Here is a 61,687-nt window from a genome sequence, read left to right as displayed (position 1 = left end):
CTCGACTCCGGACGTCGTCCCCTTCATCTCCGGCGTGATTCCGGCGAGATCCCGCCATTGACTTTTCCCCCCCTCGAGGTCGAATTTCTTCCAAGTCCTGTAATTTTCGCATTATATTGCTCTGTTCATCATGCCATATCTCCATGCCCATAGATCTGTTTTGCATGTATAATATATTATAATGTTCGTTGTGAGATGCTCTACATTTCATTCCATTGTGCCATGCTTCTTTGAGTCCATCTTGATGCCCAAATCATTGTTGCAAGAGTGCTATATGATGTTATCTGTTGTCTGTTAACAGAACTTGCTGTTTTGCCTTTTACATTGCATTTTGTGTGTGCATCCTATGAGCTTTATGTCTACATGATTTTGAGCTACATCATGCCATCTTTACAGAGGTGCAATCCACGTATTTTTGTGAGTCTTGTAGTGAGTGCATCGGGCTCGTGAAGTAGGGTACTTGTTGTTTCTGTTTTGCTAGGCTGAATCTGCTATATCATGATGCTATGTAACCATGCTGCTACAAGTCATTCCATGCATAATCTGGAGATGTTCACTATGGATATTTTGTTACACATGTCATGCTGTATCCATCCATGCCCCTGGTTGCATTTATAGCTTTCTGTAGATTGTTAATATCATGTGCCAAAGTTGCTAAATAATCTTGCTGTCAGCCTGTTAACATTAAGTTCAATGTTGCCATGATTGTTGTTAGTGATCCAACCATGCTATGAACTTGTTCTTGCCATGCTTAGCTTCATAAACATGATTGATTACTGTTGGTTACCTTGGCATGTCATGTGTTTCTCTGTGGTGAGTGTTTCAAGCTCACCAACATGCCTACTTATTGTTGTTCCTGCCATGTATGAATCTGTCATATCATATGCCATGATTGCATGGATGCTACCATCTTTTCTGTTGATCTTTAGAATAAGTTCAGTAAGGGAGTTGTGTTCTTTGTTTTTAGTACTAGCATGCCATGCCTTTGTTTGCCATGATAGCTTCCTGTAACATGTTGTTTGATAGCTTTAAACATTGCAACCTGATATTGTTTCTACTAAGTCTGTAAACTGTTATTATTTGCAATCTTGCAATGTCCTTTTGAGCATGTTCTACTGATTTCTGGAGATAGCTTAGTGTTCATGTTTTGTCATGCTTTACCTGTATTTCATGCCCATGCCTTTTGTTTTCACGTTGAGATGCTGTAGCATATTGTTTTGATGCTTGCTCGATGCCTAGTTGCTGTTTTGGACAGCTTGTCCTTTAAACTTGTATAGAGTGTATCTGTTGAACCGTTGCTCCGTTTTGAGTGTGCTCTATATAAAACTTGCTTGATTTTGCATGAAGTTTCATATTATCATGTTGCACCCATGTTTTGAGAGTGTTTTCTTGATGTTCGTATGCATTTTGCATCAATGCCATGCTTAACTTGTTTTGCTCATATCTTCTAGGCCGTAGCTCCGAACTAAATGAACTTTATATGTAACTTGACTAGAATCTCGTGTAGATCATCTTGGTGCATCTTAACTTGGTGTTTAACAACTTGAACATAAGGTTTATTCAGTTCTGGACCAATTTTGAAACTTGCATATGAGAACTTACCGGAATTGTTATATGTTGTTTCCGGCCTCATTTAAACTTGCTTTGATGTGTTACTCTTGTATGCATCATCTCTTGCCATGAGTAGATTCATGTAGCCTTGTCATGCATCATACATGGTTGAGCATCATGTCATGTATATGTGTGGTGTGTTTACCATGTTGTGTGCTTCTTCTCGATAGTTCTCGTTTCGTTGCGATCGTGAGGATTCGTTCGTCTACGCTTGGTTCGTCTTCATGGCTTCATCTTCTTCATGGACTCGTTCTTCTTCCTAGCGGGATTTCAGGCAAGATGACCGTCACCTTGGATCTCATTAGTATCATTGCTATCTAGTTGCTTCGTTCTATCGCTATGCTGCGCTTCCTATCACTTGTTCTTCAAGCCTTCCCAAATTGCCATGTCAGCCTCTAACCTTTTCACCTTCCTAGCAAACCGTTGCTTCGCTATGTTACCGCTTTTGCTCAGCCCCTCTTATAGCGTTGTTAGTTGCAGGTGAAGTTGAAGATTGCAACATGGTGGACAGGATTATGTTGGGATATCACAATATCTCTTATATTATTAATGCATCTATATACTTGGTAAAGGGTGGAAGGCTCGGCCTTATGCCTAGTGTTTTGTTCCACTCTTGCCGCCCTAGTTTCCATCATATCGGTATTATGTTCCCGGATTTTGCGTCCCTAACACGGTTGGGTGATTTATGGGACCTCCTTGACAGTTCTCCTTGAATAAAACTCCTCCAGCAAGGCCCAACATTGGTTTTACCATTTGCCTACCACCTATACCTTTCCCTTGGGAGTAATTAACCTGAGGGTCATCTTTATTTTAGCCCCCCCCCCCGGGCCAGTGCTTCTCTAAGTGCTGGTCCGAACCGAGTAGACTGTGGGGCCACCTCGGGGAAACTTGAGGGCTGGTTTTACTCGTAGGATGTCTTATCCGGTGTTGCCCTGAGAATGAGATATGTGCAGCTCCTATCGGGATTGTCGGCACATCGGGCGGCTTTGCCGGTCTTGTTTTACCATTGTCAAAATGTCTTGTAACCGGGATTCCGAGACTGATCAGGTCTTCCTGGGAGAAGGAATATCCTTCATTGACCGTGAGAGCTTGTGATGGGCTAAGTTGGGACACCCCTGCAGGGTATAAACTTTCGAGAGCCATGCCCGCGGTTATGTGGCAGATGAGAATTTGTTAATATCCGGTTGTAGATAACTTGACACCAGATTCGAATTAAAATGCACCGACCGTGTGTGTAGCCGTGATGGTCTTTTCTCGGCGGAGTCCAGAAAGTGAACACGGTTTTGGGTTATGTTTAACGTAAGTAGGAGTTCAGGATCACCTCTTGATCATGTCTAGCTTCACGACCGTTCCGTTTGCTCTCTTCTCGCTCTTATTTGCATATGTTAGCCACCGTATATGCTTAGTCGCTGCTGCAACCTCACTACTTTACCCCTTCCTTTTCCTTTAAGCTTTGCTAGTCTTGATACCCATGGTAATGGGATTGCTGAGTCCTCGTGGCTCACAGATTACTACAACAACAGTTGCAGGTACAAGTTTGGCAATGATCATGACACGAGAGCGATGTTTGCTCGTTTTGGAGTTCTCTTCTGCTTCTTCTTCGATCACGGGATAGGTTCCAGGTCGGCAGCCTGGGCTAGCAGGGTGGATGTCGCTTGAGCTTCTGTTTGTGTTTCATCCGTAGTCGGATGTTGATCTTATGTATTTTGTATTGATGTATTCGTGTGGCATTGTATGCCTTATGTATGTATCCCCATCTATTATGTAATGTTGATGTAATGATATCCACCTTGCAAAAGCGTTTCAATATGCGGGTCTATCCTTCGTGAGACCTTCGAGTTCCTCTTGGATAGGGTCGCATATTGGGCGTGATAAGTTGGTATCAGAGCCTCGACCGACCATAGGAGCCCCCTTGATTCATCGTGTAGTTTGGCCGTTGTCAAGTCTAGAAGAAAACTGTTTTCGGAGTCTAGTTATATCGGAGAGTAGGAATTCTTTTTACTCCTCTGCCCCTTCGCCGCTCTGGTAAGGAATCTTGACGTAGGTGTTTTGAATTACTCCTCTTCCCTTCAAACTTTCTTTAGGATCACGCAGTTAGTTTTTCGATCGTTGTTCCTCAGCTCTTTTTATCCGGTGCATTTCTCGTCAGGTTGATTCGAGCCTCTTCTTCTTTGCCAAGTTCAATCCTCAGTTGTTTTCTTTTTCCCACCCGCCCACCCCTTTTCAACTCGGAGTCAGAGTCTGTAATCGAGTATCCATCCTACTCGTGCGAAGTCTTTGCTTTCTTTCCTCAATGATTTCAACCGGGGTTTTCTCTTCAAGATATTCGTTGGTTCCCCGTCCAAGTTACCTTTGTTTTCCCGCCCTCCCACCCTCTTCTTCCCGGAGCCTGAGTCTCTTTCGAGCATCAATTTAATTCGTGCGGAACCTCTTCAGTCTTTCATAAATTATTTCAACCGGTGAATTATCATCTCGTTCATCATTCTTCATCTTTTTTCTTTTCCGGTGAATTCAATTCAAGTTTTTTTCGGGTTGATCACATTCTTTTCCTTGGTTAAAGTGTTCTCCTTGCTCGTTTACCTCTCGCCATTCAATCACTCCGGAGTTCGGAAGACATCTCAGGAGATTCGTCTGTATTCGAATTAATTCGAGGTTGTCACCTCATTCAAATATTTCAATTGTTCCGGTGTATCTTCTATCTTTTCAACGACCCTTTCCAATGGTGTTTCCTTTCAGTGGGCCCTAACCCATAGGTCTTTTCTTAGGATCTTACCTGACTCTTCTAATTATTCCGGAGCTATTCTCAAACTCTTTTCAAAGTGTGACGTAAGAATGGATTCCATCAGTCACATGCCATCTCCAAGATCGCTTTCAAATGCTTTTAATCTTTGGTTCAACCCTTCCTAATTTTTCATCCTCCCGGAGTATCTCAGTAATTGTGGTGTTTTCGTCGTCATTTGAAGACCGAAGAAGAGTTTTTCCTCTAAATCTTGTCTGTTCTCTCGAAGTTTCATGGTTCTAGCTTCTTGTTACCCTCTCGAATTATTCCGTTTGTCGGAAATTCCTTCTTCTGAACCATCCGGAGTATTTCAGGAGTTGATTTCTGTTTCTTTTCACCGGAGGCCGTCGTTCCAGAAGAATTCTTCATCCTCACATTTCAGCTACCTTTATTCAATTATCCCGGTGCTTCGTTCAAGTGTTCTTTAATCAGCTCATGATCTCTTTATTCTTTTGCATCTAAATCCCCTCGAGCATATTGGTTCTTCTAATTCTTCCCGGTGATTCATTCTCTTTAATCAGTCATTTTCGAATTTTTATAGTGCTTCGTTCAAGATTCTTTTTCTTTGATTATCATATTAATTCATTCGTTCTTTTCAACCCTACCGGTGGTTCATGAAGACTTTCTCAAGTTTTGTGCTATACCCCCCCCCCCCTTAATCCTTTTCAAGAAGAATAAGTAGTATGTAAAATCCATTGATTGTCATCAATTTAATTTGATGAAGGATAAGCATACAATAAATCTTATTCTTATTTCATCCAAGTGAGTAATCCCTTCCTTCAGAGTTTGTTCTTGAGGAATAAATTCTAGTTCCAAGTGTTTTCATCTTTTCTTTTCCGGAGTTCCAAGCTTCTCGCCTGTTCCATCACGAACCTCCATCTAAATCATCGCAAGGCTCATCTTATTCTTTTCATCCTTCATTCCTATCTCATCATCTTTTGTCACTGGAGTTCTTCATGGTGGTTCTTCATGATTTAATTCATTCTTCAAGAGTTCATCAAGATTTTGTTGGTGGAGTTCAAGTATATTTTCCTCTTGCATCTCGAGGTGCAATTAATTCTCTGTATTCTTTTGAAGTGGAGTTTTGCATTTCTTCGTCTTTCTCGGCTATTCTATCATTTCCGTTTGTGGTCGGTTATCACCTCTTAATTTATGAGATGTTATCCATAAGTCCACAACAAGCTTATTCTTTCGTTGTTGATTTTCTCAACAACTCTGTTCAACCCTTCCTTCTAAGTTCTTGTCATTCCATTCTTTCAATTCTTCCGGAGGCATTGTGTTGTTCACCTCGTCAAGGGTCATCCCACCGTGTGAAGCTCATGCCTCTTTTCCTTCCATTTTCAGCCGTAGTGCTGTCTAAATTCTTCCATTCTTAGTTCTTTGCTATCTCGTTCTAACCAGAGTGGTTTCTTAGTCTATCTGATTCCGTGAGCTTTCGATTCTTGCCATTCTCGTCATTCCGTGAGCTTTCTTAGTCCGAACTAGATCAAGTTGGGATTAGTAGTACACTTTTGACATGCACCACATATATTGCCTCCACTTGAACTTAATACACCTTCATTTGACACACTGTTATGGACATAATGATATAAACCTTATAATTGGTATTGTACCAAAATTTGTATAACGGCGTATAAATACACAAAAATAAAAAAATAAAAAAAGAATACTAGTAACGATGGACAGTAAACACGCTGCAACTAGCTAGATTAGCAGCAACGTGGGAGAGAACAGACGCTACCGCTATCTGTCTTAGCAGTAGCGCGTGTTGCACGCGCTACTGCTAAGTAATAGCTGTAGCGCCTTATTAATAGCGCGGCAACCCGTGCTACTAGTGGGCATTAAACCCGCGCTATTAATAGGGTTTTCCCTACTGGTCCTTGTTTCTCCTCTGCCCGAGCTTGCCAAAGATCATTTATTGCCTTCTCTTCCCCGGTGCCTCTTCAGGCTCCAGGCTGCGGCCAGCGTACCACACTACCACTGCAGTTGCTTTGCAGCTCCGCGTCGGCGTCTATCGGTTGTCAAAACCGGCGGATCTCGGGTAGGGGGTCCCGAACTGTGCGTCTAGGCAGATGGTAACAGGAGACAAGGGACACGATGTTTTACCCAAGGCCCTCTCGATGGAGGTAAAACCCTACTCCTGCTTGATTGATATTGATGATATGGGTAGTACAAGGGTGGATCTACCACGAGATCAAGGAGGCTAAACCCTAGAAGCTAGCCTATGGTATGATCGTTGTTCGTCCTATGGACTAAAACCCTCCGGCTTATATAGGCACCAGAGAAGGCTAGGGTTACACAGAGTCGGTTACAATGGTAGGAGATCTACATATCCGTATTGCCAAGCTTGCCTTCCACGCCAAGGAAAGACCCATCCGGACACGGGACGAAGTCTTCAATCTTGTATCTTCATAGTCTTGGAGTCCGGCCAATGATGATAGTCTTGGAGTCAGGCTTCAATGACGACGAGTCCGGCGCGCATATTGTCTTCGGCATTGCAAGGCGGGTTCCTCCTCCGAATAATTCATAGAAGATTGTGAACACCAGGATAGTGTCCGGCTCTGCAAAATAAATTCCACATGCCACCGTAGAGAGAATAATATTTACACAACTTCAATCTGCTGACGTATTTCGTAGCATGACATCACGCCACGGCCAAGCCTTTACGAATTGTTTTTATTGTTCCACCTCAGCGCGTTTGGCGAAGCGGTTTCCTTGGCACGTCTTATCAAAGCAGGGATCGTGTCCCCTTATTCCGGGATTCTCATCAATACGAACGTGGGTAACCCAACCGCGCCCATTGCCACACCCCCTCCATCGGCGGCGAGTTCCAAACGTTCACGGTGACGGCTCTTGGTATTCTACCCCTTTATAATGAGACCAAGGCATGTTCCTTTTCTTCAATCCTTAATCGGATCCGCCTCTCGCCCCGTGTTCCAACACACAAGGCTCCAGATTCGAGCGCTTTGGACCTTCGACAATGTCCGGCTCTGACCTACAGGGCCGGTGGATGCTGACGGAAGAGGACGTGCTAAAGCTGAGAGACGCCAGGTATCTAACCTGCGAGATTTCGCATAGGCTGCACGCCCAAGGGCAGGTCATTCCCACCCCCGAGCCTGGTGAGAGCGTGGTGTTCATGTCTCACTTCCGTCGGGGTTTAGGCTTCCCGATGGACCCCTTCGTGAGGGGGCTCATGTTTTATTATGGGCTGGAATTCCATGACTTGGCTCCGGAGTCCATCCTCCACATCTCATCTTTCATTGTTGTCTGTGAAGCCTTCCTCCGCACTACCCCTCACTTCGGATTGTGGCTCAAGACCTTCAACGTGGAGCCGAAGATGATCGAGGGGCGACATGCAGAGTGCGGAGGGGCATTTATAAGCAAGAGGGCCGATGCTCCATGGCCCGAGGGCTCTTTTCAAGAGGGGCTTGGTTTGTGGCAACATGAGTGGTTCTACATCACCGCTCCCAGGGGCACCAGGCAAGTGGAGCCACCTGCCTGTCGCCCGGGCCCTCCACAGCGGCTGGCGTCATGGGTCAACAAAGGGCTTGACTGGGGGCCATCCAAGGACGTACCAATACTGCAGGGCCGGATTTGGGACCTCCAAGAGAGGGAGATCAATCTGGTCATAGTGGCGCAGGTTATGCTGATCCGGCGCCTTCTGCCCTGCAAACGTCGCCCTCTCCGGCTGTCGGAATTCAATCCGGAGGGACCGCGAGCTCTCCGCCACCTCATGGATGCGACGCCCGTGGAGATGTATAAACTGTTCTTCGGATCACAAGAGATGTGTCCGGACTTGACCGAGGATGCCGGCCTAAGCTGCAATCGCCCGGATACTCAAGTAAGTAGTTCCCGTGCCCGGACGTGCTATCCGTATATTCATCATAATTCTTGCTCTGAAAAAAGCTGTCTCCTGAACAGGAGTGGATAGCAGAAGCAAAGCTAATAAGGTGTCCGGGCCCCCTCCCTGAGACCACGCCGGATCCTGCGTTAGCCAAGATGCTGGAGGTTGTGCCTTTAGAAGAGGGTGAAGGGGGAAACAGGGGAGCTACCGCCTCTGCTTAAGAGGCTCTCAAAAAAGGGGGGACCGAGAATCCCTCCCTCTAGGGGGAGAAGAGGACCGCTTTCGAAGATCCGGAGGTCAATGCCTCGAAGCGTGGGAAGAAATCTTCCCGGGAGGGTCCTGCGCCAGGAGAAACCCCGGTCGCACTATTTCCCCAAGGGAATCGGACCTCCAGCGAGCCATAATTAGAAAAGAGGAGTTTTGTAATAAGGGACATCCCTATCTTTATTTCTGAGGATAACCGAAGTTCTTACCTTGTAGTTCGGATCTCAGCCCTTCTCAGCAGAGCTCATCCTCGGGGGATCTTCGTCCGGAGATGATGGAGAGCGAGACGCCTCCATCTGCCGCACCGTCAGGCGGGGCGGACGACCCTGAGGTGTCGTCGCGGAGGGTCTTCCCGAGTCCGGCGGGGCCGGAGAGTTCGGCACCAACTTGTGTACGGCCAGGAGAGCTGAAGGATCTTCTCGAGAGGGCGTCTATCCCAGAAGATCACCGTACATTAATGAGTATGTTGATTGAAAGGATTTCATCCGCTGAGAGCGGGTTGCATGAGGCCGTCAGAAGTTTATTGACGGGGTTTGAGGTACGTAAAAATGACCATACTTTTTGACAGTTTTGCGCTTAGAATGCGCCCTGTGTAGATAGTAGCCCCTGAGACATGGTATGTTGCCGGAAACGACAGCGTGCCGAGGATCATAATCTCAGTTATAAGGGGTCGCCCTTCCCGTACAGGTGGCGGGGTGTTCGGTGGCCAGCCGGACTGATGTAGTTGCCGAACTGAAGCGGCAACTTGACGTTGCGGATGCGGACATCGCGCTGGTCAATAAACGAATTGACAAGTCACAAGGTAGGTGGCTTCTCCATGGTCGCCTGGTAAGGGAGCTGATGCCCACGCCTTACAACATGTATGCTTGATGCAGATGGCGCCGCTGCTATGGAGGAGCTTCAGGCGGAGCTTGCCCGAGCCAAGGAGCAAGCCAGAAAAAGTGATGCGGCTGCCTCGAAGGCGGCCGAAGAGCTAAAAGCCGAAAAGGCTGCTCACTGCCGAAGCAGGGAGGAGATGGCCGAAATGGCCGTGAAGCTGAAGGATGCTACCAACCGCTATGAGTTTCTTGAAAGAGAACGCCGAAGCCAAAGATGCCCGCTCCGCGATGAGGGCTATAAAGGAGGAGCTGCGTCAGGCCGGGGATATTGCGGCTGGAAAGCCCTTTCTGCTGCGTAGGAAGTTCACAGACCCGAAGTATGCTCAGTTTGGCCAGTTGTGGGGTGCGGAGGATGCTTATCTTAATTTGGCGGCGAGTGCGGCGGACGCGGTCGTGCACTTCCGAAGCCAAAAGGATCACGAAATGGAAGAGCTTTTTTGGTCTCAATTCCATATTCCGGAGCGTCCACTTCCGTTAACCGATCGGTTGGCTGAGTGGGCTGAGCTGAACAGGTTGTCCGGACTTGCCATCAAGGATGTCGTGGCTCATCTATGGCCGGACAGGCCCGAGCCGAAGAGTTATTTTGGCTTGGTGCAGCAGTTCCTTGATGCGGTGCCGCATATCAAGGTGATGAAGCGGTCGGCATGCATAGAGGGTGCACGGATGGCTCTCGCTCGTGTCAAAACATGCTGGGCAGAGATGGATGCCACCGACGTTGCATCCCGGGTTTCGGACAGAAGCCGATTACCCACCGAACACTATTTTGAGGAAGTCCTGCAGGGCGCTCGTTTAATAGAGTCGCAGTGCTCGAAAAACGTTATGTTCAAATGACATGTATGATTTGTAAAACCATATTTATAATATAAGGGCTTTTTATACTTGTGCGTTCAAGTATTGGAATATCTCCTGTGTGGCCGTTAATGTATATATATATAACCTGAAAGATGGCAGTCTTCGGCTTCAGCCCCCACGCACATGGTGCGGGGGTGTTTGCAAAAAAGCGCATTTTCACACTTAATCCAATGTCTTGGTCCTGTGAAGGAGGTGATAGCGTAGCAAACTAGGCAACCGGACTATAATGCTTTATCACTTTTCAGTTAGCCATAGGAGTTCGATGGTGGGGCTACTATATAGCCCCTAGGGGCACCGCGCTCTCCGAACTCGGGGCGCGTGTGTGCCTGACCGGGAAACGGTCCTTCGTCAAAGAGGGGGAATTCTAAACATTCTGGTAGTCGATCGAGTGGATGACCGGTCTCTCGCTATATCATGACAGTTAGTTTTCGGCTTTCTCTACTGAGGCGCTCACCCGGCCGAATCGGGGCACAATTGCAGTAGTTCTCCTGGTGCCGCGTTAGCCGATAGAGTGGAACGTAAGGCAGCAAAACACAGGAGCCGGGCAAACCCAACATTTGACCAAAGGCATGATTCGGAGCTGATGCATATAAGGCCTAACTCGAGACGCCTAACACTCCCTGAGGTATTCGGTCTTTATGATAATGGGCAGAACAATGCCCTAAGCCCCTAGTGTCCAGGTACGCACGAAAACTTCTGACGCAGCCGATGCCAAAACGCCAGCCTCCTCCTCGGTTATGGTAAGCAACCGGGGGATGTGTATCAACAAGAGACAGTAAAAAAGGTTTACGCAGGGTCTTAATCTGAAAAGAATCCTTGTAACGGGTCCCTGCTGCACGTCTACGCCTGTGTCTCCGTTGTGCTGTATCCTGGACGGGTGTAGCACATTGTTCATCCGTAAAAAGAGAAGAACTTAGTTTGGAAAAAGGGCGTGCGAAAAAATGTATTTAAAACAGAGCATGATTTAAAAAATGAATAAAATTGAGCTTTATTGGCTCTCATTGTTCATGCGTGCAGCCCCTTGTAAAGGGGTACGTGGCTAGTAAGCCCCTTTGTTTATTTATACCGGACTCGTCTAACCGTGTCCGAGGTCTTAATGACCTATTTTAGGAGCTTTGATCAGCAAAGCCGGATTAGTGTGTGGCTGTCAAGGCAGTCTCACGTTCTTCTGCGGTCGAGGAACACTCGAAGTTACCTTTTAATGAGATGATACCGCGTGGACCGGTCATTTTAAGTGTAAGAGACGCGTAATGCGGTATTGCGTTAAAGCGGGCGAAAGCTTCGCGTCCCAATAGTGCTTGATGGCTACTTTTAAATGGGGCGATATGGAAGATTAGCTTTTCGCGATGGAAGTTGTCGGATGAACCGAACATGACTTCTAGTAGTAAGGAGCCCGTACAATTGGCATAAGAGCCTGGCGTTACTCCTTTAAAGGAAGTGTTGCTATGGCGAATTTTGGTAGGGTCTATCCCCATTCTGCGGATTGTGTCCTGGTATAGCAGGTTTATATCGCTGCCGCCATCCATTAGGACTTGTGTAAACTGTAGTCCGTCGATTATAGGATCCAATATCAAAGCAGTCCATCCTGCGTTTCGAATACCTCTAGAGTAATCCTGATGGTCGAAAGTAATTGGTTTTGACATCCAGCTTCGGGACTCCACTGGGGTGGACCGTGCGGCACGTACTTTAGTAGGTGCCGCCCTATTTTTCCTTGTTATCACTTGGAGTGAATTCACTGTTTTGACTTCTTGTGGGAAAGTCTTTTGTTTCACGGCGCTCTGCTTGTGGGGTTCGTCATCGTCCTCACTTGGTGTGTCGAGCCCCTTGTGTTCGGCGTTAAGTCGGCCGGACTGCTTGAAGACCCAACAATCTCTGTGGGTATGGTTTGCAGGCTTCCCGGGGGTACTGTGGATTTGACATATCATGTCCAAGATTTTGTTTAGGTTGGATAGCTCGTCACTGTTGTCCTTAAGAGGCAATGTTTTGTTGTTCGGCCGAGAGCTTTTGAACCCAGCATTGACTGTCGTGCTCTTTGGGCTATTTTCTTTAGTCCGGCGCTGGTCTTTTCTGCGTCGTGGTTTCCCATTCCCATCCCTGACCTCGGATGTACTCGGGTCGCTGGTGCTGCATCTTGCCAGCCAGCTATCTTCTCCCGCGCAAAAGCAGGTCATGAGGCTTGTTAGTGCGGCCATTGTCCTTGGCTTTTCCTGGCCGAGGTGTCTGGCGAGCCATTCATATCGGACGTTATGTTTGAAGGCTGCTAAGGCTTTGGCGTCCGGACAGTCGACTATTTGGTTCTTTTTGGTAAGGAACCTGTTCCATAATTTGCGGGCTGACTCTCCGGGCAATTGAGTTATGTGACTTAAATCGTCTGCATCCGGAGGACGGACATAAGTCCCCTGGAAATTTGCCCGAAACGCATCCTCGAGCTCTTCCCAACTTCCAATGGTATTTTCTGGGAGGCTTTTGAGCCAATGCCGGACTGGCCCTTTGAGCTTGAGGGGTAGGTATTTTATGGCGTGGAGATCATCTCCTCTAGCCATATGTGTGTGTAGGATGTAATCCTCAATCCAGTCTCTGGGGTCTGTTGTTCCATCGCATGCCTCTATTTTTACGGGCTTGAATCCCGCTGGAAATTCATGATCCAATACCTCATCGGTGAAACATAGGGGGTGTGCGGCGCCCCTGTATTTAGGTGTGCCATTATTTTCGAACACTCGATGTGTTGTTTTGCTCCCTGGAGCCTTCTTTCTTGGCCCGTAGATGGACCTGACCGGGCCAACCTTTTTGTGAGGATCCTTATGTGGATCGTGTGCCGTTTTGTGTGCGGCGCCACTTGCCGCTCTTTGTTTGTCATTTGGTCGTCTATCCGACCGGGCAGCCCCTTTGTTTTTTGATTGTGGGTGCCCTATGGCCTCTTCGTCAAATTCGGGCAATAGTTTGCGCTGCGGGTAGCTCTTTGTTTGGCTATCGCCGTACTTGTCCGCGGTCTTGAGTACTTTGCTCCATCTCATTCTGAGTATGTCTTCCGCTGTTTTGAGCTTTCGTTTCTGCTTCTTCAGACTTCGTGTAGTGGTGACGAGCCTTTTGTGAAGGTTTTTCTGTTCTAACGATGTGCCCGGCGTGAGATCATCCGCACTGTTGTTTTCGCTGGGGATGGGCTGTTTATCCAATTCATCTTGTTCGGATGGTTGCTTGGTGGCATGTTCATCGTCCACTGGTTCGCCCTGCTCTATGGCTGGGTCGATATGGGTGCTGTTGTTATCGAGGCGGGACTTCGGGCGGCACTTGCGTCGCTGTTTTGGTTGTTTTTCGGGGGAATTACCCTTCGCAGCGTCCCATTGTTCCTCGTTATCGCTCCCTTTTGGTGTGTCCACCATGTATACATCGTGAGTTGTGGTGGCTTTCCAGTGCCCTGTGGGCGCTGGTTCTTGGTCGTCTCCGGCATCGTCGTCCATACCGTCGATATCTTCGGAGTCGAGATCTAGCATGTCGGTTAAATCATCGACAGTGGCTACGAAGTGGGTGGTGGGTGGGTTTTGAATTTCTTCGTCGTCCGCATCCCAACCATCCTGGCCATAATCCGGCCAGATCTCTCCTGATAGAGAGAGGCACTTTAGCGCATTCAGGATGTCGCCGAAAAGCGAGCGCTGAAGGATGTCCCCAGCGGTGGACTCCATGATCGGCGCCCAATCGGATTCAATTGGTAGGGGCGAGGGAGGTTCGGAGTCCGGCGAGGAATCCGGCACGTTGGAGTCACGAGCTTTACAGAGGACAGAGTCGGTATTCGGCTCCATCGCCATAGAGGTAGCAGCCCCCGAGGCGGTGTCTAGCCACCCGTCCTCGATCTGCGCAGTCGGCTCCGAATTAAGGGTCGGAGCGGACTCTTGTGCGGCCTCCAGGGCACTGTCCGGCAGCACAGCTAAATCATGCCCATTGCGACAGTGCGGAGCGCTCGGCTGTGGCTCGAATCCGTCGAAGATCAAGTCTCCGCGGACGTCGGCCGTATAGTTCAAACTTCCAAATCTGACCTGATGGCCAAGGGCGTAGCTTTCGATCAGCTCCAAATGGCCAAGCGAATTGGCCCACAGTGCGAAGCCACCGAATACAAAGATCTGTCTGGGGAGAAAAGTCTCGCCCTGGACCGCGTTGTTGTTGATGATTGAAGGAGCCATCGGGCCTATGAGCGACGACACAGAGGAACTCTCAATGAAAGCACCAATGTCGGTGTCAAAACCGGCGGATCTCGGGTAGGGGGTCCCGAACTGTGCGTCTAGGCGGATGGTAACAGGAGACAAGGGACACGATGTTTTACCCAGGTTCGGGCCCTCTCGATGGAGGTAAAACCCTAGTCCTGCTTGATTGATATTGATGATATGGGGTGGATCTACCACGAGATCAAGGAGGCTAAACCCTAGAAGCTAGCCTATGGTATGATTGTTGTTCGTCCTATGGACTAAAACCCTCCGGTTTATATAGGCACCGGAGAGGGCTAGGGTTACACAGAGTCGGTTACAATGGTAGGAGATCTACATATCCGTATTGCCAAGCTTGCCTTCCACGCCAAGAAAAGTCTCATCCGGACACGGAACGAAGTCTTCAATCCTGTATCTTCATAGTCTTGGAGTCCGGCCAATGATGATAGTTCGGCTATCCAGACACCCCTTAGTCCAGGACTCCCTCAGCGTCGCCCATGGAGCTCGCGGTGAGGGCCGCGACGGCTTCCTGCTCCTGCTCCCCGTCGCTCCATCCCCACGCGCCCCCTGCCTCCTTGGCCGCAGCCCGGGCCTGCCGCTGCCGGCTCGCCAGGTGACCGCCGCCGTGGCGGCAATCGCCCTCGACCCGGTATGTACCTACCTGCACCACTAGCTGATTCTCGTCTCAGGAAAAGCAAGGGAACGCCTAGTGTGCGCTAGAAAAAAGGGGGAACGATTGTCGCACACCAGATGTTTGGTTTTATGCCTAGGCGGGGATTTGCCAGGAACGAAGCTTTGTACTACTATTTAGTAGAGTAATCAATCGAGAGCTTGGCGTAAGCTTAGCAGATACTTTCAGCCATGGCCTGCTGCCTGCACTGCTGATATTTTGCGGCCACCAGTTGCAAAGATTGAACCTCGCATGGAAGATTAGTGACTGAGGGTTTTATGGCTGCTGATATCTGTATTTCTGTTGCCTCACATGCATAGGATGGGTGGTCTCTGCAATCTAGCTTCCACTATTTAACTCTGATGAGCTAATCTTGCTAGCAAGCAATCGTGAATGCTTCGGAAAAGAAGCAGCCCTGTTTAATAGTAGCATAGTTTACAACCGCGTTAAGTGTAAGCGTTTGATGCTATGCCAAGGTTGGACTTCATTCATACCATGTGAAACTGACACTTACTATGCGAACAGTTTCCGGAGATCAAAACCGAGCTGAATGACGCCTCAAAAAACGAGGTGTTCGCATGCCCTGTTTGCTATGAACCGCTGATAAGGAAAGGGCCGCCAGGCATGAACCTGTACGTCTAAAGTCCATGATTTTCGTTCGTTCATCTCTCGTGCATATCTGTTGGCTGGATTAAGATTTATGTTGTTTTGGCTTCTATGCATGTCCCAGGCCAGCGATTTATAGGTCCGGATTCAAGTGTTCAAAATGCAACAAGTCATTCACCAGCAAAGATGTCTTCTTGGATCTTTTTTTTTAGAACATAGACGTCAGAGACGTCCGGCTTTAAATTAATAAAGCCCCCAAACTTAGGTAGAGTAGCACAACCACCGACCGAAACAACATAAGCTAACACGACTGATAAAAGGATAGGCCGCTAAATGAGCGCACAGTTGCGTTACAAGGCGGAGAACGGCCCAAAAGCAACGAGCACGCAGGCTCGGAAGGTACTAAGACCAAAAAGGGGGGTTGCCCATCCCTATGCGGCACCCAGTTGAGCAGGCGACGGAGCTCGAGCCTCAGAGTAGACGGCGTGGAGACGACAGATAGCTTGGCGGTGGAGATCAGAGTCCTGTTGTCTTCCCAGCGATGCCCATTGCTGCAAGAAAACGATGCATTTGAAGATAACGTCAGCGGGATGCGAGGGAAACACCCCCTCAATAGTATACTTGTTACGGGTATTCCAAATAGCCCATAGCATAGCCGCCGCACAAGTCCACATGATCCTACGAGACGCGCCTTGAAACCCAGATAAGGAAGATACGAGCTCAGGTCGGGAGCGTGGATCCCAATCCACTCCCGCGGCCTCCCGGACCGCGCTCCAAGCGAAACGAGCCAGGGAGCAAAGGAAGAAGGTGTGGTCAGCGTCTTCCGGGACCCCACATAGCGCACAGGGGCCGGAGGCGGGGCCGTTGCGTTTAGCGAGGTTAATAGAGGTAGGAAGGCGATCTTGACAAAGTTGACAAAGGAAGACCTTAATTTTGAGCGGGATCTTTGCCTTCCAAAGCCCCGTGGCCGCCGCCGGGATCTGACCGTGACATAGCTCTCTGTACATGGATTTGACAGAGAATTTGCCGGAGCTCGCAAGTCTCCACGAGATCAGGTCCGCGGATTCCGACAGTCGGGCGTCCGCAAGTAGCGTCAGAAGGCGGTCCCAGTCTGCCAACTCTGGCCCGATTAGCTCACGTCTGAAGTTAATACAGGGGGGGAGGTGTTAAGAGCTGAGGCAACCCGTTGTTCGGGTTCGACCGCTAAGGAGTATAGTTGTCGAAACTCCGCCCATAATGGGCGCTGGCCAATCCAGTGATCAAGCCAGAGATGCGTAGAGCGTCCGTTGTTAACCGCAAACTTTGCGCCCCTGGCAAAGAGGGGTTTAAGGGATTGAATGGAATTCCAGAAAGGAGACCCACTGGGAGCCGCGTCAAAAAAATCTCCTTGCGGGAAATATTTTGCCCGGAGGAGGTCGATCCAGAGGCCAGTCTCCCCCTGAGTCATTTTCCAGATCCACTTGCACATTAGTGCGATGTTCATCAACTTGGAGTTGATGATCCCGAGACCCCCCTGGGTTTTGGGACGACACACGGCTTGCCATTTAACCATGTGGTATTTTCGTTTCGGTCCCGCTCCTTCCCAAAAGAAACGGGACCGCGGTGTGTCAAACTTAGAGTGTACCCCGTCCGCCAGCAAGAACAGACCCATGGCAAACATGGGCAAAGATGAGAGGCTGGTGTTGGTAAGGATTAGTCTTGCCCCTGAAGACATAAAACGGCCCCTCCACGGGCAAACCCTATTCGCCACCTTGGAGGAGAGGGGCTCCCAGTCAGCGATTGTACACTTCTTTGCCGCTATTGGGAGCCCGAGGTAAGTAAACGGGAACTGGCCTAGTTTGCAGTTAAGCAGGTTGGCGACCCGTTGACTTTCTGTCGCATCCATCCCTATGGACACCACCTCACTTTTGTGGAAGTTAATTTTTAGTCCCGACATGAGTTCGAAGCACAACAGTATGGCTTTGACCGAAGCGATACTATGTGTGTCGGGCTCGAAAAGAAGAAGGGTGTCATCCGTGTATTGCAAGTGAGACACTCCTCCCGGGATTAGGTTGTCCACGACACCCCTAATGTCGCCGGCTAGACGAGCCCTGTCTAGCATGGCGCCTAAAGCGTCCGCCACGAAGTTAAAAAGCAACGGCGACGCTGGGTCCCCTTGACGCAGCCCGCGCTTGTTGCGGAAGAAGTTCCCTACTTCTCCGTTCACCGCGATCGCCGTTTGGCCTCCCGAGACCAACTGCATCATGCGGTGAACCCAAACCGACGAGAAACCTCGGTCCAGGAGTACCTGTCGGAGGAACTCCCAGTTCACGCGGTCGTACGCCTTCTCAAAATCGAGTTTGAGGATAATCGCTGGCTGTCGAGCGCGCTTAAGGGAGTGGATAATTTCTTGAAGGACCAGCGGCCCCTCCAAGATGTTTCGGCCCCGAATGAACGCGGACTGGGTTCTACTAATAATGCGGTGGGCTATCGGGGACATGCGAGTAGAACAAGCCTTAGCACAAATTTTAAACGGGACGTTAATTAAAGCAATAGGTCGAAAAAGTCTAATGTGATCCGCACCCGGGACCTTGGGGATCAAAGAGAGAACCCCAAAGTTCAGGCGGGAAATGTCTACCGTACCGCGCATAAAACCATTGCACACGTCAAAAATGGGGTTTTTGAGCACTTGCCAAAACCGCTTGAACATCGCCACCGGCCACCCATCCGGCCCCGGCGCAGTGTCCGATTTCATACCCAGCGTCGCCTTGTCAATCTCCTCCGGGAGGAAGGCTAAGCTCAGGTTCTCGTTTTCCTCGTCCGTGACCCGCAACGCAGGTTCCCACACATCCTCCCTCAGGCGAGCCCTGGGTTCCTCCCTGGAACCCATGAGTTGGATGTAGAACTCGTAGATGTGCCGGATGATATCCTGTTGCCGCAGTAGGAGCCTCTGCTCCGATTGAAGACGAAGGATAGCGCACTTACGGCGTCGGCCATTTGCGTATGCGTGGAAGTATTTTGTGTTCGCGTCGCCCTTGAGCGTCCACTTTATTCCACCGCGCCTACGCCAGTACTCTTCCTCGGCCCTGAGGAGGGATTCGACTTGGGCCTCAAGCGCGTAGCGCTGGGCCCAGTCCTGCGCAGAAAAGATGTGCAGATCTGCCGCTGCGTCTAGCTGGGCTAGCTCCTCAGTCAGGCGCACCCTTAACCGCTTATCCGCCCAACCCTGATTAGCTCCCCACCCTTTGAGAGCCGCTCGCATACCCGCCCCTGCGGCAATCCAGAACTCCATGGGGCCGCGTACGCGCCCGATGCGAGCAACGCAATTCGCCCACTTCGAAAGGAAGGTTTGCTCGAAATCCGGAGACTCCAGCCATGCTGTTTCGAAGAAGAAACGCAGGCTACGTTTAAGCCTTTCCTCCCCCGAGGAAAGGATGAGGGGGACGTGGTCCGACCCGATCCTAGTTTCTGCGTGTAGAGAGCACAGGGGGAACAGCACCTCCCACTCCGAGGACATAAAAACCCTGTCCAAGACCGAACGCACCGGCGTAAGCTGTTTGTTAGTCCAGGTATATCGAGCCCCCACGCGGGCCACTTCCCTAAGGGCCATGGAAGCAATAGCATTATTAAACATGGCCACCCTTGACCAGTTAATAATACCGTTGTTCTTGTCCGCTCCCGAGCGGATCAAGTTGAAATCACCCCCCACCAACAGGGGGAGGTTGCTCACGCCAACAGCCCTCACCTTTGTCTGAAGCTCTTCCAAGAACTCCAGCGAGAGCGAGTGATTGGCCGGGCCATACACGGCAATCACCACCCACTCCTGAAGAGTGGCGCGGTGCCGCACGTGGGCCGACAGGAAGAAGCGGCCGGCATCCCAAGCCACCACTTCAAGGCAGACTAGGTTAACTCCTAGCAGCAAACCCCCGGAGTGTCCTACCGCAGGCACCCAGTGCCAGACGAAACGCTCCAACGGGTCAACCGCAAGCAAGTCCCGGTGGTTGAAATCGGCCTTGATAGTCTCTTGCAATCCGACCACGTCGATTTCCTCGTTCCTAATGAACTCTCGTAACTGGGTCCGCCTCCCAGCGTGGCCGAAGCCTCGGATATTCCAGAAGATGAAACGCATTAGATGATGCGGTTTCGTAGACGGATACCGCGAGCGGTAACCGCTTTGGCCACGCGCCGTGTCTTGGCAGGACGACGGTTGGGGGAGGACGGTGCAGCCCCTGCTACTTGGTCCTCCTGTTCGGGCCGCACACCTGGCACCAGAGGAGCCCCTGCTTCCTTTGCTACCGGCGCAGCGCGGGCCTGCGCTGCCTTAGCAAGCGCAGCCTGCGCGATTTCCTTCGCACGAATGAGAGACAGCACCTCTTGCGCTTCCCCCTCATCAGCCATCGCGACGCCACTATCCGCTAAGATACCCCTCAAGCACTCATCTGGATAATCTTCAAAAATCGTAAAGCGGGGCATGGGGTTACCTTCGATTTCGAGGTTCTTCTGCGCCTGGAGGAGCTGGGCCCGCTGGAGGGACGGCATGTTGCCCTTGGCGCCCTTCGGACGGGAGCTCGTCCTCTCTTGAGTCGCCAGGGACGCCACCGCCTTGGACCGCCTGGCCGTGGGGATGGGAGCCACCTTGGCCACCGCCACCCGAAGAGCGTCCGGAGGTGGGGGGGAGATGACCGATGGGGTGTCCCCTGCCCGCCCCCCTGGGGAGGCCAGAGCCATCACCACCGGCCTCTGGACCGACACGCTCGCACGGACCTCGGGGGTGCCCGCTGGCGCCACCGCAGGTGGTTTGCGGCCTGCCATCTTCTTCTGAAGCTTCAACACGCCGCCACCACTGCCGGTCACCACCTTGGGAGGGCTTGCCACAGCCCCTGACGCGTCCACCAGCGCAACCACCGGGGAGACCAGCGTCGAGCGGCCCTCCGAGTCGCAGGACGCCGAGACGCCCTTGTCGATGTCGAGGCTCATGGTCATGTTGGATCCGTACTGGTTGAAACCCGTCTCGTTGCTGCCCACCACCACTTGGCACATCTCCTGATCCTGCGTCGCGCCCGTCTTCTTGGATCTCACTGTCACCCAATCAGGATTGAAAGAATACAGTGAACTCAAGACTGCTTGAACCGAGCTGTGCAGGAGCCCGCTTGTCTCCTTTCTTTGTGAGAGGGGGTGGTGTCAGAACTTCAATCGGAGTGGCTTCCTTGGCCGTGACGAAGAGGTACATTTCTAGGCCTCCTCACTCTTGTATTCCGTAATCATAAGACGTTACTGCTCAGTAAATTCTTACATATCTGGCGTGTAAATTCATACATCCGTCGCAGCCAAGTATTTGGTGCTGCATGTTTCTGTATTGTCAAAAAATGCGATCTCAATTTTTTCATGCCAAGAAAATATTCATATGATAAGTGTATAATGCTGGTCTGCTGTTGGCCTTATCAATTCCAAATGTCTCAAGATTATTTCCAACCATTTGCTGGTGGTATAATCGTTGATGTCAACTGTGGCAGTGGCTTGTTACCAAAGAAGTTTGCAAGCTCTTGGGTATACTCAGCTGTGATTGCTTTGGACTTTTCTGAGAATATGCCTGCCAATGCTATGACTACATCAAGCAAGACGATACCACCCTGCATAAAGCAAGCCATGCCACTATTTATCAAGCAATGTTGTGTTGTCCTGTCAATGGTGGGCCCTGCAGCGAATGGAATGGTCAAGGTCCACTGAGTCCCCTCTTCGTGAGTAAGTAAATCAACCCTGGCCCCCGCGTCGCTCCCGCAGGGGCGACTCGGGTGGCACTAACCCTAACCCGCCGCCAGCCGCTCCTCCCCTCTCTCCTCTTACTCGCTGCCATCGGAGGGGATCGCCGGAACGACGCGTGGCCGCTTGGGAAGGTGGCGGCGAGGATCTGTCCGCCCTGCCGCGAGCGGAGGGCTTTCGAGACGAGGTTGCGGCCTCAGGAGGTGGAGCGCGGTCGCATGTGCTGGCCGTCTTCCTTGGCCGCGAGGGCGGTAAGGCTGTGGGGCGCGATGACCTCAAGGCCGCCCACCCTGGGTCTGACGCTGTCCACGTCCAACACTCACGTGCCCATGGTTAGATCTGGTATGCGGCCGCCCCTGGTCGCCGACGCCACGTCTATGGAAGGGGATGTGGGATGTGGAGCCCGGGGAAATCCTAAGTCGGGTCTACCGGCCACGACAACTGCCGACGACTGCCGACGCCTGCGGGCGCCGTCCCCTACATGTAGGCGCCATCAAGGTTCTCCTTTTCCCCTTTGCCTCCTTCCCTTGCTCATGTACCGGGGTGAAAGCCCAATCCCTCCGGATTGGGCGGCAGTGACGCTCGCAACGTCGTCACCTTCATGGAGGTGCCACCTTCGGTGAGTATGGGACGGTGGTGAGCCCGTCTTGCTTGGTTGGTGTTCGGCAATGGTGTGGTTGGAGTCCGCGGTGTCTTGGTTGTGCCTCTGTTCGCCTATTATGTGGTAGCTCATGGCCACTTCCCCGTTGGTGGCTGGCCTGTACCATTGGGAAGGGATTGGGTTCCCCTCTGCAGTAGCCAGGGCCATACAGGGGTGGTGGGAGCTCGAAGTTTGATCTGCGGTCATGGCCCCGTCTCTAAGTCCTGTCTTGTGTCTTCCCTCCATTTTCTGCTTTGTCATCATCAGTCCCGACGTGCATTTGCTTCTCCTCACGTGTAGGTTCCCTCACAGTGCCCATGTTTTCCTTTTTTGAGCTCAGCGACGTTGGTTGGTGATTCTTGAGTTTGGTTTTCTGGGTGGCTATGGCGTCAGCTGTACACCTTTGTTCTTGGGGGGAGCGTCTGCATCGTCTGACAGATCATCGCCTCATGCCAGGCAAAGGGGCAGGGAGCCCCTTTTGGACATGGAGGAGGTCCTCTTCAATTTGGCCGGAGCCCATGGAGCTAACATAGTTACTCTCACCTGCTTGTTGTGTCTCCTCAAGGCCTGTTTGTGTCCCTACGTAGTGGCCTGCTCTCGGAGGAGGGCTTCTTCATCCTGAAGTTGTTTTTGTACCTTCAATTTTCCATCTTTGCTTGTTGATGATAGGAAGCCTGTTAGTTGCTTGCATAGCAGTATGTACTATTTTAGTTGTTGCTTTGTTATCTATCTGTAAGTTGGTGGTTGTTGTAATCTGGCTGGTTGATGGCTTTGTTAATTCAAAGCCGGGCTCGACTTGAGCTTTCTTTCTAAAAGAAGTCCCCTCTTTGTCGATGATGAGGTGGCAAAGAGGTGGGCCCATAGAGTAAGGAAGGGGTCAAAGGAGACGGCAACTAGGCCTGACCAATGGCATCTCGCTTCTGCTCAGTTACTTCGCGCTCATAAGTGGCTTAGCCACAATTCCAGAAATTTAGTGGCAGTCATGGAATATCGCATCTGAGTAATGGCAGAGATAATTTCCCCCAATAAGCATGTAAAGTTATCCCCACCCCAACTCCTCTGTTTGTGGTTTTGCCAAATTTTTCACTAGTTTCTCTTCGAAACCGACATAACTGCCCCATGGTTTATTGACTTGCCTAATAAAATTCAGTTTTATTTGATAAGTCAATAAGTACTGGTTCAATTGGCAGCTAAAGTCCATTTTAGATACATAATCACACTCATAATAAATGTCATGTAAATCACGATAATTACATACAAAATACTTGTGCCCCATGAGCAATTATTTGGAATCCAATAAACACACAGGGCCCTGCCCCATCTAGGCCCCCGACTTGACATCCAGCACAGGTGTCTGGTATGGGCATGCAAGCTTGTTACTCCGTCCATTCCCAAATATTTGTCTTTCTAGAGATCTCACCAAATGACTACATACGGAGCAAAACAAGTGAATCAACACTCTAAAATATGTCTATATACATCCGTATGTTGTGTCCATTTGAAATGCCTAGAAAGACAAATATTTGGGAACGGAGGGAGTATTAGATAGACATAGAGGGTGGCCAATCATTGTGCCATATCAGATGTCATTTTTATCCATTTGACATATTCGGCTTTGATCTTCACCATTCTCACTACCACATCCTTGAATGTCATTCTTTCACGAGGCAAGTCACTGGAGCATAACAAACCAAGCTCGAATACTTGCACAAGAAAGTCATAATGTATGTTGCACCTAGAAGGAGAGGAGCCTTGCAGTAGCTGCCCATCAACGACCTGGACAAGCTCCGCGGGATATGCCCGCTGAACCCATTGCCTAAGGCTTAGTTCCCCACTGAACATTGTATCTGTGGGTCTCCTCCTTGTAAAAACTTCAAGGATCATGACTCCATAGCTGAACACGTCACTTTTCCGTGATGCTTTTCCAAGAGAACCGTACTCTGCACAAGAAATACAGAAAAAAGTATAGTTCATAAAGCATTTTTAGTAGAGCCATATTTATATTAGCGAAGTTTAGTGAGTAAGATGACAAGAAGCTTACTAAGTACCTGGTGACATGTATCCAATTGTTCCAGGCATGCTTTCACATACCACAGAGTTCTCATCAACTAGAAGTAACTTTGCAATGCCAAAGTCTGCCACATGCGCTGTCATGTCCTCGTCGAACAACACATTGCTAGGTTTCAAGTCACGATGAAGGATCACCTCATGGTTCTCATCATGCAGATACTCCATTGCCATCGACACGTCAAGCATGATACCCAGTCTCTCAAGGAAACCCAGTTGAACTATATCATGAGACCGGTGTAGGACTGTCTCTAAGTTACCATTGGGCATGTACTGAAGAACAAGTGCTCTGAAATCAAGGTTAGAACAAGTGTTGATTATCTTTATCAGGTTGCGGTGTCGCGCCATGCGAAGGACACGACACTCGGCATCAAAGCTTCTCTTGGCCTTCTCAATATGCATGTGAATAACTTTTATGGCAACCTCCAAACCACTACTCAATTGGCCCTTAAAGACTTTTCCGAAGCTTCTAGAGCCCAACATGTTATCGTCACTGAAATTATTAGTTGCACGGATCAGCTCATGATAGGAAACTATCTGATGGCCTATGCCTTCAGTTGTATCAACAGAAGCATTGACCTCTCCCTTCTTCATAAGTTTGTTTTTGATCCATATGTATATGAAAATAGCAATAGTTCCAAAGGCTACCATGGCAACTGGGAGTAGAAATTTTAGTAAGTGTCTGTTGGTTGAGTGAGATTTCTCATGACATGGCAAAAAACCAAGGCGTGGAGCCCCACATAGCCCAGCATTCCCGATCAATGATTGCAATGTGATATTTGAGAAGAACATGGGAATGGTACCTGATAGCCTATTGAAGGAGAGGTTTACGGTAGTCAATTCGGTGAAATTGGCAAAGAACATGGGAATGGTACCTGATAGGTTGTTGGAGGAGATGTCCAATGATGCTAAGCTAGTTAGCGTTCCAAGTTTGTGTGGAATTGTGCCCTCGAACGAGTTGTGTGATAAATTTAGGTAAATAAGCATCACAAGTTTTCCAAATGATTCTGGGATACTTCCAATCAAGAAGTTGGAAGAAATGTCGATTAGATTGATTTGTGTTAGCCCTGTAACATCAGCTGGTAAAGCACCAACAAAAGAATTGTAAGAAAGATTCAATTGAATAAGCTTATCAAGATGGAATAAGCTTGGAGGTATAGTGGAATTTAGTTGGTTATTGGACAAGTCGATGGTTTCTATGCTACTAAGATTACCAAAGCTGATTGGTATGGAGCCTATGAGTCTATTTCTTTGTAGAAACAATCGTTGTATTGCGCCAAGCTTACCGATTTGTGTTGGAATAGGGCCTAAAATGTTATTTCGGGCGAGATCAAGATACACAAGATTTTCCATCATAGTGAAAGATTCTGGGATTTCATCGGTGAGTAGGTTGGTAGAAAGATCTAGCCATTGAAGATTGGTTAAGTTTGACACTGTTGATGGAAGTCTGCCTGTTATCTTGTTGTTAGCCGCATCAAATAAGATGAGTCGTGTAGAGAGGTTCCCCACATGGTCAGGGATGGCGCCAGTGAAAAAATTACCCCATATGACAAGGTACTGAAGTTGTCTGCAATTGGAGAGGGACGACAAGAAGTCTAGGTTCCCCTCTAAACTGTTTCCAATCAGAACAAGCCTAGTCAAGGATGGAATGTTCCCTAGTGCTGCTGGTACTAAACCGGACAATAGATTTCTTTTCAAATCTAGGGAATACAATTTGGATAAATTGCCAAGGGAAGCAGGGATTGAACCTGCCAATTGATTGCTTGCAAGGCCCAGATGAGAAAGTTGATGGAGCAGACCAATTTCTGGTGGAATCTCTCCTTTCAAGTTGCAGGAAGGGAGGTCTAGCATGGTGAGACTAGTGAGGTTGGTAAGAGCAGCTGGGATCGAGCCAAGAAGGTTATTACGGCCCAAATAAAGTATCGACAGGTGTGGCAGTTTATCCAACCATGACGGAAAAACATCCACAAAAGAATTCTGGTCTAGAGAAATTACTTCTAGGTACTGGCTTGTTGCAAGCGCAGATGGAAATGGTCCAGAGAATTTGTTCACGCCAAGGGAAATTTGTTGCAACATTGGTAGGCTGAAACTTCGGTTGTCTGGAATAGGACCGGTTAGGTTGTTGTACGGAGTAGCAAGACATGCAGGTTGGACATGTTGTATATGGCTTGCGGGACAGGGCCTGAGAGGTGATTGAACTGCAAGTTGAGCAACTCCAGCATGGATAGGGATGAAATACCATCAGGTATAGGACCCGATAGACTGTTGTTTCCGAAGTGGATGTATTTCAAGGCAGGCGTGTTATTGAACGTTGGACCAATCTAGCTGGCGGCCCGGCGCTAGGTACCGCTCGCGAGCGGCCGGCCCCTGTCCGAGACGTCTAGTCACTGCCGCATATTAAAAACGCAATAATGCTACACGTACAGGAGATTACGGGCGTTTTACAGGCTGACTAGGAGTCCGTCCGACGTGGCTGAGCTGCGGGGAAATAAAGGAAAAAGGAGAACATGCCGCTGTTTACGCAAAGTAAAAAAAAAACAGAACGGCAGGAAATAACGAAAAAGGAGGACGTGCCGATGTTTACGCTACTGGAAAAACAGAACAGCGGCTCAATTTGCCGATCGCGTTCGCCTCGAACGACCACGGCCGTCTCGCGCCGCCAAGGGCACATTGCTGCTTGCTCGGCCGATCTTTTCAAGCCGTCGGCGTCGCATGCTCTGTCACATCGGCATTAGCAGGTAATCCTATGTATACTGAAGGCCATGATGTTACGATTTGGATAGTCTGACTGGTGATACTGCAGCATATATACTTGATTTATCCATCTGTAGATCAAAGCTGTGTACCTGAGTTTTCCGCCTTGATGAAGCCCTGAAGTTAGCTACAAATGATTAGTTATTAATCTTTCATCTGTTTGCATGTAGCACATCACATCACCTCGGCACACAATGTTATGTTTGTTTCTAAGTATATGCATCTGGTAATGTTCAACACAACCTTTTCAAAATAATTTAACATGTCAATTTTTAGGTCAATTTGTTACCATTCAGTTTAGTTATGTTGCCTTTGTACGAGAATGATTAAAAATTTCATGGCTTGTAGGAATGGATGATGGAACTTGTATTGTTCAAGAATCAAGTGACATGTCTATTTCAAGCGACGATGATGGCATTAAGCAGCAGAAGAAAAGCAATGTGGAAGTTGAACATGACCTTGGTGAAGCCCAACCAGATGTGTCACTTGGAGATCCTGAACTGGGGATGACCTTTGGTAATGAGAATGAGGTGCGAGAGTATTATACCCAGTATGCTAAAGCAAAAGGCTTTGGTGTGACGAGAAGAAGTTCAAACAGTGATGATAATGGACAATTGAGGTACCTTACACTTTCCTGCAGCCGTCATGGTAAGACTCAGTCCAACTCAAGAAATATGTTGAAGCCAAATCCATCAGCCGGGTTAGGATGCAAAGCTAAAATTAATGTTACTCGTGGTCCTGATGGGAAGTTGTACCTTTCGAAGGTCATATTGGATCATAATCATGCATTAAGTCCACTAAAATCTCGGTTATTTAGATGCAACAAAAGGTTAGACTACCATGTTAAGCGACAGCTTGAGTTGAATGACAGAGCCGGAATTCGGGTAAACAAGAACTTCAATTCTTTTGTTGTGGCAGCAGATGGTCATCATAACCTAACTTTTGGTGAGAAAGATTCTCGTAATTTTCTAGAGAAAATAAGGAGGCTGAAACTTGGCAGTGGTGATGCTGAAGCGGTTCGTGACTACTTTATTAAAATGCAATCCGACAACCCAAACTTTTTTAGTGTAATGGATGTTGATGATGAATCCCGACTTAGGAATGTATTTTGGGCTGATGCCAGAAGTAGGGCAGTGTGTGACTCTTTTCATGATGTCATTACTTTTGATACGACATATTTGATGAACAAATATGATATGCCGTTTGCTTGTTTTGTCGGAGTGAATCATCATGGCCAATCAGTTTTGCTAGGATGTGCTTTATTATCAAATGAAGATACTGGAACATTTGTTTGGTTATTTCAAGCATGGCTCACATGTATGTCAAATCGTCAACCAAAAGCAATTGTCACGGATCAAGCAAAAGCAATTCAGAATGGTGTGGAAGTAGTTTTTCCGGAATCTCGATACAGATGGTGCTTGTGGCACATAATGAAAAAGATACCCGAGAAGCTAGGTGGGTATGATGAATATGATCGCATCAAGGTTGCTGTTGGCAATGCGGTCTATGATTCATTAACAGTTGCAGAGTTTGAAGTTGCTTGGATGCATATGATTGAGAAGTATGATCTTGGTGATAATGAATGGCTTAAAGGGCTTTACAACTATCGACACCGTTGGGTTCCAGCATTTGTGAAAGATGCCTTTTGGGCAGGTATGTCTACTACACAACGTAGTGAGAGTATGAATGCCTTCTTTGATGGATATGTTAATGCAAAAACTACATTGAAGCATTTTGTTAGCCAATATGAGAATGCTCTTCGTGATAAAGTTGAGAAGGAGAATGTTGCTGATTTCAATTCTTTCAATTCAACCATACCTTGTATCACACGCTTTGACATTGAGAAGCAATTTCAGTCAATCTATACAAATTCAAAGTTCAAAGAATTTCAAGAAGAGCTAACAGATATTATGTATTGTGATCGGAAGTTTATACAAAAAGAAGGGGCAATAGAAACATATGAAATAACCGAGGATGTGCTAATTGACGAAGAAAAAGGATGGAGAAAGGATATTCTGTACCATGTATATTTCAATGAGGAAGAATTCGAAGTTAAGTGTTCATGTCGCCGCTTTGAGTTCAGAGGTATTCTCTGTAGGCATGTGTTGTGTGTGCTTACTCAAAAGAAAATCAAGGAGGTTCCTCCACAATACATCCTTGCTCGGTGGAAAAAAAATGTGAAAAGAAAACATAACTTTATCAGATGCACATACGGGGGGATGGAAGACAGTCCTATTGCCAAACGCTTTGATAGCTTGTGCAATTCTTTCTACCCAGTTGCAGAGATAGGTGCCATGTCGGATGATGCACACAATTCCTTGATCGAAGATCTTCGCACCTTGAAAATTAAGTACAGCAGCAACTCAAGTTCTGAAAATAACAATGATAAGGTTGGTACACAGGAAGATTCACCTTCCAATGGGAAGGCAACAGGTAAAACTATACTGAGTCCAATAGCTGTTAGATGTGCTGGGCGCCCTCCTTCGGTGAGAAAAGAATCTAAGGTTGATAAGCTTATTCGCCAAGCAAACGAAAAGAAGAAGAAAAAAGAACAAATGGAGAAGAAAAAGGCTGCAATAAAGGAGAAGAAGGAAGCTGAAAAAGAGGTATCATTTCGAATATTACATTTTTCAGTTGTGAAAAAGAAGACCTAAATTCACACTTGTGAGCTCAGTAAAATTGTATTTGTTTCAGGCTCGCTCCTTGAATATGAAAAATAAAAGGTCCAGCAAAAAAAGAAAAACCTCAGAGGATGATATTCTACAACAAAATGCTATAGAACATATGGTATCTAATTCTTGCTCCCGGCTGTTTAGCAATATTTTTTCATGTATTTTACTGACTTCTTGCAATCTAAAACAGAGTCAACAAGATGTTTATTTGGATGGCCAGGCTTGTAGTATCACAGCTCAGGTATCTTTATTTCTCATCCTTTTATTTCTAGTAAACACTTGAGCAGCAATGTCATTTTATCACCTTCTTTGGACAGGAATCATTTGACTTGGGCATTAACGCTGGCAACATAAATGTACCCCAAGAATCGACTACGGTATCATTTGGAGGTTTATCGACAATGGTTATGCCTCCAATCCTAGGAGAATATACAAGTATGTTGTTTCAAGTTCAGCAAGGATCGACTGTAGTGCCCAGTTCTGCTGAGTTGCACTTTGATGGAATTGGAGGGCGGAACAATACGGTGGATCAGAGTTAGACAAGATTTATGTCATTTCAAGTGGTTGGATGCAGTACTTTCTGTGCACTTGGCAACTTTAATGTAATAGCTGAAAGACACCCGGGCACCAAATTTATATTTTGTCATCAGGATTTTTCCCTAAAGTACCAGATTTGCTTTATGAGATTGTTATACTTTTGCAATTTTCCTTGGATATGTGTACGTGCGCATTGCCGCTAGCTAATTCTCATGAATGAGAGTTTTCTGTCTCACACATTTGCAATAGAACAAGGATGTTTCCATCAGGACAGATTTCTTATTCATAATTCTAGTTGGAACATTATGATCACAACTTATACGTCACACAGGATTTACCATCCATCAATTTTTCAAGAAACAAACAACCTTGTATATTGATCTAATTCATAAGGTCTGATTTTACAACCACACAAAATCATATAATGAAAAGTACACGTTACAATCAACACCAACTACGCGAGCAATTCTGTATGGAACTTGCACACTCCAGTCATCTTCTCCACATACACACGCATAATCTGCAATCATATGTGGTCTGATTTTGGTCTCTTTTGATTCGGTGAAACAACACTAAATGTTTCACCGAATTGATTGCATAGAGAATACCACTGCTGCTAGAGTGTCTATTCCTCTCCCTGCAAAACATAACAAAATTCAGTCCTTGCACAAAATTCAGAGCTTCCCCTAAATTCAGATTAGCAGGAAGCAAAACTGAAGCAAAAATCAGAGCTACCAGTTTGGCACTTTAGCTCGTCCATCTGGTCCAGCTGCGGGGGGGATGAGAACGTCGACGCTGCCCTGCATGCTCAGGAGCAGGTCGATCAGCATCGTCAGCCGCCGTACGACTAGCATGTACGCCGCCCAGGGCTCCACGGGGCTCGCCCACGGCGCTTCCAGCGTCTATACGACGAGGCCGCCTCGCCTCTCTGAAGGAGCCGGCCGTCACGCTGCCGACGAGCAGGGGATCGCCTGGTCGCCCTGGAGGAACCGGTCCTGACACTGCCGACAAGCAGGGGATCGCCTCGACGCATCGGAGGAGGCAGCCATGGGGCATCCAACGAGGAGGAAGTCGCCTCGCCGCCTGAAGGTAGCACATCCTGACGCGTCGAAAGAGATCGCATCCACACAGCCATGAGGGGAACTGGAGCAGATAGCTTGGCCGATCTGGGCGAGCCGGTCGTCGCTTGGGAGAGAAAGGAAACCGCCGGGATTTTTATTTTTTATTTTATCTTTTCCTTTTCAGTTCAGCGCGCGCTCGCACCCTCGCAGCCACGTCGGACGGACTCCTAGTCAGCCTGTAAAACGCCTGTAATCTCCTGTACGTGTAGCATTATTGTTAAAAACGCCAGGTAGAGTTTGGGAGCGGCCGGTGGAAAAGGTAAGTACGTGGTCCGTTGTACACTAAAGGGAGTTGACCATCTAGTTTGCTTTTTAATTTTTGTTTCTTAAAAAAGCCATAACTTTTGAACCAAATATCGAAATTAAGATCCGCTTTCACCACTGAAATCCTCGCGATGTGCTCTTCGAACTAGATCCCGCATGGATATGTTTTGACAAACTTTTTTTTGTGCAATTTTGTCCCCGTTTTGTGTAACTGACTAGCCGTCGATGTGCAACTACCTGACCGGGATGTGCAACTTTTCTTGTACACCGTAGACATGCAGTTTTTCTCTATGGTACCTCCATCCCCAAATTGCCTCCTTCCAGTGAGATGTGCAACTTCGTTTGTTGCCCAGGCCATGCAATTTTCACTAGTGGCACCACCCCATACTACTCTCTAAAATTGAAATGTGCAATTTCATCTGCTGCCCCGGATCCCTGGCCAACTGCCTGGTAGTCATCGCGCGTGTGAGCCTCTACAACCGCGTTTGAGGGACTATCCTGTAAGAATGTCCCAACTCCACGGCCACGCATGTGCGACTATGAACACAAGAGTGTGCAACTCCGTGGTCGGACGTGGGCACCTCCCATAGCAATTCATGTGCGACTATGCAGACAATATTGTGCAACTGTGTGGCCATGCATATGTGACTATGCCGACGATAGTGTGCAACTCCATGGCCGGGCATGAGCACCTCCCATAAAAACTCATGTGTGACTATGTGGACGAGGTTGTGCAACTCCATGGCCATGTATGTGCGACTGTGCCGACGAGAGTGTGCAACTCCGCAGCCATGCGTGAGCACCTCTCACGACAATTTATGTGTGACTATGCGAACGAGATTGTGCAACTCTGTGGCCATGCATGTGTGACTATACCGACGAGAGTGCGCAACTCCGCGGCCGGGCGTGAGCACCTCCCCCGACAATTCATGTGCGACTATCCGGACGATATTGTGCAACTCTATGGTCATGCATGTGTGACTATGCCGATAAGATTGTGCAACTCTGTGGCCATGCATGTGTGACTATTCCGACGAGAGTGTGCAACTCCATGTAGACAACTTTTCTGCACCCTCATGGTCTATGGATGTGCATTTTTTCACCATTCAACAAAACCATGTCAGTGAGATGTGCAACTTTATCTGTTGCCCTGGCCAACTGCCTAGCAGATTTTGTGCAACTACTTCTATTGCCCCTGCCAACTACTTCCAATGACCGTGTCCAACTGAAAACAACTATGTGTGCAACTAGAACTACTATAGATGCCAACAAAAAATGATCGCCGTGTGTGCAGCTTTCCAATGACCATGTCCAACTGAAAAAAACTATGTGTGCAACTAGAACTACTATAGATGCCAACCAAAAATGAATCCCGTGTGTGCAACTTTTCACTGACCGTGTCCAACTGAAAACAACTATTTGTGCAACTAGAACTACTATAGATGCCAATCAAAAATGAACCCCGTGTGTGCAACTTTTCAATGATCGTGTCCAACTGAAAACAACTATGTGTGCGACTAGAACTACTATAGATGCCAATAAAAAATGATCACCATTTGTGTAACTTCCGAATGACCGAATCTAACTGAGAACAATTATGTCCGTAATATCTAGAAGTAATATAGATGCCAATAAAAAATGATCACCGTGTGTGTAACTTCCCAATAATCGTGTCCAACTGAGAACAAAATATGTGCGTAATTAAAACTACTATAGATGCCAACAAAAATGATCACCGTGTGTGTAACTTCCCAATAATCGTGTCCAACCAAAAACAATTATGTGTGCAACTAAAACTACTATAGATGCCAACAAAAGCAATTACTGTGTGTGCAACTTTCCGATGATCATATCCAACTAGACAAATATGTCTCTTCCGTCCTTAATGTAAAAGAAAAGCATAGATACGGTATAGAAAAGTCTGCGTTTGTGTAGATTGAATCGAACAAGCGAACAACAGGGGCAATGCAGGAACGACCGTCGCTGCCTCCGAATCCAACAAGCTAAGCATATTAGCAACAAGTATATCACAAAAGTAGCAGAATGTAGGACACCAAATTTCATCCAAATCAACGGCCTTCTAGCGAGTGTGCTACATAGATAAGATTAAGCTGTATCAGAAATGCGTACTGATACAAGTGCCTGTGCAACTTGAGCGGTAGTAGAAAAAACAACTTACGTTCTCCTGCAAGCAAGCCAGGGATGAATCTGGATGTGTGTTTTGATTCAATAAAAAACGAGAGATGGATCCAGCCCGGTGGCGGCAACCTCCTACACTCCAACTCGGTGGAGATAAGAGTGAGCAGCAGCGGCGAGCTCCGTCAAAGGTTGCTGCGGCACTGCCGGATGCGTTGACGAGGTTTGACTTGAGTATGGCCTGGCCCTCGGGGGAGAGGAGGGGCCAGAGTTGGAAGAGGCCGTCGGGGGAGAGGAGCTTGCGGAGGAGGACAGCGGCCATGACGCGGAGCTCGGAGGTGGACGAGTCAGAGGAGGCCGTGAAGAGAGGATCTTGCGGAGGAGGGCAGCGGCCATGGCGCGGAGCTCGCGGGGGAGGAGGGGGTAGTTGGCGTCGCGGGTGATGAGGCGAGGCGCAGCACGCGGGGCTCCGGGTGGGAGCCGCAGAGGTGGTGGAAGGCGGCCTCGGCGGCGGCGTGGTCGGCGTTGGGGGCCTGTGGAGAGTAGCAGAGCCAGGCGAGGGAGATGGAAGCCAGCGAAGGGGAATTTTCTAGCGCGGTGTTCTTCTTGTCGCTTAGCGCGGCCGCTCGGGGCGACGAAAAAGTGCGCGGCCACTTTTTAGATTTTGGGTTGAACATTTGGGGTGGTATTCGGCCACTCAAATGATTTCCTTTAAAAGAAATTTGTGCAAGATTAGGCATACGCAACAACAAGTCAGGAGGGATCTGACTGGAGAGCATGTTACGACCTAATTCAAGAAACTGGAGGCTTGTGAGATTGCCGAGGGCGGGAGGGATACCATTGGACAAGGCATTATTACTAAGAAGCAGATACCTAAGCCGGCGTAACCTGCCAAGATTAGCCGGGATAGAGCCTGTGGGACCGGTGTTGGTGAGGTTGAGAAGAGAAAGGAAGGAAAGATTACCGACGTGAGGAGCAAGGGTTCCATGGAGGGAAACGTCCGGCAGCGACAAGGCGGTGACCCGCTGCCGGCGGCGGCTGCAGGTGACGCCAACCCAGCCACAGAATGAGGACCCGCCGCCATCGGTGACGGTCCAGTTGGTAGCAAGGACACCAAGAGGATCGGAGAGCTGTGCTTTGAAAGCCAGCAGCGAGGCGAGATCCGTATCAGTATCACCGTTGGCCAGGCTTGGGGAGGCCGACAGCACCACTAGTGCTGCTGCTGCTGCTGCTGCTACTGCTAGTGCCCCGACGGAAACGCGGGTGGCACATTGAGATTGTGCAGGGGCCATTGATCGAGCTGAGCTGAGGCTGTGTCTGCACATCGATCTATGCGATGCCGAATGCGTGTGCCCGGCCGAGCTGCTCAATCGTATATATGGACTTGCTGCCGACGACTTTGGACTTGGAGTCGGTCAACACACCCGGCGGCTAACCGGTGGTGTACGACTTTGCCACTTTGGAGTCAGTCAACACGCGCGATAAGTCGATAAGCATGACATACTAAATATACTATATCTAGACCCGTTCAAATTTTAAGGGTTTTTACAGTTTTTCATGCAGTTTGAACTGATAAATAGGGTGATGACACGTGCTATTTCGTTGGGATATGACCGCATACGGTTTGGTGTGTGCGCAGCAATTTCCGCACTGCTGCATGTGCTGGGCCCAGCGGTGCATGTGGTTAATTTTACCACGTCTTTATTTGGGGGTATTGCATGCCGGGTCCGGTAGGGTCCGGAAGTTACGATTTTTTGGTCTCCGATTGCATGCAGCTTGCTTTGCATGTACGTGTCTAGTTTTTTCAACACGCATGTACGTGTCTTTGAGAGCGTGATTTGCGTGGTGGGTTACCGACATAGTGGGGCGGTATGTGCACGTGTTATCTGATTTCGTATGTGCTGCCTCATGTTTGTGCCGCCACGTCCTTAATTGATTCGATTTGCTCTCCAAAGATTGACACATGTTGACTTGGTGGAAATTTCTGGCCGTGCCGCTCTTGCCGTATTTTCTGGAGACCCCTGGTTAGCGGTTGAGTATTTGCTTCCTGCTTCTGGTCCTTCCGGGCTCCTATAAATACATGCTTTGTTCCGTTGTTTTTCTCTATATCTTGCACGCTGTCATCTCTGTTCGTGGATGGATCGTGGTAGGCCTTGCCGAAGTGGCCTTCGCCGTCCGGGTCGTCCTCCTCGAATTCGCGGAGCAGTTATTGGGCATAATGATCTGCGGCTCCGTCGTCCGGGTCGTCCTCGTGGGATTTCGTGGGGCAGTTATCTCTATTTCTAATGAAGCAGTTGATAGTCTCACTTTCAGGTTTTTTTCGTCCCACCTATCATGGTTTTTTTCGTCCCACCTACCATGATTTTTTTTCAACCGGTTTTTTTCATCACGCCATCCCCACCCCTACCCCACCCCATTCACCGCACGCAGTCAGGTTCCGTTTCCCCCCTTACTTCCCCGATTCATGCATGACAATCAATTCTTTCCCAACGCATTCATGCATGACATCAATTCTTTCTAAACGCAATCAATTAACTTAAGATAACCAGACACAATCAATTCAATAAAACGGAGCGATATCTCGGGCGATTTTCTTGCTCCCGATATATAATGGTGCTAGCCAATCTCTTAACAAATGAGAAGGAAACAATCACGTGTATGTACGGAAGATAATCGTGGAGATTGCAGGGCAGTTAAGGCCGTGCGTCACATGCAGGAAGGATTTCCCGAGTGCAGCGAAAGAGAAGGAAATCTGAGTTGGTGAATAGTCTTCACGATTTATTTTCGTCTGGCTTTTTTCGTCTGGTTTTTCTTCGTCCCACCTCCCACCACCACCCTCTCACCGGTTTTCCTCTTTTCTCGTCTAACCGGCAACACCCAATGTATTTATGGTAATCAATCACAATTAATCCACATATGTAAGGCTATAAACTCAGAAGTCTCAAATATGATTATTATAGTAATAAATCCATCCAGGTATGGTAAGGTCATAACTCAGGAAATTTCGAATATGATAATTATATGGCAATAAATCAATCCAGGTATGGTAAGGCTATAAATATAAAAAAAAACTATTCCTGTGAGACGTCTAATACATGGCTTTCGTCAGACCAGCATCTCACCAATCGTTTTGGAGCCATGCATCCAACAACGCCTGGCTGTACTATATAACCCCTCCGAATCATCCTCACATCCACCATCAAACCCTAATCAACTACCTCGCCACCCTCTCTGCCACACCTGCCATCTGGATCCTCCTCGCTTCAACCTCGCTCTTATCGCACCACCGCATCTACGTTCGACCAGCAAGTCCTCCGGCAAGAACGCACACACCATGTCGCCTTGATGGCTAAGCATGTGCATGTGTGCTTCATGCCCCCACAACGCTCCTTGTGATCCGTTCGTCGCGTTGCATCCCCAATCTGGCCGGTGTGGCACTGTAATTTCGCCGGTGTGCAGACCTTCGTTTCCTCTGCTACTCCTCGTCAGACATTTTGTAGTTGCTGCTTGAAGTGGTATGGTCGTGCTCTGCTCGTTGAAGCCTGTAATTGGGGCTGCATGCTATAGACTCATGAGGTCCCTTTTCAATGTGGCCGCGTGGTAGCGATGCTCTCATGCGTGCTACATCGGCTGTGCTCCAGCGGTCTTGCATTTGGCCGGGTTGAAGGATACCATATGTGTAGTAGCCACACGTGATTCAGATTTTGTTCACATTGGAAACAAATTTCCACCCTTTTGGAAGCATAATTTTCTTCGGTCAAAATGTATATGTAAAATTATTGGTATACTTTCTACCTGCAATTCAATTACCTATCAATGGTGTATCCAACATTGCTCTATTTTTCTTCCTACACATAAGAAAAATGCTTCTGTAATGTATGATGCAACTTCCACCAAATCGAGATGCTTCTACACCATTGAACAGAGTTTCGGTTACCATTTTTGTTCCGAAGCATCAAATGGTGAGCCATGAAGCTTTATTAAACATGTAAGGAAGCATGTGTCATTTTGTGTTTTTCATATCAAAGCATCAATGAAAGGGCAATGAAGCAACTAAATGCCACATGGAAGGATCGCCACATGGAATTTGTTAACAGCTTATGGTAATATTATTAGTGGCATCTGCATATTTTCAATACGTATTTGAGAACCTATTTGATGCTTCCTGATTTCTATCGCATGAAAAATGCTTCCTTTGAAACAACCGGGGAGCGATTTGTTACCAGAGATAATGCTTCCATTGAAACAACCGAGGAGCGATTTGTTACTAGAAATAAAACGTGATTTATAGGATTTATTGTATCCTACTAGAAATCAGGGATCAGTTTCCTAAAATGTTGGATGCGTCAACATTTGTAACTGTGCCCCTGATTAAGGAACATACTAATGCCCAAGCCACGTTTACAAGCCCATCACACGTATCGACATGAAATCCATCGTACAAGGAATCAGATTCCTAGCGCTTCCTCTTAAACAAACTTAAATTACCCCAAAGGCCGGCCAGATTAACGTACACAGAAAAATCAACACCCTATGATCTGTCATCCAATTTTTCCTCCACGGTCGGCCATCCTATTCAAGGCCCCTGATGCAATGTTCTGCCAGCAATCCATGCGCACGTCCTACCTAGCGATTGAACGGGATCAAAATCTCCCTAGCCAAACACCGGTTGCCGCTGCACTTACATACTCCGCCCACGACGCCGTCCCACCAGCGGCGGTGACGCTAGCGATCGTACCGAGACGTCGTGGGAGATGGAGCTCCAGGCCATCAAGGACTCCTACACTGGCGTGTCCAAGCCGCCTCCACGACGGAGCCAAACCGCCGTGCCTATTCGGACTCAAGAACATGGTGCGCCTCGCCGGTATGGATCATCTCGCCTCCCACTTGCCAAGGTATAGCAGCCCTCTTCTTTTCCCTTTCCCAAGAACACATCGATGCACTTTTAACCTCTATAATCCATCTACATGATGTACTTGTGTGTCGCTCGCCGGGAAACAAACTACTTGGTGAATCCCTGATGCAAACAATTTTATTCAGTGCTAACTAGGAGCTATTGTCTGCATGTGCATCAGGTAATACAAGTAGTTGTACGGGGTTCATAAAGGAATCGAGCTTCTCATCTTTGACGATTAACGGATGAGGCACAGGGTACACATGACGGATCTACGAACTACAGCTGACAACACATGGACGGCCAAAGGCTGTTGCATCCGCCGACCAACCACTACCCTTAATCAAGCACAAGGTACCTAGAACAACTCCCAAACACTCAATTCTTTGTAAGATTTTCAGTAGAAGCCTGTTGCAAAGTCAGGAATTTAGTTTATTTAATTATTAGTCAATGTTTGCCACAAAAAAATTCAGATTTTTTTATTTTTTTATCATTTTCTAAATTTAACTATTCATGCTGAGATCATATGAGGTCAAACTAAGATGGGGGCTTTTGAACACTTTTTTTCATGAATGCAAATGACATGCACATATAGGTGATGTTGTTCTGAACATTGTGATATCTTATTTGTATTTTTTGGAGTTAGTATGAATTCGTTATGAAATTTTCAAAGTTTCGGTCAAACGGTGAAAGGGCAAAAGTATAAGAGGATGGAACAAGCTGGACAGAAACGAGGGTTTTTTGAATTTTGGGGCAAATCAAACAGGTGTGACACAACTAAGGGCTCAAATGTAGTTGTCCCTAAAAAATATATATTAGACAAAATTAATGTTGAATACTAGAATATATATGCCCCTTTAGCAATGCACGGGCAACACACAACAAAGGTGAGGTGGGCGTCACCCGTTTCTAAAAGAAAGGGCTCCAGCTAGCGAGAAATATCCCGCTGCAGCCGGAAGCCGTGCGGGAAAGATAGGGTCCGACAGAAAAAGGAGAAGGGTGTGTCATGGGATAGGTTTTTGTGTTCGGCCTGCGTATTGGAGATATATAGCATGGCCCATAGTCCGGACAATCACATTTCTCCCCACATATGATCTGGATTGGGGGATCTCCGACTGTCTAGATGGTTGAATTTCGAGGAGCCTCAAACACGCCATAATGTATGAGGGAGAAATAAGCTTCGACCTAAGAGGTGACCTTAATCATTTGTTTGATTCATTTATGTATGCATTATAGCCCGTAGCAACGCACGGGCGTTCTACTAGTTGGGCGTAATGATCCGCGAGGCCGAGGTGCGTCCATGTTGAGAGTTGATGTCGGTGGTCGGCTGTCTGATGATGGTTTATTGTGTGGGGTCGTCTTGCTGCTCATCATTCGGTTAGCTTCGCATCTACTGTTGGTTCAGACTGTTTGGTCTGTCTTTTGTTAATCCTTGTTATGTGTTCTAAGTATTCGAAATATGTATGTGGCAACCGTGTGGCAGATTGCAAAAACGACCTACCGCATCAGGTGCCGTTCGATTTGGATCACGCGACGCACAAGTTTTTGCTCGAACACCCGCCACAATCCTTCCTGCGACTGCATCCCAACTGCCCCGATGCCCGGGCCTCCTTCCATCCACAAACGAGGCCACTATCCACTCTTCCTCCCGACGAGGAGGCTCGTAGGCTTGCTTTTCCTTCCTCCTGAAGGCGACGCAGCCGCGGCCCCGCTCCTCCTTCGTTCTGCCAGCGACGAGGCGACAGGATGGGATCCCCCGGCGTGACCTTCCTGATTGATGCTCCACGGCGGCGCGATGGAGTGGGAGACGGTGCAGCACCTGGACCTCCGCCATGCGCGGCCGCCGCGGGGCCGGCGCGCCCGCTGTAGCCGCACGGCGCCACCTTCCGTGCCTCCCAGGTCGTCGTCGTTCATGGCCTTATTTTTCTGATGAAATCGTTCATGCACGCAAGCACACACCGTCGTGGAAACGGGCTTTCCATCGGGAGGCAGAGAGAGACACAGCCGAGCCAAAATTATCGGGCGGCTCGAGCAGCACGCTTCGTACTGAAAGCAGTGGACGTTGGTGAGGTTATCTGTCTCATGGCCTTATATCTGAAACTTGTGCAGAAAAGCAGCAGTTTATTAACTGAAAATTGGGCATTTACCACTCCACATCCTCATCAATCCATCACCAAATAGTAGAGATCCTTTTTACCTCTTATTAATGCTTGATCGTTACTCCGCCTGGCGTGTTGATCAAGCGTACGACTCACCTGTCTATGTGGTTTCTGACGAGAGCACTTTCTTTCTTTCTATACGTTTTAAGTCTGAACTTGTTGTTCTAACACTGAAAGTTGACAGTTCAGTCTAAACTAGTTGTTCTGAAACTGAAACTTGACGCTTGGCTCATGCTATACTAAGAACCTCTGAACTTGACGCTTGGTCGTATGATATTCTTTTAGTAGTATACAAATGAACTACTGAAAAGGCATACACTATACTACTAACGAACCACATTTGTACTGCTGAAATTAGGTTTGAAAACTTTTACTACTGAATCTCATATGCTAAAGAACCTCTCAACCTCATACACTACTAAAGAACAAGTTTCAAAACCTTAAACAGTACTAAAAGCCTCTAAACTTGAGGTTTATACTACTAAAGACTTTGACACTTACTACTAAAAATCCCCATATTCTATACTAAACCTTAATAATGTAAAAGTTATGAAAACTCATGCTATTTCAGACGCTTGACATTACATCATTTCAGTAGTACAAATGAGGTTATATGTCTCTCTGTTCTTATACTTTTACATCATTTTAGAGGCTTTTCTAGTAGATCACTTGTACTACATTTTAAGACCTACCGACTTGCGCATAAAACACCGTGATAACTTTGACCCGAAATAAAATATTACAGAAATATATCGTTTATAACTTCTGTGTAAATATTATGGTAATTTATGCACGACATACCTGATAATTTACGTAAAAACACCACATGGTAAATTTGACCCCAGAAAAATATTGTTAAAAACAAACCCCAGTAACTTGTATGCAAATAGCATGATAGTATACACACTGCAGACATGATAACTTGCACAAAAACAACGCGTTAATTTTAATCTAGGGGAAAAACTTGTTGGAAACGTACCCTCGGTAAATTTCGTGTAAACATCGTGGTAATATACGCACCACAAACTTGAAAACTTAAGCAAAAACACCATGATAATTTTGACCCGGATGGAGGAAGTTATTGAAAAGCATACACTCGGTACCTTATGTGTAAATAACATGATAATTTACCCACCGGAGACCTGATAACTCTTGTTCAAACACCATGATAACTTGTTGACCCTGAATTTTTTCGTTGAAGAACATTACCCACAATAACTTCTAGGTAAATAGCAAAGTAATGTATTTACCGTAGATACAAAAACTTACGCAAAAATAGTACGTTAGCTTTGACCCACGGAAAAAGTTGTTGGAAACATATTGTTGGTAAATTTTGTTTAAATAACATGGTAATATACACATTGCAGACCTGATAAGTTACTCACAAACACCATGATAAGTTTGATTTGGGTGGATGAAGTTGTTGAAAATATACCCCGGTAACTTGTGTGTAAATATCACGGTAATAATCTTGATTTGGGGAAGAGTAGTAAAAAGTGGTCGAAAAATACACTGGTAGATTTTGTATGTAAATAGCATAGTAAATTACGCACCACAACCTTGATAATTTAGGTACAAACACCGCGGTAAATTTGATCTGGAGATTTTTTTTGAAAAGATAGCCATGGTAATATACCCATCGTATACCTGATAACTTACGTATAAATACCATGGTAATATTTTACTCGGTGGGGAAATTATTGAAAACATACCCCGTAAATTTTGTGTAAATAGCATGGTTACATCCGCCTCACATACCTACGTACAAATACCACAATAACTTTGATCAAGCGGGAAAATGTTAAGAACATCCCCTCCGGTAAACATCATGGTAATATATGAACCGCGGCTGATAACTCATGTACAAGCACCACTATAACATTGACCAAAAAACATGGTAATATACGAACCGCATGCCTAAAACAACATGGTAATATAAGAACCGCATGCACGATAACTTATATGAATATATCATGGTAATATATGAACTGCAGTGTCGGTGAACCATTTTTATGCCTCCAATAACATGTGGAAATAGCACGGAACTTGCATATAAAATGCATGGTAACTTATGTAGCCTAGGCATGGTAATTTTTGGCTAAAAAAAGTCATCGGAACATGTCAACATGGGATCTAGTTTCGAAGATCTCGTCGTGACGAATCTTTTACGTAAAAACGTTTTTTAATCGGCTTGACGGTTTGAACTACAAAACATTTTAAATTTTTGAATAAAGAGAATCTAGAATGACATCATCCTTTTTGTCCTTTAGTGTATGTATCTAATTAGAAGGAGAAATGCAATTGAAAGGAGAAAGAATCAAGCTAATGTATGCATCTATTTAGAGTGAAAAAAGTAGAGGTCTGGCAGTTTTGATTATATGGCACATATATGCCAAATATCATAGTCCTTAAGTATTTGTCTGGTTATTTCCTTGACGAGTTCTTCGCCTTTGCTCTCAGGTATTGCTTCTCTGTTGACATACGTGCACTTGGCACGTTCAAGTATTTGTCTGGTTGTTCTATGTGAGAAGGCAACCCGTGTTCGTGGTGCATGCCGGGGGTGCCGACGAGGCTACGTGCATGTGCCATGCATTAGTGTGCCTTGCCGATGTTACCACGTGCATGCCACATGCAGCTCTTTTTTCTTTATTTTGTGTACAACGTATGATTTCCCCCCTTTCTCTAGGAGAATATTCGGCTCCATCTGATGGTCGAGCTGTTGATCGCTTGCTGCTTTTTGTATTGGTGCCTCAGGTATGCTGCTTGGTATCTTTTATATTAACTAAACAATGTTTTATTTGTATATTGATTGTTTTTATGTTTTAGTACAAATGGATGTTGTTGATCCTGTCACTTGTGAGAGAGAGGATATTTCTGGTGGTTTCACGTCTGGTTTTGATCAAGTTAAACGACCACGGGTGGTTCCATTGCGTAAGGTGGGGTCTTCTTATTGCTCCACTCCTTTGGGTGAGTTTGTGTTTTCTATTGGTGGTCTACTGTATTTTGTATGTATGCTGTTTGGTTTAAATATATCTAATTTCAAACAATATATAATTCGGTTATGTTGTCGTTTTTAGTGTTGGCTACTCCCATCATTGAACGTGCTGATATTTTACGTAACCGACGGAAGCGGAGATTGATAAGGGGATATCGTTCGGGGAGGAAAAAAGGTTCGTTTTTATATATTTTCCCCTTCTCTTATATGGCTGTTTGCACATGTGGTTTCTATGTTGTTAATATTGTTATTATCAACATATTGATTGATGCTATTTAATATGTAGTGCGTGGAATGGAGCCTCCTATTCCAAAAGATTATATTCTTTTGCTTAAAGGTATGGTTGTATGTGATTCGCAATTTTTTGATCATTTTTTATTCATTTCCTTCCTGTTCTTTCTTTTTTTTTTTAAATCGTATGGTGGTGTGTTGTAGAAACATGTAGAGGTCGTTCGTATTACGGTGGACCAGAGTTCAACTGCGATAGATGTGGAGCTTTTTACTGGTTTGGTGAAGGATCTACCCATCATGTGGGTGCCAATGCTCGGCAGCCTGTTTATACAGGATGTTGCCGTGCTGGCAAAGTTTCATTGCCTAAGTTTGGTGATTGGCCGTCTCCATTGGATAGGTTAATGCGATTTGATGGAGATGCGGCTTCCAGTCGGTTCATGCGATTGATCAGGCAGTATAATTCTATGTTCTGTTTTACATCACTGGGTGCTCAGATTGATCACAATATCAATACTGGTGGTGCTCCCTATGTGTTCAAAATGAATGGAGTAGTGTATCATCGTATTGGTTCACTTTTACCGGCTGAAGATTCTACTCCAAAATTTTCGCAATTATATATGGTGGATTCTGCCGATGAGGTCAGGAGTAGAATTAATGTATTTGATAGAGAAGAAAATGGTTCTCTTGAGCCTGATCCCGAGATTGTTTCTGCTCTTATTCAAATGTTGAACACACATCATCGTTTGGTCCATAAATTTAGAATTGCTCGGCAAAATCTGTGCAGTCCTGATGTTTCAAAGGTGTCTATACGTTTTCTGGGAGATGATGGTGGTGTTCATGGCACACGTTTTTCTGGTCCCACGGTTTCGGAGGTTGCCACAATTATAGTCGGTGATCTAACTCCCGAATGTAGAAAATTTGATGTTGTTGCCGAAACACATTTTGTGTCTTGAAGCATGTATCTGCTCTTAATTGTAATCTCATGGCTCTCCAATATACTATTCTTTTCCCATATGGTGATAAGAGCTATCATTTGGGGATTAAATATGTTGATGTTAATAGTCATACTTCTACGGTCGGTACAAGTGAGCCATTTGGTGATCAGTTGGATGATGTTGATGATGAGGATGATAATATTGTTGATTCCCAGGATGTCCGTGTTCCTCGTGGGAAAGTTTCTATGTTGGAGTACTACAGTTATTATTGCCACTATCGTGAAGGCGAGGCAAACCCGTATACAAGTTATGGTCGTCTGAGCCAGCAAGTGGCTGTCAATGCATATTCGTGTGTTGAATCGGATCGTTTGGAGTATCATTTTCGGAAACAAGATAAACTCCGTTCAGAGATTTATCAGGGCATATCTGATGTGATGGGCGAAGGTAATTCTATGGGGAAAAATATAGGTGTCCAGTTTATATTGCATGGAAGTTTTACTGGTGGTCGGCGCTACATGTTGTTGAATTACCACGATGGAATGGCCATATGTCGTGAGTATGGTGCTCCTGATTTATTTGTTACATTTACGTGCAACCCTAAATGACAGGAGATTGCTGATGCTCTTGCTGCTAAGCCTGGACAAAGTGCTGCCGATCGACCGGATATTACTACATGGGTGTTTAGTATGAAGTACGATGAATTTCTAGATGGGGTGAAAGACGGTTCTTTTTTTGGTCCTATTAAAGCATGTGAGTTTTGGTGACTTCGTATGCTGATTATAAATTAATGTTTTCATACTTCTTAATGCAGATGATCTGAAGTTGATATTTTCTTCCTTGCAGATTTGTATGTTGTGGAGTTTCAGAAGAGAGGACTTCCACATACACACACATTGGTGTGGTTGAAGGCTGACACTAAAGATCCTTCGCCTTCATTTATAGATAGCCTTATTTGTGCAGAGTTACCGGATCCTTTGGTTGATCCTTTGGGTTATGCTCTTGTCGATGAATTCATGGTACATGGGCCATGTGGGGTGTATAATGATAAGTCTCCTTGCATGAAGAACAATTGTTGTTCCAAGCGTTTCCCTAAGGCATTCAGTGATGAGACAATGGTCGATCACATTGGATTTCCGGTCTATCTAAGGCGTGACAATGGACGTTATGTGCTTAGGCAAAAAGATACTCTTTGTTTGGGAAACCAATGGGTTGTCCCATATAATATGATGCTTTTGAAGAAGTTTGATGCTCACATAAATGTCGAGTGGTGCAACAAGACTAACTTATTGAAGTATTTATTTAAATATCTTACAAACGGTAATGACATGGTTCGAATGTGTATCGATGTTGATAATAGGCCACGTGGTATTTTTACAGTTCCTTCTCCTACAGGAAGAAATGAAATTGATGATTATATTAGGTGCAGGTATGTATAATTAATTCATTTTATTGAAAAAAATCGCCATGAAATGTATTTGGTATGTGTAGTTATTCATTTTATTGATTAATTTATATTTTATATCTGGTAGGTATCTTTCTGCATGTGAAGCTTTCTGGAGAATGTTTGCATACAGTATCCACGGTCGCAAACCTTCTGTCGAGAGATTAATTGTGCATCTTCGTAATATGAATCGAGTTATATTTCCTGAAATAGATGATTTGGGGAATGTAGTAGATAGCCTGTCTGCTACAAAAACTATGTTAACAGAGTGGTTCGTTACAAATCAAAAATATAGCGCAGCTAGATCGTTGACATATTTAGATTTTCCAAGTGAATGGGTTTGGAATAAAAGTGATAAAGCTTGGACGAAAAGGAAACACAACAAAAAGCTTGGCAGTAAGATCAGACGTATTTACCATGTGCACCCAGGAACTGGTGAATTGTATTTTCTTCGGATGTTGCTTATGGTTGTTCCTGATGCGACATGTTTTGATGATTTGAGAAGGCATAATGGTCGACTTTATGATACATTTAAGGAGGCATGTCAGTCAAGAGGTTTAGTAGGGGATGACAATGAGTGGTTTAAACTCTTTGATGAAGCTATCGTGTGGGCAAGCCCATTCCAGCTAAGACATCTCTTTATGACTATTCTTATGCATTGTGAAGTTGGCAATGGGCGTGCTCTTTTTGAACGATTCTGGCCAAGTATGGCCGAAGATATATCATACAGACTTTCAGTTGCATTTAATTTGACCACACGTACGATTCCAAGTGATGACGGATGTTTCAATAGATTGATTGCCGAGGAGTTGAGCTATGATGCTGCTAGATTGACAATTGAGGCTGACACGCTATATTGTAAGTTAAATGATGAACAAAGGAGTATACATCATGAAATAGTATCTGCAGTATATGGAGATAAGGGTGGTTTTTATTTTGTTTCTGGATGTGGAGGATCTGGTAAGACATTTTTATGGAATTCTATCATTGCTACTCTTAGGTCTGAACGCCTTGTTGTACTTGCTGTGGCTTCGTCTGGTGTTGCACCTTTGTTGCTACCTGGAGGGCGAACTGGCCATTCAAGATTTAAAATTCCGTTGGACGTGAATGACCGTACTCAGTGTTGTATATCTAGAAGTTCAATGCTCGCTGGATTGTGTCAACGTGCATCTCTTATTCTATGGGATGAAGCTCCAATGACTAGCCGCTTATGTTTTGAAGCTTTGGATAGAACATTGAGAGATGTTTTGTCTATCCATAATGAAAATAATGGTCTCTTGCCTTTTGGAGGTAAAGTGATGCTATTAGGCGGCGATTTTAGACAAATTCTACCTGTTGTCGAGAGCGGCACGAAAGAAGATATTATTGATGCATCATTGATTTCTTCTCCACTTTGGCGACATGTCAAGGTTCTTAAACTTCATACAAATATGCGACTTTCCAATCCTTCATTGTCTTGCCAAGCACGCGCAGAGCTGGCAATGTTTTCTGGCTGGGTGCAAAGCATTGGTGATGGTTCAGTCTCAATGCATTGTAAGGACAACGAATCTTCTCCGTCATGGATTTCTGTCCCTGAAGATATGTTGTTGTTTCCTACCGTAGACCACATGGAAGCTGCTGTTGATAGTGTATATGATGCGTTCTACCTAAAGTACAATGACGGTGACTATCTCTCCCGTCGTGCTATCATTTGCCCAACGAATTCAGTCGTGGATAAATTAAATGATGTTGTCTTCAAGCGTGTGCCTGGACCTTCTACATATTGCTTAAGTTATGATTCCATATCAAAATCTACGGATCCTGTTGGTGAAGTGGAATTGTTTTATCCTCCAGAGTTACTGAACTCTATTACCATAAATAATTTTCCTCATCATAAGATTTCACTCAAGCTTGGAGTTCCTGTTATGCTTCTCAGGAATATTAATCAATCGTTGGGTTTATGCAATGGAACACGTTTGATTATCAGTCGATTGGGTGACAGGATCTTAGAGGGAGAAATTATTACCGGTTCTAATAAAGGTCGGCGTGTGTGTATTCCACGTATAGTTTTGAACTCACCAGGATCTAAGTGGCCTTTCACTCTGCGTCGGTGTCAATTTCCAGTAATATTGTGTTACGCAATGACAATCAACAAGAGCCAAGGACAAACTCTATCTAAGGTGTGTGTGTATTTACGCGAGCCATTATTTTCGCATGGGCAACTGTATGTTGTAGTGTCACGCGTTACTTCGCGTGCCGGTCTCAAGTTCTTAATTGGGGATGACAAGGGATGTCCATCTTCTGAGACTAGGAATGTAGTTTATAAAGAGGTTATCTTAAGATTGTAGGTGGTAGTTGGTGTGTTGTGTGGTATATCCTGTAATGGTCTTGGTTGATCAATGTATAATAATTTTGGTGTGCGAGCCTGTAAAATACAAGCATGTATCAAGCGAGCAAGAATACAAATGTTTGCTCCATTGGATATATGGTTACTCGGCCAGCTTTATTGTATTGATAAATGAAAGAAACCGACAACGATGACAAATACAGGAAACCAACGAGGATAAAAAAAGGAAATACACACATAGTATAATGAAATTCAGTCAACCATGTATTCCCCTGTTTAGCAAAATGTAAAATTCATGATGACGGCGAATATGCTCCTTTCTATCTTCAACTTCCTGCACTAATTGTATACAAGACTCTGCTAGCATCTCAAATTTAGTAACACGTAATGTAATTAAAAAGCATAATCCATATAACATGACTGTATCGACTGGCGCAGCGTGCCGCCGAGCGGGCTCCGCTAGTTATTGACCAACCATGCATGGAAGCACTCCATAGCCTTCCTCTTTCCCACTACAACTAAAAGACCAAGGCACTAGCTTACGCGACCCGTCAAACATCTACTCCCTCCGTTTCCAAATATTTGTCTCTCTAGAGATTTCAACGATTGACTACATACGAAGCAAAATAAGTGAACCTACATTCTAAAATATGTCTACATACATCCGTATGTTGTAGTCCATTTGAAATGTCTAAAAAGACAAATATTTAGAAACGAAGGGAGTATTATATAATTATTAAGACATAAGTCAAACAAGCCATCAAGCTAGTCCACATAGATTAAATTCGAGAAGACTCCTTAGCGCTCGACTGCTCCAGCGAGTGAAGCCAATCCAAGGCAACTCATCAGCCTTACAAATCAAATATTATGTTGATGACTATTTTTTTGGCACATGGAAAGGCTGTCACGTACGTTTATTTGATTATGATGGAAAAGTTATATCACAAATACGGTTTTTTTAGCGAATTCTATCACAAATACGTATAGGAGAAGAAAACTTAAATTGTCTCACGTGTTGTAATTTGGAAATAAAGACATGTAATCAGGTTCGTTTTGACTTCTAATAGGGGGAAACAGCAGACGCCAACCACCATCGCCAAAAAAATGGTTAATTATCCTTTTGCCCTTAGTGGTGTTCATGTGCTCAGTTTTGCCCACAATTGCGAATCATGCTCAGTTTTGCCCCTAGTCTGTCCGCACTGACTTGTTCCGTGAACACTGCCGTCTCCGTCAGGTCAACGTTTTGACTCGGTCCTTACAGGTGGGACCAGGCGGCAGAAACGCGCTAGACGATCAGACCGTTGCACGCGTGGCTTGTGAGACCCAGCAAAGTGTCGTCGAGCAGAGAGCCGTTGCGGGTGTGCTATATAAGCGGGCGACATAGAGCGGCGGTGACCACGGCGGCAGAGAGAGCGGGCGACAGTGAGCACGGCGGTGACCACGGCTATAGAGAGAGCGGCGGTGGGAAGATAGTTGTGGAGGGCGCGACGGCTTTGAGATCCCCTTCGGCTCCGAGCTCCATGTCTTCTTCAAGCTCCCGCGCCACCTCGCAGATGTAGAGCCTCGTGCACGTGGAGATGCCTATCTTCGTCTGTCCGCAGTGCCGAGCGGGCATTGATCGTAGGGTTTCTCACACACCGAAGAACCAGAGTCGTCCGTTCTATGTGTGCAGCGAGAATGGGGTAAGAATCGGGGCAATTGCACCATTTTCATGGTCGGGATCTTTAAACAATGGGTTGATCTGTTTGGCGTTCATGCAGGTGAAATGTTTCTTCCTTTGAGTCGATGCTCTGGCCAAGACTCTGATGAATGAACTGCAAGAAAAGCATGAAGAATGGTTGTGCATGCTGCCATGAACGGCAGTGGCCGCAGCACGAGCTCCGGAAGAAGAGATGGAGGGCGAAGCACACATTGATAGAGAGCTAGTTGTTCAGCTTAGGATGTTGAAGAAGAAGGTTAGGAAGCTTGAAGATCAAGCACAAATACCCATTTGCAATTACTTTTGAGCATTTGTAGGTACGATAATCGCACTGGGTGTAATGTTGAAATTGTATGGAAAGGCTTGAATTATGGAGGAATTTGTAAGCTTGAAATTGTATGAGAAATTCACCTTGTTTAAATGTTGGTCAAAGTTGTTTAAATGTTGAAAAAAGAGAGAAGAAATGACGAACATTTAAATATGTTGAAAAAAGAGAGAAGAAATGAGAAATTCAGAAACTTTGATCAATGAAATGCAGCTCTCTGCTCCGCCTTTTTGTAAAAAAAAGGTTCCTCTGTGGGCCAAATTCAGAGCGGGGAGCCAAGTGCCAACTAGATAATGGGCCAATTGCATCCAACTAGGCCCATTCGGGGGTGGGCAAATGAGATCTCTTGCCTGTTTTTCTGTTCTTTGTTTTGATTTAATTTAGGCAGTAAATCATTTTATTTAATGTTGAAACTTTTTGTGAAAGCTAATTGAATTATTCCAGAGCCAAACAATTAAGGTTAGAATTTTTTGGAGCTGTTTAATATTTAATAGCAGTTTAATTACTCCAATTCAAATACACCGTGATTTAAATCAAAGACCAAAATGTCATGGAAAATGTGCCTCAGCTCTGGTAGAAGTTTACACCTGGTGCCAACATTAATGAACATTTTTGAAGGGCATTACATTGAGAGAAAAATAATTTGTCTAAAAAAATGAAGGGTGAAAAATGCACAAAAAAATGGTGCAGCTAGGATTCGAACCCAAGACCGCGTGGGTTAGTGGCGTTTAGGGTTGTGCTAGTAACCGCTAGGGCAAAGAAAGACTTTGACATGGCTAGGAAAGGAAGCTATACATAGTGAGACCGTGACTTGGTTTAGGGTTTAAAAACACATGTTTGTACTAAATGTTTGCATACGTGTGAGAGTGGTTTTCCTTTGTTTTGCACTAAACTTTTGGAGGGTTGGAAACGTATGTTTGCACTGCCACATGATTCTGGTTAGAGTGGCACTTGGTTTAGGATTTAAAGGGAATAAATGTGCATGTTAGTTCTTGACCTGGTTTAGGGAAGAAATGATATCTTTGGGCACGGACATTTTTGAACACACATAATAATTTGGATAGATAAGATGCAACCCAACGTACCCTTACATAGATGGGTACCCTACATAGATAGATAAGTTTAGGGACACAACACGGCACACATGATATAGAAAAGCAATAAAATAAAAACGATAAAACTAAAACATGACGAGCTTGACGAACAACTTCACTTTGGGCTCGCACCCCGTCTTGAACATCTTCATCTTGACCTTTCTTCTACCTTGGTCGCGCTCCCCTTCAACATCGTCTTCAACTTCACGCCTCCTCCTCGTCGTAGGGAAGGGAGTGCATCTGGTTTTCAGTGGGGACGATGCACTCGTAGTTGGTGAAGATGTTGTACACCGTGAAGAACATGGACTCGTAGCCGCACCAAAACACTTGGCCGAGGGGCTTGCGCGCGTCAAACGGGTTGGCGAAGGTGACCGTGAAAAGTAGGAGGATGCCAGCGCAGTCACGAACCTCGTTGAGGGTGTACATCCTAGGCAAGCTCCGTGGGAGGTGGGCATAGCCGGCTCTAAGGAAGGCGCGGGTGAGGTCGATGGACCCCCTCCACCTTGAAGTCGCCTACACACGAAGCTCCTTCTCCACGAGCACGCCCGGTGGGTAGCACAGCTCCGGCACGACAGGCGGACGAAGGAAGGTCGGCCTGTTGTACTGCATCTTCACTTGGTTGCTTGGAGGGCTCGGTTGCTTGAGTGTTTGAAGTTGGAGAGAATGGATCTGGCTTGGGTGGTGAGTGGGAGAGGAAGAGAGGCATATAAATAGGCCTGTGGGTGGGAGAGGAAGAAAGAAGGGATGAGAATGGTGTGTGTGTGAATCCGGACGCGTCTGTGTATCCGTTAAGTTTTGGACCCTTAAGTTTTTGCACGGAAATGATGCATAGGGCGCGTGCGTGCATCTGAATCACTGCAACGAAACGATAGGGCTGCTCTTTGACCGGGCGCGTGCATCTGAATCGTTGCGTAACTGAATCACTGTCGTAATCTAAAACAATGGCGTAATTCTGAATCAATACGTGCATGGCCACGTCACTCGCCTCGCTCGCTCGCATGCATGCACGTCCGCCTCCCGTGCATGCATTCCCATGCCGCGGCCCTTCCCATGCATGCAGGCCTGGAAAGGCTGAGACGGGCATTAACAACGCTCTTAGGCCCGGACAGCGAGACGGCCCAACAGTCCATCCAGCGTGCTCGGTACGTGTTGAGAAAAAAAAATTGCCCAGCCAATCAGCTTGCATCTCGCGGGTTGCCTCTTACATCTCCACATATCTGCAACAACACTAATTGAAGTATGATAAAAAAGCCTCAATGACTCATTTACAAAAAGATCATTATTCATCACATGTTTCCACACACACGCTAGGGCTTCAAGAGTAATTACCAAGCTTCATATTGAAGTAGTCTATGCTTATTTAGCACTAATTATTATTTTTATATTTTTTGGCGAAAAAACTTTTGATATATTCATCTTCAATCATGGTAGTACAATGAAAATCAGAAATAATAAAAACTAATCCAGATTCGTAGATCACCCAGCAACGACTACAAGCACCGAAGCGAGCCGAATGTGCGCCGCCGTCGTCGCCCCTCCCTCGCTGGAGCCGGACAAATCTTGTTGTAGTAGACAGTCGGGAAGTCATCGTGCTAAGGCCCATAGGACCTGCGCACCAGAACAACAACTGCCGCCGATGAAGAGTAGCGTAGATTGGAATGATCCAACTTGAAGACACATAAGCGTAGAAGAATAGATCTGAGTAGATCCACCAAAAACATATCCACCAGAGATATACCTCCACACGCCCACCGACGATGCTAGAAGCACCATTGGGACGGCTGCTGGGCGGGGAAAACCTTATTCCATCTTCCGGGAGCCGCCGCCGTCTCACCCTCCTGAGCAAGACAAATAACCTAACAAAATTAAAAAAAAACATCTAAAACCGGAGCCCTCCCGCCGGCAAGGGCCGGGATCCACCGCACCTCCATGGCCCGAAGGCCGTCGGAGACGAGGCGAACCGGCAGCGGTGCCGACGGGAGGCAGAGGAACCCTAACTTTTCTTGGGGCAGGAGGTGACGCGGCTGTGTCTATTATTCTATGGTAGCACTAATTATTTTTGACACATTTATCACAGTTCAACTTGCTGCACATGGCACTATAGTAGACCCAATTTTTAATGTGGGTTTCACCAAATATACACCATTCACACCCCGTTATGAGATACAGCGTCCAGATAATTAGTGTTGTAAGGCTACCTTTAGGAGAGATATTTTTTATTGTACCGCTAAAACTAAGCGGCATGCCATCCAGGTAGAAAAAATATACCTGCTGAACACTTGCGGGAATTAATTCATAAAACCTTCATTCAAGATGAGCATCTAGCGAATTGGTACCCATGCCTCAATAGTAACGGAAATCATCTCTGGGGGTCTGGTCTCACCATCATAATTCATCACTACCATGACATGAAAGTATAATTGCCATGACCCATTTTGGTGAGCATGTTTCATGACCCCTCGCTCCCAAAAAAACAAAAGACAAAGATGTTGTCCCAGTGTCTTTGAATTGCACCTCATGATGAAGCCCCCAAGCCGTATTGAGTTGCCTCGGCGAGCAAACCATGCCTGCCGCCGTCCACTTGGAGGGCTTTGGGAAGCCCTTCCTTGGATCAATGAAAACCAACCTTGTTGCCTCCTATTCTGTCCGAACCAGTCCTCACAGCCATGTTGATAGGTTAGTTGTCTCCTCTGATGCTTTCCCATCCGCCGGAGATCTTGACAAACTCATGAATGAGGTCCCATCTGTCGCATGTTTCCTGGATGGAGACGCCATAAACCTTGCTCCTCCTACGTCTTCACACGAATTCGTAGGGGAGACACTTACCGGATCCGGCCGTTGCACTTGGCATTGCCTACCGACCGACCTCCCTGCATTGCCTACCTACCGACCGACCTCCCTGCAATCGCCCTCTACCGGATCCGGCTTGTAAGATCTTGGATATGCACAATTTGAGTTTAATATCTATCTTTGTCCTCTAACTTTGGACGCCTCAGGTTGTGCCGGTAGATTAGGGTTTGCAGCATGCACAACTTGTCACCGATGGACATGGCGTCGTATAGTGCTCGTACATAAATATTGCCTTCCAAGTGTCTAAGATCATCCATGGGTTTTATTAGAAAATAAATGTCTCTACGCAAGGGCCGCTTCCATTGCCACATTGAATGTGTAACTGGATGCTTATATTCTTTTTTGATAGTTGGTTTCCGAGAAAATTTCCATTTTGTTTCAAGGGTAAAGCCGCGATTTCTACTTCCAAATTTGGATGGTTTCAACTTTCACTATTTGTTTCATGAAAAAAAAACTTTCACTATTTGAACTTGCCGTGTTCCCTACCTTTTCTTTAGGAGCACTAACTTTTTTTTAGAGGGGAGCCATGTTCCCTATGTTTTTTTAGAGGGGAGTCCTGAAAAGTGGCCACGTAGATGCCCTGTCTGGGCCCAAAGATGACCGCTACACGAACTAACTGGCTAAGGCCCATTTGGACGGCACACGAGAAAATCACTCTCTACACGAGAAAATAACTAGCCATGCCGCATCCGCACTCCACACCGCGTCGAGGGTTTCCGGCGGCCGGCTCATCAGCGCCTCGCCAGCCTAGATCTCCCGTAACCCCAAGGCCCAAACCACTCTCCCTCCTCCACCTTGCTCGAGGCCGGCAGGGAAATGGCGTCGCCCTCGCCGCTGATGGATATCCCCCACCACCTCCTGGAGGAGATCTTCCTCCGGCTGCCCGCTGTAGAGGACCTCGCCCGCGCCTCCGCCACCTGCGTCACCTTCCGCCGCCTCGTCACCGGCCGATACTTCCTCCGCCGCTACCGCTGCCTCCACGCCCCGCCATTCCTTGCCTTTTTCGACTCCCACAGGCTCAATCCCACCCTTCCGCCCCACCCCTCCGCGCCCGCCGCCCGGGCGCTCGCCCTTGCCGCCGACTTCTCTTTTTCTTTCGTCCCATCACCCCACTGCCGCCGGGCCGGCCGTTGGGCCGTTCAGGACATCCGCGACAGCCGCGTCCTCCTCCGCCACACCCCCTTTGCGGACCTCGCTGTGTGCGACCCCTTACACCGGTGATACATCTTGCTTCCCCAATTACCTGAAGACTTGGCCGCTTTGGTGGCGCACCCATACGTGGTATTCAACCCTTGGTGCCAGCCTTTCCTTGTCCCCCTCGATGAGGACGCGGCGACGACATTCCGAGTGATCTGGGTAGTACATTGTGAAACTACGGCCGCCGCCATCGTCTTCTCTTTGAGCACCGGACAGTGGAATACCACATGCGATTTGACCAGATTGATCTCAGCTGCCGGGTATACGCTCCTCAGGTGCCATTACGCTCATGACTGCTTCTACTGGGAACTCAACCCGATTAACAAGTTGATCATGCTCGACACCCGGACCATGGAGTTCTCCTTTGCTGACCTCCCACCCGGAGAATGGGCTTTGAATATAGCCATTGTGGAGGCAAGAGAAGGCAGGCTGGGCATGTTTGGTATCTTTCGTGAAACTGCAGGTGATGTCTGTTATTACGTCAAGGGAAACAAAGGTGAGAGTTCTCAGTGGCAGATCAACAAGACAATCTCAATAGGTTCTGGGCACCGGCATTATATCAAAGCTGCATCCAGGAGGTACTTGGTCCTAGGAAAGTATGTAGTCCGGCGGAATGTATCACCATCGGTGAGTGAATCTACTAGCATTTTGCCACCTCTGGATATGCCAGGTGAGGAATGCATTTCAATAGATATCAAGATGCTGCAGCTTGAGAGGGTTTGTGTCAGACCTTTCGGGTTTGGTAGGTACGGAATGCACATATATACCAACTTCCCACCATCGTTGCTGTCTGCACCGACAATATGAAGTGGTAAACTTTCTATTACATTCTGGTTATGTCCTTCCTTTCATAGTTACCAGTACCACACAATTTGTCTAATGCTCAATAGTTCATTTATCTTGTGCTTGTGGGAAAGCTAATCAAGCACAAGAACAGAATTGTGATCGTTGTTTTGTCTGTTTCAATCGCCTTCTGGAGAGAATCTGACAAGAGAAAAGATGTTTCACATAGCTTATGCATCCACTGTTATTTTTAACATTTCAAGAAATAAAACTGTTACTCCCTCCGATCCAAATTAATTAACGCAGCCTTTATACAATGTAAAATGGACATTGTATAGAGGCTGCGTCAATTAATTCGGATCGGAGGGAGTATTGTAGGCCTCATGAAATCATGAAATGCTAGATCACAACAATTACTTTCGAGGAACACTTTTCAGGGACTCAAGGTGTAGAAGGAATACTAGTATTAATCCAGTTTACCTTTTGTGTATTTCACCTACCTCACGAAAATCATTTCATTCAACCGGAGCTCATCTTGTCTGCTTTTTATCTTTTGTATAAATATATCAGGAGGTAGAAAAGCTTACTCTTGGTCATATTCACGTCTATGGATTTATCTTCAATGTAGTTTCGAAATAAATCTGACATAGCAGTAACAACTCATGCTCACAAACTGTTTGATTTGAATCTGCCTCATAAGATTGGTTATTGGTTATATGCGGGGTTCCCAGTTTTTCTTTCTATTTCCTCCTAAGATAGTTAGAACAATATTATTTGCCTCTTTCTGAGTCTCCCCGGCATGCCAAATATAAGCATCAAACTTTGGGCACACCGGAGACACACAATTTGTCGATTGCAGCTGCCAAGACACCTTGATTTTTGAACTTCGAAATAAGTTTGAAGCTTTTTTTTACTGACCGAAGTTAGAAGTTTGTTAGACTACTAGGTAATATCGAGAGTCCTGTAAGGCTGAAAAGAAATCTATCTCTTTTGCATGATCGAACTTCTCCCGAACTCACATATTTATGCTTATATGTGTCTGCCTGACTATATATTCTACTCCCTCCGTTTCTAAATATTTGTCTTTCTAGACATTTCAAATGACTACTACATACGGATGTATGTAGACATATTTTAGAGTGTAGATTCACTCATTTTGCTCCGTATATAGTCACTTGTTGAAATGCCTAGAAAGACAAGTATTTAGGAACGGAGGGAGTAACTTGCATTGCAAACCACTATGCTAAACACATAAAAGTGAGTGTTTACAGTTACATCTTTCAAATTCAGTTGAGATCAATAATACCAAAGGGACAAGTAATATCCCGCTTCTGTCTGTAATAGTATTATATGCCATGCACTAGCCCCCTATTACCCTATATATAATGCCTCCTTATTCTAAAACCGCCTCCTCATCTTGAATCCATGTTGAACCATATCATCAGCATTAATAGGTTACATAACACTTTCTTCCTCCTAATCCACGTTAGACCACAACATCATTAATAAGTTATGCAGCGGAACTTCTTATGCAGGGGTCCCTTAAACATGTAAACAGAGGCTATACAAAATATCTATTAGGCCTATAACGTGTAAACCAAGGTGATTAACTTATACATGGGCTTAAGCGGCAAATTGACATGCCATTGGGTGTGGAGGTACTGCACGCTGAAACAAATTGCTCCCAGTTGATAATTTTGCACATACAAATGGGCAAATGGCACTTGTAAATCCGATCAGTAATTAATGTGCTTTTTTTGGCAAGAGACACAACTACATAAAAAGGCATCTCTTTAAATACTATAAATATTTTGATTCTCAGGCAGTACAGAACACAACAAGCCACTCTTCCACCCCCGACAAACAAACACATTGTCACTACCCCCAACAACAAACCGACGAACAGCCATCACTAAGTGGTAAGATAGTAATTATGCCTTCCTTTGCGCTCAGTCTTGGTGGTCCTCACTAAAAGCCCCTGTTAGCTTTCCATATTCGGTACTTGCAATGATGCCATGAAGTCTGAATCGCGCATGACTGCATAATGCAAGTTGTAAAATTTCAATCATTGTGTTGCTTCCATTGTGGGATCGGAGCAACATCTCGTGTGGTTTCGTCGTTGTGGCGAACATGGGATTGATGATGTTGCTTCCATCGGCAGTGGCCACCAGCAGCATCCTTCACATGCGAGGAGCGTCAGGCGAGCTATGTCAGTCAACCTCGTGGGATCGGAGCGGCATAGGTTCGCCTTTTTTCGGACTTATCATTCCTCTCCGGTGTCTTCGAGGTTCATGGATATGCTTGTGGCAGCCCGGATTGATATGACGGTTTTCGATGTGCACCTTGATAGCAGTGCAGGCGCTTGGGTGGCCGGCGAGGTGTGTTGTCCTTCCGTTCTTTTGTATATATTGTGGTGTTTTAGGCCTAGTCTAGCTAGGCACTGTTTAGGTTGTCCTCAATAAACCGTGTAGGTCTTTCTCTTTCTTCTTTTTCGGCACTCATCTTTATGCAGTGCATTCCTCCTTTGGTGGTGTTCTTGTATTACCCCTTTCTAATCAATGGATTTGGCAGCTCCCCTACCAACATTCAAAAAGATATCAGCCCAACCCATGTCTATACAGTAAAGAAGAAATACCTCAATTTATCTGAAAAGCACAAACAATAAAGTTAATGTCCATTTTTGTGGACATATGTGGCTATGGTTTCTGCTCTGCAGCCTCATTGCTTATGTTTATGCCAAACTTCTTATCTTTGTGAACTAACATATGCAGCCCAATGGGAAAGCCTACAAGAAATTGTTTAAACCAAGCAATAGACTCACAACACTTATAAAGTCGTTCATACTCTCCAAGAATTATCAGGCAATTACTTTTCCATATTCTACATGCTTCCACATCTATGCAATGAATCGAAAATAATCCATTTTATATTAAAAAATCAAGCAATGAAGTTATAGACAGTCCACTTTGGGGGCATGTCAGAGTATGGTTTCACTGTGCAGCCCCCTTATCCTCATGTGAAATTTATAATCTCTATGAACTAACATATGCATCCCAATGTGCCGTATAAGAAATTGTTTAAGCCAAGGAACTCATGTTAAGAGCATTGTGTTTGTCAATGTGGAAATTCATCCCCAGTTAAATAGTAAAACAGGTGCCCCAAGCAACTTACCAGTAGAGAAGCGGACATTAGAATAGGAACAGTTTCAGTTTGGTATAGAGCAACTTATTGCGTGATCCTACCGAGTATTATTACAAGTGCGTCTACAGCTAACTAAATATCACACGATTTCCTACAGGATGAACATAAATCGACTAACCAATAACTCATCCACAACTAGCATCCAGCCAAGCATATGGTTGGTCAGGACACTTATTTCTATTTAAGTACAATTAAATAAATACCACATCAGATGCAAGTTTGATTTTGTTATTTCCCTGCAATTTATTTCATTTTACATCATATGGTAATAAGTTATGTTATGTGTACTGATAGAAAGCACCTGTCAGTTAAGTTGATTCACACTATCAAGTTCATCCATTGATGTACAGCGACAATAATTGAAGTATGGTAAAACTGTCTCAATGACTCATTTATAAATATCATTATTCATCACATGTTTCCACAAAAACGTGTGGGCTTGAAGAGTAATTACCAAGCATCATATTGAAGTAGTCTATGCTTATTTAGCACTAATTATTTTTACAACATTTACCACACTTTAACATGCTGCACATGGCGCTTATTGCAGACCCAATTTTTAACGCGGGTTTCACAGTTTCACCAATATACACCATTCACACCCCGTTATAAAATACATCGTCCGGGTAATTTGTGTAGTAAGGCTACCTTGAGGACAGATATTTTTTGTTGTACTGCTAAAACTAGGTGGCGTGCCATCCAGGCAGAAAAAATATACCTGCTGCACACTTGCGGGAATTAATTCATAAAACCTTCATTCAAGATGAGCATCTTGCGAATCCCACAGCGAAGCAGAGTGTGGGCCTGTACTAGTTTGTTCCATTTTGCTCGTGAAGTAGTATCGAATCTGTACGACAACCTGAGCTTAAAGTTCCTCTGTATCATCTGATTATTACCTGTCTTGCTTGCGCAGAGTCGATCGACGGATTAAGAAGCCTCTCGTCCTTGGAACTCCAAGCTGAAATGTAACGGTTTTGATTGCAACATTGGGGTGGCGCATGGCTCTGAGATTAAGCAGCTTTTTCGCTGAGACAGTGAGATGAGACCTAATTACTTTTTCTTATTATTGAGATGATGGCTTATATTTACCAGCTAATTAACTACAAATATGCGCAAAAGAGTCAGGGAAAGAGAGGTATGTGTTGATGAAGATGCTGCTGAAATTTGACAGTTGTGCTGAGCAGTTGCTACAGATTAAGAATCTTCGTCGCGGTGACGGCATGTTTGTTGATGGACGGATGGATACCTTTGCTATATATCGTGTGTCGGTGTGTGTGACTTTGCCATGTCATTATGAATTCATTATAGTAATGTTTATTTGAACTGATATTCTAGAGTCTTGAGATGTGGTTGATCCAAATGCATGAGCGAAAAACCTACATAATTATATATCCGTGTCTACAAATTTTCTTATATTGGATATAGTTGATGTGCGAGATAACTACACATAATACTTGTAAAAAATATTTTTTACATTAAATCAAATGTCTTAGTACATGCATATACTTTCTTGAACTAACATGTACCGGTCATCATAGAATTCAGTGTTAAATTGGAGAACCATTGTTTGGGAACTTCAGATAGTGTGCCCATTCAGAGTATAACATTGAACTTTATTACATAAACATCACATAAAAGGAATTTTTGTGAGCAAGGAGAGTACAATTTTCACCTATAACACTGAAGATTATTATGACAGAAATATAGGGAAACATTCGCACTCAACCAGTTGAAAACAGGGCGCGCTCGACCACCTCCATGATCGTCCGATCAACTTTTGATCGTGCGGCGCACAGCAAACCCCAACACATGCATGAGCTTTGAAACATGGCAGTGTTGTGCTTAGCTGCCTTTGGAACGCCCGCTCCACCGCTCTGTTTTCCTCCCCCCACACCACATAATTTGTCCATGGGGCATTTTGCCACCG

At 46.1% G+C, this 61,687-nt stretch overlaps 1 protein-coding gene and 1 pseudogene across 1 annotated transcript; one reads left to right on the top strand and one right to left on the bottom strand.

Annotated features, from left to right (window-relative positions):
- The first annotated feature begins 14,921 nt into the window (after positions 1-14,921).
- On the top strand, positions 14,922-21,429 carry LOC123158549 (uncharacterized methyltransferase At2g41040, chloroplastic-like; annotated as a pseudogene).
- Positions 21,430-30,457: 9,028 nt separating this feature from the next.
- On the bottom strand, positions 30,458-34,960 carry LOC123163157 (leucine-rich repeat protein 1). The gene is made up of 2 exons (XM_044580914.1): positions 30,845-34,960; positions 30,458-30,746 (listed from the first exon to the last, which is right to left on the bottom strand). Exon 1 carries the CDS (start codon positions 34,953-34,955, stop codon positions 33,978-33,980), a length of 978 nt encoding a protein of 325 aa, XP_044436849.1. The 5' UTR covers positions 34,956-34,960; the 3' UTR covers positions 30,458-30,746; positions 30,845-33,977.
- Between the last annotated feature and the right edge of the window lie 26,727 nt (positions 34,961-61,687).

This window comes from Triticum aestivum, chromosome 7B, assembly GCF_018294505.1.
Source record: "Triticum aestivum cultivar Chinese Spring chromosome 7B, IWGSC CS RefSeq v2.1, whole genome shotgun sequence".
Lineage (NCBI taxonomy): Eukaryota > Viridiplantae > Streptophyta > Magnoliopsida > Poales > Poaceae > Triticum > Triticum aestivum.
This window is presented reverse-complemented; position numbering and strand designations above follow the sequence as displayed.

Bases quoted from the DNA above. Each gene is read 5' to 3' on its own strand.
- LOC123163157 (XM_044580914.1), bottom strand. From the start codon at position 34,955: ATGTGCAGACACAGCCTCAGCTCAGCTCGATCAATGGCCCCTGCACAA.